The sequence below is a fragment of the Melanotaenia boesemani genome, chromosome 11 (assembly GCF_017639745.1).
Source record: "Melanotaenia boesemani isolate fMelBoe1 chromosome 11, fMelBoe1.pri, whole genome shotgun sequence".
NCBI lineage: Eukaryota > Metazoa > Chordata > Actinopteri > Atheriniformes > Melanotaeniidae > Melanotaenia > Melanotaenia boesemani.
The window spans coordinates 5,670,119-5,742,207 of NC_055692.1; the positions used below are offsets into that span (position 1 = coordinate 5,670,119).

At 38.6% G+C, this 72,089-nt stretch overlaps 1 protein-coding gene across 1 annotated transcript; it reads left to right on the forward strand.

Annotated features, from left to right (window-relative positions):
- Positions 1-19,242: 19,242 nt before the first annotated feature.
- npffr2a (neuropeptide FF receptor 2a) lies at positions 19,243-56,664 on the forward strand. Its single transcript, XM_042000697.1, has 4 exons — positions 19,243-19,402; positions 31,047-31,381; positions 52,360-52,459; positions 54,361-56,664. The coding sequence occupies exons 2-4, from the start codon at positions 31,054-31,056 to the stop codon at positions 55,211-55,213; spliced, it is 1,281 nt and encodes a 426-aa protein (XP_041856631.1). The 5' UTR covers positions 19,243-19,402; positions 31,047-31,053; the 3' UTR covers positions 55,214-56,664.
- Positions 56,665-72,089: the final 15,425 nt, after the last annotated feature.

Here is a 72,089-nt window from a genome sequence, read left to right on the forward strand (position 1 = left end):
CCACTGGACCCACTCACAGATGAAAACAGGCTCATTCACATCTGCGATTGGCATGTTCATTATTGCCCATCTTTCTAACTAAATGCCAGTAATTCTTACACACTGTACCTTTAAATGACTGTGAAACTGTATGCATGTGCATCATCCTGATTTCCGTTCAAATCGAAAGCCACAAAAGCAGCACAAAATGATTGTTGGTAAATATTTGTTCTCCACTTGAAATTGCATTAGCAAGGTCATCGAACAATGCTACAGCAGGCATCCTTATGCACAGTTATTACAGACAGCTGCAGTGACAGGACCCATTCCTATTATTAATTATAATTTTAAATGGAGTATAATAATAATAAATGGAGAACAGTAAATTATCAGCCTTTGACATTTGAGAGTGGTGTCACTTGTGAAATGAACAGATGTGCATAATGTATAAGTGTACTATATTTCTATTCCTGTTTTTATCTTTGTCTAGCACTTTGATCAACTGTGGTTGTTGTAAAGCACTTTATAGATAAAATTTGATTTGACTGATTGATTGATTGATTGGTTGATTGATTGATTGCAAAATTGCAAAGTTGCATTATGTATGGCATCATCTCAGGGTAAAATTACTCTGAGAACATGTGTAGAAATACATTATGAGAACCCAACTTTTTAATCTGGCAGTTTCTTGTATCATGAGTTAACCAGCATTTTTTATCTCACCAAACAATCGTGTGAAAAAGCTGTTATAATTGTGATGGTGATCAAGGCTTGATAAGAAAATAGCTGCTGCTGTTTCTAGTAATGGATTTGTTGCTTATTTTGAACTTGGAATATTGAAATATATATTTCTGAAACAAATCAAAGTAAGTGTCACCAGAATTAAGGGCAAACCTTGCAGCTTACCAGATACATGTAGAATATTTAGCATTTCTTTCTTGATCTAAAGACAAAAATGTGTTTGTGGAGCACTTTAGCTTAGTTCTTTTCTCTGTTAACCAACTACTGTGCTGATTTTATCCTCTTTTTCCTTCAGAACTGCCTTAATTCTTGGTGTCATAGATTGAACAAGGTGTTGGAAACGTTCCTCAGAGATTTTGCTTCATATTGACATGACAGCATCACACAGTTGCTGCATCCATGATGAGAATCTCCAGTTCCACCACATCCCAAAGCTGCTCTGTTGGATTGAGATCTGGTGACTGTGGAGATCATTGGAGTCCAGTGAATTCATTATGTTGACTGTGGTGTTTAAACCATGTCATGTTGGTATGAAGGACCCCAAGGTGTGAAAATAAAATATCCCCTACAGCATTACATCACCATCAGCCTGAACTGTTAATATAAGGCAGGATGGATCCATGTTTTCATGACTTTTCCACCAAATTCTGAACCTGAATGTGGAGCTAAAATGGAAACTCATCAGACCAGCAACGTTTCTCCATCTTCTGTTCTCCAGTGTTGGTGAGTCTTCAGGCGAAATGGATGAACGATTATATTTTTTGTAGAACGGAAAAGCAAGCCCGTGTGTTTAGTTTGTGGAGAGGTGCTGCCAGTGATGAAGAAGTCCATTCTTGAGCGGTGTTACAGGAGTAAGCACAGGCAGCTGGAGGAGCTGAAAGGTCAGATGCGGGCCAATAAAGTCACATGCTTTGTTGGAGTTTGGATGCACAACAGTCAGCGTTTACAAGACCACAGAACGTCAGAGAAAACATTAGGAGTGTTGTGGTGAGTGAACTAATTACAAAGAAGTTGAAGCCTCAGGCAGACGGAGTTTGTAGCTGCGTTTCCAATACAGTATTTCGCGAAATTTAAATAAATAAACAAGCGCTATTTCTAACATTTCGATAAAGTGCAATTGCGATTTGCAGGTGTTTCCACTGAATGGTGTTTAGCACATTAGTCGCTATTCTTGTAAAATCTTGTCCCGCGAGACTCCACTTTGAGGAGGATAGAGATTTATAAATCTCTCTAAAACTCTTGCATTGACGATTACATTGTTTTCTTTAATTATTTGTAAAAAGATTTCAGTCTCCTCCTGCGATTACTCCGACTGCGCCATCTCTATTTGAAATGAACTGGTCACGTGACACGCTACGTCACGTCTGGTGAAACGTGAATGCGAGAAAAATGTTTCCATGAACAGGTCTGAAAAACCATCTAATGAGAGCGTAAAAACTTTTTAGAGAAATTTGTTTGTTTTTTTTTAAATGTAGGTGTTTCCATTACCATTTTTTTATTGCGATATTTAGTTTTTACACAATTCTAGGGGTAATGGAAACGCACCTTGTGGAGGATTGTCATTGCTGCTGCAGAACAGTGAGCTCCCTACAAAGTAAAATTATTTGAAAGCATCAGTTTGTCCAGAAGAACAGTTGCAAACAGGATCACTGATATGACAAATGGTATTAAAAAACTCTGAAGGACAATGTAAGAGATTTTGAGTATTTTCTCTGGCTTATGACAAGACAACAGACGTCACTAATACGACACAGCCAGCAGTTTTTGTGTTCAGGTTTTACAGCCAACTTTGAAACCAAAGAAGAGCTGGTGTCTTTGAGAGCAATGCATGGAACAACCAAGGAGAAGATCTGTTCCATCAGTTGTCCAAGCAATGAATGAATTTAAACTGTCATTTGAGAAGTTGAGAGGCCTCACAACAGATGGAGCATTGGCGATGGTTTCCCTGGAAAATGGGTTGCTTGCATTAATCAAAAATGAAGGCTTGGTCTCTATCCTGGTGATTTAGTTATATGCCACTGTCTTTTGCATCAAGAGAATCTGTGTGATCGTTCCCTGAAGATGAACAATGTGGTAACAACTGGTGTTTCCACTGTAAATTCCTTCAGAAGCTGCTCAGCGAGCTGGAGTCAGAGCACGGAGAACTGGTGGACCATTGTGAAGTATGATGGCTGAGTGCGTTTCGTCCATGTAATGTTCTGCTCGTGTTTCCCCTGTTACGGTGTACGTTATCCAGAGCTTGATCATAAAAAGCTTGTTCCTGCATTGCATCCGCCTCCGGATGTTTGATGAAAGGTTTCATGATATGAAAAAGTACCAGAAGCGGATCAACAAGTTTTCACCATTTAATATGGAACCATCTGACGTGCTGGACAACCTCCAACTGAAATAACAGAGCTTTAAAACAACGATTAGCTTAAAGCTAAATACAACAACCTTTCTTTGCTGGACTTCCACAAACTGCATGTTTGTGCTGAGGATTTTCCCAACCTGAGGAGACATGCCCTCAGCTTTGTATCTCTGTTTGGAACAACTTACCGAGAGCAGCTCCTCTCTAAACTGACTCGGAAAGGGAAGTCGTTTCCACTCAGAACTAACTGACCCCAACCTGGAAAATCAGCTGCGAGTTGCAACATCATCTTTTCCAGCTGGCTAAAGAGAAGCAGTTTCAATCATCATACCGACTCTTCTTTCTTACTTCACAGGACCACATTAATATGGTATAATATTACCATTGCTTAATACACCAGATCTGCTTACAATGCTTTGTTTGTCAGTTTAAAAAGAAAAGCAAAACTGAAACTTACAAATATTTACAAAAATAAAAAACAAAACAAAAATGACCAATGAGTTTACATGTGGCCCTCAAAAGGAGGTTGTAAAAATGTCAATGGACCCAGAAAGAGAAAAGGTTCCCCATCCCTGTCATAAAGGGATGGACATGGTCGGTAACAATACTCAGGTAGACTGTGGTGTTCATCATCATGCTAGATTATGCTCAGTTGGTACTAAGTGGTCCAAAGTGTCTCAAGAAAATATCCCTGACACCATTACACCACCAGCAGGAAACATTGATACAAAGCAGGATGACTCCATGTTTTCATGTTGTGTCCACCAATTTCTGACTCTACCCTCTGAATGTTTCAGCTCAAATGGAGACTCGTCAGACCAGCAACGTTTCTCCATCTTCTATTGTCCAGTGTTGGTGAGTCTGTGTGAATTGTAGCCTCAGTTTCCTGTTCTTAGCTGACAGGAGGCACCCGATGTGTTTTCTGCTGCTTCTGCTGCCCAACTGCTTCAAGGTTGTACTTGTGGTGTTTGTTATTCTGCATAGTTGGTTAGCTTATTTGAGTTCCTGATGCTTTTCTGTGAAAATGTTTGCATCTGGTACAACTACTTCTTCAACATAGCTTCTTTTAAATTAAACTTTGTTGTTTGCAATGTAATGTAGAACAGATATACTCTCATTGTCTCATGAAAAGAGGGATATGGACCAGTATTCCCCCCATGATTTCTGTCTATGTCTGAGATGAGCACGTTTCACTCCACGTTATTCTTTTATATATTTAATTGACTAAATAGTACACTTTTGAGATTAACTCTATAAATCTGGTGTTTATTCGGTTAAATGAATGAGTTTAAATGTCAGGGAAAGAATATTTTATGGCTCAAACTGTATTTTCCACTATCACTGTTGGTGTGGTGAGTCACCTGAGGCAGAGATTAGCCAATGCACCAGAAAGCATCCAAAACAAACTTTTATTAATCCACAAAGAGAAATTTGATGCAGAAGGAGAAAACTTTCCCAGTGATAGTGAGAATCCATGTCATGAATCCAAGTGGGAAAACAAATGAAAAAAGTTTAAATCCCAGTTGGTGCTCTACTTCCTCTCCTGTAAATGTGCTTTTGGTGTGAAATGTTAACATTGGAGAATCTTCCAGCTCAGATGTGCTGACACCATCCAGACAGACAGTGAGGGACTTTGACTCATTCATCAGCCAGTCTAAAAACTCTCATCACATAAAATAACCTCAGGGTTAAAGCAGACATTGCGATTAGCATCCTGTCTGCTCTGTCGCTATGGAGACAAGTACCCCGTTGTGTATGTGAGACACTTCAGCAGGAAAAATGTCAAACAGATCCTTCCTGCTGCCATCCTGTAACCCTGAGGAAAGCTTTGATCTCGCTTCCCGGCAATTCCTCTTTGTTTCTGAAAGAGTTTAAGCAAATAACAATAATTCACATTTTCAGCTTAGATACAACATAAAACATTTTTAAACACATGTAAAACTTTTCCCATACTGTCAGCAAGCACAAATAAAACAAAAATATAACACCCCTCTTACACAAGTGAGAAAAACAAGGAAAAGATCAATTCGCTCTAATTATGCTGCATATTTTAAATGATGGCTTTACTCTGCAATGAAACATGAAACTGTTTTATTTTTGGATGTGAGGATGAATAAGGATGGATTTGTAGATGTTGAACAGATTCTTACTGCAAATGCAGTTTTACCCTGCTGCGTTTGAGAAACATTAAAAAAAAATAACCATCTATTAATGCAACACTACGAGATCAAGATTTAAAAAAACATAAAAAGGTCGAAAAAGACGTATTACACACACAGATTTCAAGCTGTATCTAAATGTTTAGATGCTAATATGTTGCCTTTTTGTTCTAAACAATAAGCTGCTCTTTCTCAAAATGACAAAAATAAAGAAATTAAAATAAATAAATAAAAAAAAAGGATGAAATGCTACTCATACCCTATCTGTCCTGTCCTGAGGATGATCAGTAACAACATTTACATGAACAAACATTTCTTCTATCCAATCTAATCAGAGGGTCCAGCTGACATGTTTACATGGACGCTGGATAAAGTGATCTGATCAGCTGTGTGTTGCTGTGTGTTTACATGATGGACAGATTTAATACCATCTTAACAGATGGTATTAAATCGTAACACTAATCGTTGCACTAGCAATGTAGACTGATTTGGAAGAAATTAATAGAAAATATGAAAAGACTACAACAAAGACATGATCAAGAATCTCCTTCAACTATTGTTTGGAGTCTTTTGACCACCAGGACGCTCAGTAATCTTGAACTCTTTCAGAAGTTCTGTTTTGTTGCCCCAATTTAAGTATTTACTAAAACTCATCATTTCACCTAATGTCGTTCAAGCATGAGCAGAAACCACATCCATCACAGAAACACTCTGAGTGTAAACTGTCATGATCTGTGAGTTTAGATTTAGGTTTCTGTAGTATTGTCATGTTTTGTCCTGTTTTCCTTCTCTTATTTTGTAGTTCCTTCCCTTCTGTCTTCTGTCTTGCTTTCTGTTTCCTGTTCATTAGTACATCTGGTTTGATTTGCTCATTCACTTCACCCGTTCCTTATTCGTTCATCTGTACACACACACACACACACACACACACATATATATATATATATATATATATATATGTACCCCTTGTTTCTTTTGTTGTTTTTTTTTACTTTATCAGTTCATTGTCATGTTTGGTCCATGTAATTTTCTCCTTGTTTTTCCCCTGTTGTGTTCATGTGCGATATCCAGTGTTTGATCATTAAAACCTTGTTCCTGCTTTCCGTCTGTCTCCTGCGTCTTCGTCAGGAAGCACTTGGGACCTCACATTCCACGGTTCATGACAGCAGACATAGTTATTTTTTGCTGTTGATCAGTCATTGAAAGGTCTGTTGTGTTTTTTGTGTTAAATTAAAATTAAAACTGAGAGGCGAGTCACCACAGGGTGCAGCCAAGAAGGCCACTTAGATGGCCCCTGGTGGCAGTAGGCACCCCAGTTCCCTGGGAGGCCCCCCAGGACATGATGAAGATGAAGATTATTTTATTTTATTTTATTTTTTTTATGACAATTTTTAGATCATGGCGATGATATCAATATTCATTTAACTGATGTTGATGGTGATAGTAAGGATGATATCCACCTCCCTACATAACATACCAGGAAAATCAGGGGGACTTGGTGTGATTGGGTGGGGAGTTTCCAAAACTTTTTGCACATTTATTTGGTTTGATTTACTTTAAAATTGCACTTTACTCAAGTAGACCAAACCACATCACCACGCCATACAGGTACAACAACTGCTCACTAGGGGGCGACATTTCCCGAAACAACTGCTGAACAACAGGAAAAAAGAAGAAAATCCGCCTCATTGATAGACTAGAGCTGAAAATGGCTTGTTCACCACAAGTAAACAATGGAGCAAAAAATAAATTCATTCAGTTTTGGGATTTCTGTTCTGTGTGGTTTTCACCATAATCTGTCCAGTATGAGTAGCAGGGGACACAGCAAGACATCTGACATGCTTCGCTATGTTGCGGCATACATCATTTCCTCTCTTTAGTCTGCTGGATGGTCCTTTTGCTTTCACACTGTCAATGCACCGGACCAAAGTTTACTTGCAAGAAGACCAAGACCCCTGATTTTTAAATGGGCCAGAGTTTGCTTTTTTGGTCCACATCGGGGTCCAAATGCATGTTCACACTGGTCCAAAACAGACTGAACTATCTGTGGAAGAGGACCGCTGTTCGCATAAAGTGGACCAAACACTGCCAGTGTGAATGTGCCCCTATTTAAAGTAATGTATTGGTAATAATAATGGTTACAAATAAGATTATTTTCAGTGACATATTGTATATTACCCAAATTTCCCTGAGGGCTCTCTGAAGGGATTATTAAAGTATTTCTATTCTATTCTATTTCTTTACCAGATTGTAAATGACTTTCTGGATGAGTAGATAACTTCACTTATAACACACAACACCAAATAACCTTTTACACCTACACATCCATTTCCTACATGATCATCCTGACATTGGTTGTTTTGTATTCCTTGTCCTTGTTTTATGTACTGTCATGTTTTGTGTTAATAAATAACTGAACTGTACATAAAAGATGCTACACAAATCAGCTTGCCATGCCTTATCTTGCCCTGTGACAGAACCTGGGACATCTATGTCCTGCTCCTATATATGTGGCACCTGCGCAGTCAGCTACATCACGATTTGTTTTTCTCAGACGTGTCATTGTCCAAAGGTCAGTGAGCATTAGCTGACCTGCTGATCTTTCCCAGTCATTTACACTATGGACATGGCTTGCCCGCTGATCTCCCTGGGTCATGTGCCATTGTAAAGGACTAAACAAAGAGCTGACAGTGCTGTCAAGCCAAATTATTCCTTAAGCTGTCACTGCCAGATATGACTGTACTGTCATAGTTTTGAAGACTTTGACACATGTTATGGTTCTGGCCTGCAGGGTTTGGAAAAAAAATATTATGTACTGAAGCAATGATGCTTCAAGAACCCTCTTGCTTTTGTTTTAAACAAAATACTAAGGCTAAGAAATATGAAATGACCTTTAAACCTGTCATTAAAAGCTCAAAATTCACAGCACATATCCAGAGTTAAGCTATAGCTACCCCTGAAAAAAAACACATCATGCTGTGCCTTGGCATTATAAAAAGACTTATCTGATCTGAAGTTGTTGAAGATATTTAAATATATCATTCCATTTCTATTTTATAATAAAGTTTTCCACTTAGTGCACAAAAAGTTATAAGAAATGCAGCCTCTAATTTATCTTGTTTTAAAACACATAACCTTTGCATTTTTTCACTCTTTAGGATGTCAAAAGAAACTCATATAAATTAACTTTATCTGTCATTTTTAAATGTTTTAAACTGAAAGTTTTTGACAGCTTTTCAAACAGACCACCATTGTCTCGGCAGGTTCTGTGCATATAAAACAAAAATATTCTCATACTGTGTTCACTCTGCGGAAAAAGAAGCCAAAGCCTTTCTTGACAGCATTGCAAGATTTCTGTCATCTACAATAGCAGGGTCCCCTCTGGTTACCATGGAAACTTTAATCACAGCTTGAGCTGGAAGAACGAGAAAAAGAAAATTACTTTACTTCATGCTTACAACAATACTAATGAAGCAGCTTCATGCAGGGACTAAGATTTATTCTGATTTGATAAGATTAATGTTACTTGGTTTAAATAGTTACTTTGCTTTATTGCATTTTATATGTGCAAATCTAGTGAGGGAAAAAATTAATCCATGGATTAAAAGATTTAATTCTGTCCTCTCCTGTACTTAGTAGAGTAAAAACAAAAATCATGCAAAGACATGTTAGTAAAAAATGGCTATTACGTTAAACAGAAGTATTGGTTGACTGCAGTTTGCATCATAACTGCGTTTTAATGCTTCATAATTGAAGAGATGGTGTTTTAGTTTTGTTTTTGTTGATTATGTATTGCCCGGTTCATCCATCCATCTGTTTTCTATACTGCTTATTCCACCTGGCCAACGCATAAAAACATACCCCTTGACTTTAGGTAAGTAAGTCAACAAATGAGTAGAACCTCCAATTTAAAACTTAAACTTTAAAGAATTTATGTATGAAGACACAAGAAGTGCTACAGCTCAGCTGACAGAGTGGTTATCTCTCAACCAAAATCAGTAGTAAATCATCAATAAAATTGGATTCTTTATTTTTTTTTTTTTAACTTGTCCTGTCCAGCATCATAGCAGCAAAATGATAATCTGGTTGCTATATCGTGCTGAACAAATTTGCTCTGCCAAGGGGAGGCCTATGGGTAAGGCTCCTCTTGATAATGTGATTAATTTATTTATTTATTTACTTTGAATCACGGAATCTATGTAATCTTGCTGGACCTGACCGGAGGGGACAGAAAAAGATGGAAAATAGCAAAAAAGAGCAAAAGGGAAAGAAGAAAGGAGACAAAAAGATCACAGACAGAAGGAAAACGACCCTTCAATCCACACCATCACCAGACAACAAACTGTTACACCTGTACATGAACACACCAGAAAATTTCTTACAACTTTTACAAAAGCAGAAACACACACACACAGAAAAAAACAAACAAACAACAAAACAAAAAACAAAAAACAAAAAACAAAAAACAGGGCTGCCAGTCATTAAGAGTTTTTAAATAATAACCAAATCAAATCAAAAAGACATAACAGCGACCAGATACTAACTCACAGGAAAAATGCAAATTTTTTTTTTTTTTTTTTATTATAATTATCGCTTAATATTAAAAACCCACTAGACAACTCAGTGACTGTGTCAGCATGCAGAGCATGAGAAACAAGGAGTGATCAGTGATGAAGAGTGGTGAGTGAGATCATGCAAATGCGACCTCGCCTCCACGGAGGCCAGAGGCAGACCAGGGCCTGGGCCGGGCCCTCAGCAGCAGACCCGGAGCACCAACCCATGCCACCCCACCACAAAGACGACTCCAGCCCCACCCGAAGGGCGGCAGAGGAGAGCCCCAGCAAGAGCCCCCCACGGTCCCGGGGCACAGGCCCCAGTGGGCCAAGATCAGCAGCCGCCGGCCCCGCCAGGGACCGGCCCACCCAGGGCAGCCCAAGCGAAGGGCCCAGGGCCCCAGGAGCCCAGAGGCGGCCGCCCCACCCCCCAAAGGCAGAGGGCCCGCAACATGCCTAGGAGGACCAGGCCCCCCCAGACAGCCACCCGGCGTAGGCCAGCACACACCCCGATGTTCCAGCTGCACACCCCGGGAACCAGGGTGCTATCGGCCCCCTCCCCCCACTCCCCATCTACTTCAACCTGCACCCCATATAACCCCACACTCACACCCTCCCCCGTGCCGCACCCACAATCACTCACCACCACACAATCACGCCACACACAACCCTCCCACCATGCCCCGTGAGGGACACCCCAGGCGGACCAGCGGACAGCGAGCCCCAACCCCCATAGAGCCAGCAGCCCACCAGCGCAGCCACCCCGGGACCCGGCCTCGGGGCAACCCCCCCCCCCCCCCCAGCCACACACAGGAGCAGGGGTGTAAGAGGTCCCCAATACCCTCTCCCTCCCCGCTCCTGACTGTTTATGTAGTGTGTGTTGTGTGCAATTAAAATTGAGGGGCAGTGACTGCAATGAGCCGCGAGCCGGGCCACCTAAGTGGCCCCGCCCTCCATGCACCACATGCCATGCCCCCCAGGTGTTTGTTTGTGCGTTGTGTTTCTTGTGTTTTGGTGTCTCGGTGCAATTAAAACTGAGAGGCGAGCAGCCACGGGGTGCATCCAAGGAGACCACTGAATGGTCTCCTCCGTTCCACCCCGCATGGCTCCACGCCTCCCAACTCCCTACGTGTGTGTGTGAGACAGAGAGAGTGGGAAGTAAGAGGGGTCCGGGGATGTACGTCCAGAGGGAAGCAAACTTCCCTCTGGATGATGAGCCTTTAGTGGCATTAGGCACCCCTGCTCCCCAGGAGGCCCCCCAGGGCAAGACAGGCCAGGAGAGGCCGCCCCCCACGACCGGGCCATTCAGGGACCGCAGCCAGTGAGCCGCCACCCACCCCAGAAAGTTCCCACCCTCCCACACCCCTAAAGGGGAATGAGAGGATGGGGACAGCGGCAGACCCACGGCCCACCACCCCCAGGCCCGCCCAGCCCCCCCCCCCCACCAGTGCACTTAACCCCGCCCCAACCACACACAGAAACACATGCACACACCTATTTCCTTGCACACTCCCACTCATCATAACTCACATATGCCCTCTCAGCCCCACCCAAAAAATGTAAACACTCGCACAGCATCCAACCCTCCCACTCACACTCCCCAGACACACCCTCACTCATCCTAACACATGCATACGCACGCACACAAACATACCCCCCCATTCACACAAACATCCAAAGTATAGACACACACACACAACACACAAGCATCCCTGTCTCACACCCCAGCACCTCCCCCTATAATCCCCCAAATCCCACTCAGCCCTCCTTCAAACCCCTACACCCCCCCTGCCCCCGGGCCATACCCTGGGTCCCAGGGTGTCAACCAGACACCAGGGCATGCACCAACCCACACCACGGCAGCACATCCGGGCAGGCCCAGACCCCAGGCACATACGGAGCCCACCACCCCGGAGGGAGGAGGACCACCCCCGGGCACCAGAGCCCAGAACCAATAAAATTGGATTCAAATTGCGGGTTGAGTGCACATAAACTCACTGGCCACTTTATTAGGGATAAAATACCATCTAAATATGGAGATGAAATGGAGACTCATCAGATCAGGCAACATTTTTCCATCTTCTATGGTCCAGTTTTGTTGAGTCTATGTGAATTGTAGCCTCAGTTTCCTGTTCTTAGCTGAAAGGAGTGGGACTTGGTGTGGTCTTCAAGGCTCAACATGTTGCATGTTCAGAGATGCTATTCTGCAGACCTTGGTTGGAACCAGTGCTTTTTTGACTTCCTGTTGCCTTTCCATCATCTCCAACCAGTCTGCCCATTCTTCTCTGACCTCTGACATCAACAAGACATTCTGGTCCAGACAACTGCTACTCACTGGATATTTTCTCTTCTTCAGATCATTCTCTGGAAACCCTAGAGATGGTTGTGTATGAAAATTCCAGTAAATACTCAAACCAACAACCATGCCACGTTCAAAGTCACTTAAATGGTATTTCTTCCTCATTCTGATGCTAAGTTTGAACTTCATCAAGTCATCTTTACTATGTCTACATGACAAAATGTATTGAGTTACTGCCGTATGATTGGCTGATTGGATATTTGTGCTAAAACTCCACTGCTGAAAAAAAGGTCAACCTGATGTAATTCTTGTCTTATCTCCTGCTTTGTCCCTTTCTCTCTTTCTTTTTCTTTCTTCCTCCCATAATTTTCTCTTGGGTTTCTTTGCTGAATTAGCCATTGTGGCTTTCAAAACGACCAGCGTGTTGATATCCAGTTGCTAGCATGCAACACGTGCCGTAAAGCAATATGCTGCTGCAAAAGTGAAGCAGTGGGGTAAAGAAAAAGTTGTGAATTGTGGTTTCTCGTCCACGGGATGCTGTTGGGGAACAATGGCTCCTGGAAAGTACGTAATAAATATGACTGTACCATCAAATCAACTCAGAAACACTGAGTTTTAAAGTTATGCGATGCTACTTTACCAAGAACGTTCAACAGGTGCACCTAATAAAATTGCCAGTGAGTGTATGTCTATGTTTATGAACATGAAAACACAAGTCATCATGATAAATTCAAAAGTTTAATTCACAACATCTTCATCAGACAGCATCCCTCACACATCTGTTTAAAGGAGCCCAAAATTGCTGACCATTAAGACAAGAATTGAGCATTTATGAAGCCTGAAAAATAAAACTTTATATTTTTTTCTGAGAGAAAGCTGAAGTCCCTTCGTAGAAGTTAACTAAGGGTTCAGATCTTTTGAGATGCCAAACTGTTGTAAAGTTCTCATATAAAACACTAACTTCCCTTGAAGAATGGTTTTAACTTCGTGCAATTCAGAGATCATTGTATCATCTTTTCTCTTATGTTTTCAATGTAACAGAACCTCAATCATGCTTCTCTGAGCTTGTCCCTGTAACTAACCTCTTGTGTGTGGATAACGGCTTTCATGACTGGGTAACTGTAGAAATCACAAGATTGAGTAAAAATCCATAAAACGCTCAGTTTCTCCACAAATGTAGCTGAGAAATGTCAGAGCAAAGACTTTCAACGTCACAGGAATCACTTGACAAGATGATTGGCTTGAGGAGCTCATATATAAATGTGGATTTTGTGTGACTGATCTTACATCTGAACTTTGATATGCAAATTTGTCTACGAATAGAGGATGTCGTATCCTGAAGAAAGTGAAAAATCCATGAGGCAAACATTTGATGACAGTTTGTATAACTAAAATGAACTTTTTAAATATCAAATAGCCATGACAGTTTAGCTTAAAGGTTCATTCTCGATCAAAGGACCTTGGAGACTATTTTGATTCACACTCCCACTTAGCAGTTATGTTGTTTTACTTGTTGGAAAATAGACCCCCAGATAGCGGTCACATCATCATTCAGTCCCACATATGTGACCACTGTGGTGCCTGTCAGTGAGAGAAATTGACAGAACATGGCTGAATGTGTGCAAACCTTCATACAATAACAAGGCCAAGGACGGAGGGACCTTGGATAGATATTCACGGCTTGACCAAAGAAAGAAAAAGTCAGTCTTTTTCCTTTGTTGGACCATCTTTTGATTGATTATGGCACACATTTGCTACAGAATTTTATTAAATGTAAAAACATTCACACTTTGTCCAGATTTGCATTAAATTTTCTCTTAGATTTTATATCGACAACGGGAACACAGACCATAGTGTAAAGTCTTTTCCAGCATATTCCAAAGATTCCCAGTAGAGTTAAGTTCCTTGGTGGATGATTCCCTGCACTGTCATTTTGGACTAGGCCTTTGCCTTGAGGGAGCAAATTCACGGGGGATACACAAACTTTAAAAAGTTGAATGATGAAATGTGTATTTTTTTAACAATAGCTAACAGGGAAGCTTGCCTAAAATCTATGCATGATCCTCTCTCTTATTTGAATGGCAGTGGCATTAGGGGGTGGGACAGTCTCTTCAGTAGGGATTGGCTAGCCTTGTCTCTGGGTTTCCAGAGGGACACCTTGTCTGATAGCCCAGTTGTGAATGAATGAATCGTGCTTCCTCCAGTCCACCGAGCAACATTTAACAGAGACATATGTTGCTGCATTAATTTTGAAATGGCTTTTATTGAGATGTGGGTTCAATCAATGGCATGAAATCCTTGTTTAATTTCAGCTTCATGGTGAGGTCTGTATGGGAACTTGATGTAAGAAAATATTGCATCCAACACTGCTGGCAAAATTCTACTTAGTGTCGACAGTGAAATGCAGCATGTCTCCAATCTCCTGCTGAAATGTTCTAGTGGCCAAAAATCCCATGGTAGACCGAAGCTGGATGTGCACAGGGATGGTTTTATCTCTTGGTCCAACATAGGTTGCAAATCAAAGCATAAATCCAACAGAATATTTTTGGGGAAGCGGTACCTGCTGGGAAGCCACTCTGTGCTCTCACTGAGCAGATCAGAACACTCTTTGAAAACATGCTCCCTGCAGAGAGCATGGTTCTCCAAATCCTCCAAAAGTGCAAGATAAGCCATGGCATGTGCATTTCAAGTTTTCTTTTCAGGTTGTTCTGTCACAGCTGTGTTTTATAACCTCTTACACCAGTTATTCAAATTGTCTACTACATTACTAATTGAGCAATTTTTACTAATTAGAGGTAACAGAGAACGTGTGAGGTTTGAGACTGCTGAACACTGATTCTTTGTGTATTCTATTTGCAGTTTCACTGTTTTATTACTAGGGTTTGTGTGTACACATTGTAGGAATTGTCCCCAAATCGATACATTTTCCTACACACAAGTACTAGGTAATAAATCTCTCACTTAACACACACTTTAGTGTGTATGCACAGTTGATAAATGAGGCCCCAGGAGGCTGGATCTACCACATCCACTTTAAAACACACCTGGAGAGGTTAGTTACTGTAATATGAAGCTAATGTTAGCATCTATGTTAGCAACGAGCTTAGAGCCACAGTGGTGTAAACATTAGCTTGTTGCTAACTTTGTAGTAAAATAGTGTTAGCTCCAGCAGACTGGCTCCACTGAATGTGTTTAGAAGAAGAACGAAACATTTACTGAACACAGTTTCCAATGCAATGATGACATTAAACTAGGACTAAACTAGTGTCAGACCCACAGCAAACAACGTGGTTTTACTGGGTCTGTTTATAAGAAAAATACAGGTTATGCTGATTTAGGAATATAAGGGATATTTATTGGACCTGCAAGTATTGGATTTAAATTAATTAAAAATTTGTGCTTTTTTCTATAAAATTTTAAAGTTTCAAATTCACATGTTCTTTTTTTTTCAGGCACTCATAAGATCATCTGACTAAACATGTTCCTCTACAGGTTTTCTGAAAGAAATTATCCAGAGGAGAGAGAGAGCATTTGTCCGTTGTAGCTAAAGATCTGTGCTGTTACTAAATACTGGTAGACAAAGACTGAGTATAGATTTTAAATTCCTTGGCCATTACAATGCATCTTCTAAGCAGACCAGACGGCAGATTACTCATTACAACTACATGACTTGACTCTTGACTTGGACTTGAAAAGAAAAACTTGCGAACATCTCTGGTATAATGATGACCGCCAGTGCTGGGCAACAATTAAAATGTTTGAACGCGATTGATCGCATGATTTGCTATGATTAATCATAGTTTTGTGCAAAATTCAATAATGAATTCAAAATAGTCTTTTTCACACATATTTTAAATGTCTACAGTATGAAAAAAACAACACTTTAAACAAATTAGGTACTTCTTAACAGCCTTTTACACAGTAGCAGTTCAAATATTTCTTATAAATCACGACTTAAACATTAATGTAATAAAATCAAATATGACAAAGAAGGATGAGAATTCCAGGAGTTATTTGTTAAAAGGTAAAAAGTCAGGAGTAGTCATTTTAACTACATATATAATCAGTTTTCTGTACTATCAGCACAACCGTATTCCAGAAAGCTTCTGTTGCTTCTCCTGACATGAGGAATAACTTATGCGTTTATTAATGTATTTAAACATGAATGCGTTCATTTCACATGTTAATGCATAAACTTTGACAGCCCTGATAAAGATCCCAAATTTATTTGATAAATGTAAACTATATATGTCTTTTTACAATGATCTGGTGACCCACTGAAGTTATCCGGGTACACCCAGTTTGGGAAATGCTGGAATAAGTAATACTGTAACACATACTGGCCTGAATGGGCTTCTGTAATTTGTATGACATAAAACACACTTATCATGATGCAAGCAGTTTAAACTCTTTAGTTACCAAAGGGCTGCAGAAAGATCCATCTGTGCCTGTTGTGTTTGGCGGCAGTGATGAAACAACAGCGAGTTTAAGTTGTAGCTCAACAAGCAGGAAGTGATTAGACAGGAAACTAAGAGGACTGATGCAACCAGCGGGCTCCTGTGTGGTCACATGTCATCACCATCCTGCAGATTTACACCTTCAGTTCCCATGTCTCTTCTTCTTGTCTCTGGTGCTGGCTTTAATCTTTTTAGCTGAAAGCTGTGCGTGTGTGTGTGTGTGTGTGTGGGGGGGGGGGGGTGGGGGGGTGGGGGTGGGGGGGGTCCGATCTGATAATTCTGTTCAGCAATTAGAAAGATGTGAATCACGTTTGACATGTGAAACAGTGTCAGGGATCTACATTAAGGTAAATTAAAAACTGGTGGAATTGTGAGGTTTCATCAACTTAGAATCTAAATCATCCAAATCTACATATTTATTTTAAGTCATTAAAACATTCCATTAAATGAATTCACTCACTTGCTGATGAGATTCATTAATTTACTGCAAAATCCCTCAAGTTAATCTTCTGCAGGTCTTTATGCCTCTTTGTCAGTTTCATCTGTTTGTATAATTAACTCACATTGTATTTAGTTATCTTGACTGTATTAATCTTATTCTGTCACTATGTTTTGAAAGTTTAATTTAATTAATTTAATTTAATTTAATATTAAAGCAGTTTTGAAATTAGTTATTTTTTATGGTTTGTTGTACTGACAAATTCTGGCACTTTGGTGCTTTTAGACATTTAGGATCTTGAATTTTGGGATGTTTTCCTTTTTTCTCTTTTCCAAGTAGCATTCAGTTTTAAATTAAGTCAGAAAATAACTGAGCACAGAGTTTTGGGAAAGTCTTGTAGAATTATAAAATCCCACCACAGCCTTACATTCAGGTTGAGATCTGGACTTTGATTCTTTCCTTTTTCAGAAATGTTCTTGTAGATTTGCAGCTTTGTTTGGCATCATTGTCCTGTTTTATGACCAAGTCTCAGCCAGCTTTAGCTGTTAGACAGATCTGACTCTTGGACAGCTCAAATATATTTCTATGTTGTATTTTTTCCACATGGGGTTGCATTTATTTATGTTTAAATATAAACATTTACAACATTTTTTTTCTTTGAAGATCTGACTTCAGGTTGTATTATGAAAGTTTTAAAACTTTCCTCCATGTTGTTGTGCATTATGAAAAAAGCATTGGTCTGGTTTATCTGAAGGACATTGTTCGAGAGGTCTGGTGGGATGTTCAGATGTAACCTAAGCCATGCTGCAATGCTCTTTAAGAAGACACTTTCTCTTGCAACCCTTCTAAAACCCAACTTATTCACTTTCTCTACTTGTTCTGTCATCAACTTTAACATCACTTACTTGCTAACTGAGGCCTGGAGTCTGACATGAAGCTCTTGTTTTTTTTCTGCAGTAATCTTTCCCATTAATGATGGACCAATAGTTTGGAGATAGCTTTATTACTCTTTCTAGATTAATTAATAGGAAAGATTGCTTTTTCCAAGATCATTGCTGGTGTCTTTCCTCAATGGCATCTTAATAATCTGGACCAAGAAAACTAACCAAACCTCTGCTTTTATAGAGGTTCTCACACTGGGAATTATGATTTAATTAAATTTTTTTTTATTTTCAGCACCTGGCTGCTAATTATATCTTGATTCTCACAGAAACAGTAAGACTGTACTTAGTTTAAACAAACCGTTTCTGCTTTGGGTCTTAGTTTAATGCAAACACATGTAATAACTAGGCCTACACACTCAAAGACAGTCGCAGCAATACCAATATTGGAGCTGCTGCAAGCATCATACTGCATGCACCAAGTGCTGCGGGTGGCACCAAAGAAATTAGACGGATAATCAATCATTATCAAAATCAAGACACATTCAAATATAAAAATATAGCATTCTGAATGGTGAAGCACGTTGCTGAAAACACAGGCTGCTGTGGGCTACAACCACACCCAGAAAAAAATAAAAAATAAAAAAAATGAAAAGCTCTGCAAGCAGCTGCTAACATCAGCTCCATCTCATCACTCACTTTGATTGACAGGTTTGTGATTTCTGAGCTTCTGACTTGTTCACTGACACTCTAAACATCAGGATGGTTCTGGTTTATTATGGTGGTGGCTAATTTTATTTATTTAATGTTTAGTGGCATTGTTAACTGTAAGAACGTTAAGAGAACATTAAACCTTGTGCTTTAATATGGATATGTTTGTTCACTTGGTTTTTCCAAGAAATTAATGGCGACAATAAAGCTGAAAAATATTGTAAAATAGAATAAAATTTGATAGCAGTTCTTTGGAAGTGGAAATATGTGTCTGTAATAATTAAGGGGGTATAGATTAAACTAACATGGAGGTTAATGGTTAGAACGTTGGAAATAAAAAAACATTGTCTGGTATTATTTATGCAAAGATAACTTTATTTTTTAAATAGATCTGTAGTGCTCAGTTGCTTTGAGCTGCGCGTTCTCAGACCATCTGTAGCCTTCCCTCTCACTTTTAGCTTTGACTTTTAATAGCAGCCTCTTGACATTTCAGAGCTAGCAGCTGGAAGAGATCAGAGGGGAATATAGTATCATTGAACCATTAGCCTGCTCAGCCAGCTCTAATCCCACCCCTTCTCTCGCGACGTCACCCGCATCAAGTACGGATGGATTCGACGGTAAATCCCTCATTTGCGCTCTGAGCTGCAGGCTGCGCGCATCCAGTTCACATGAAACCGGACTGATACTGACTGTACACACAGAGTAGGAGCGGGGCCACTTTTTCTCCCCCACTCTGGTCATTTCTGTGCTTTTGATCTATGCTTAATTCAAAGGAAAGTGGACATTTACTTTTCCTCAGAGCACACTGCCCATTGTCATTGGACACAAACCAGGTAAGACAACTTTCAGTCAATCCTAACACAACGAAAACTCTTTTAAATCGCAGCTAATAAATTCAGACTAGGTAGGAAACGATCTCTAATTAACATTTTTAAATGACTAAATATTTTGGGTCGAAAGGAGACTTTTGTCCTCGCTGTGAGGAGGGCTTTCAGGTCGGTCATTAGATGATGTGCGCACCCACCTTGTTCTCCGTCCAATTTATTTTGTGCCGCTGTGGCGCACAGATCGCTTGGTCACAGACGCGTCTTTGTCCAGGGGTGCTCAGTCAAGCGTGTTCTCGTGCAGGCAGCCCCCTCAAAGTCTGCACCCAGTTTCACAATGGCGCAATTTGACGAGCAAAGTTCCCAGCAGGTCAAATCATTCAAAGCGCATTAACAAAAGCATGTGTGTGTGCAGCGACTGTTGCGTGCCTGATGGATGGAGTATCCATTACTTTTAGTAGGAAACTTGAGATTTTATTAACAGAATCTCAACTGAAATTAGTCAAACCTTGCTGTTAGCTTCTAAACCTCTCATTGGTTTGGTTGAACATTTTCATCATGATGCTGAGCTGGAGCATGAAATTCAAACATGTCAGTCATTTAAATTATTTTAAAAAGCAAACTGAAACAGGAGAGACATCAGGTCCAGTCACTACAGACTTACACTGGGTGGCTTAGCTCATAATCATATTCAGGTTATTAGCTGTGATCATGATGCTAATTAGACTGAAGTACCGTGATGACATGATGAAATGAGGAGCATGCTGATGACGGAGAGAGGTTCTCTGCAGACATAAGTCAGAGGGGGCACCACTAAGGTCAGTGGCCCTGTCCTGGGTTGGATTAGTTTAATGACTGCTAAGGAGAAGTTCATTAACACTGGTTGATGAAATTTAACTGTGTCAAATGTGTCACTCTGAAAAACAAGCTGTGCATCCCTGCAGTCTGAATGTTTAACTCCAGCAGGCTGTGCTGCTGAAAGACGCTCCTGATAAGAATGCGAATTGGAGGATTGTGATCCTATCATCAAGAAGCAAAGAGGGCTGAACGTGTATACAGACTGCTGCTCGCTGATATTTGTGACATTTCCACAGCTTTGAGTGTAATAAGCAGTGTTAAGGATAAGAGTTGCTGTACATTTCTTTTTAAAATTAATTTCCCTTTATTCAGAAAGCCTCTGAAAACATATTCAGATCTTGCAGCACAGAGGATGAAAACTTAACTATGTTTGTTGTAAAATGTAATGAGAGGAGGTACTAACACTGCACATAACTGACTCATGTCATCACAATTCTGCAGTGCTCTGGACTGTTGGAGGAAAAAAAAAACTGGCCTTCAGTAATTTCAACTTTCCTGTTATTTTTCAAATAATATATTTCTAAATTTATATAGCTTTAGTTGGATCTGACAAAAACTATAAATACATGAGAAGCACAAACCTTCATAAGCACACCGATTACAGCTGATTTGGTGCATTTAAACCATGAAAACGACACGCTAGTAAATAATTACCTTTTTAAATTAAAAGCGGCTGTTGTGCGAGACCAACTCCAAATCTGACTAATGCCACAAAGTCTCATTGATCACAAACTGAACGTGTGACTCAGAGAAATACTGCAGCTCTGCCACGTTCTTTGGGCTAACTCTAGTCACTGAAAATCCAATTTTAAACCATCACCAGCCTTCAGTTTACTGTCTGCAATGATGGATGCATGAGGTATTATTTTTATATTTTTCTTTCTTTCTTTTTTTTTGTTTTGTTTCAGTGGGAAAGTGATAATTGGATTTGGTATTCGACCTGTTTTGTAGATCTTCTCCTCCTGCCTGTGAAACACTGGTGTTAAATCTACATACTGCAAGCATATAGTGCATCATGTCATGAAATACATGTTTTATAACATAGCTTGCATGCACTTTATGTGCCCATTCATATTTAATTCAGATCTATTTTTATTAATTAGATGTAAAAATGAGCCTAGAGTGACTTCACATATGGTGAGATTCATCATCAAAGTTTAGAAATTGATCCTGACCTGGAGGGATTTATACTGGCATCCTAGCTGAGAAAGAGAAAGGGAAACCTTCTTTAATCAGAATAGCTGCTGAAGGAAATTTTCATTTGTTCCAAAGGGACACCATTACACACTGTCACAGCAGCTGCTGTGATCTGATGCAAATCTTTGCTCTTTAAGTTTACAGCTGCAGATATTATCAGAGCTCTTTATCTGCAGTTGCCTGGAAAAAAATTCACTTTGAAGCAGTTACAAGCCTCATCAAGAGATGTTGTGGTTCATATTGTATTTACATTTCTGGATCCCTGTTGTCCAATCAGAAATACAGAAACATCTATTTTCAGAATTTTCTGAATGTGGCATTTTAAACAGTGAAAGCAGAGTTTGCGAATGGAGACAAAACTGTGAATCAAATTACTCTGCTGAAAGATTTGTAATCTGTTTTCAATTAGACCGCTTAATGATGCACTCAACTTACCAATTATCACACACATTTTCTTGATTTCACAATTAATTGCCGCACAATTAATACAGTTATATTACAATTAATACATTGTAAAGATCCCTCAGTATTGTCACTTCCCATAAAGGATTATGTCCGAACTATATTGGGAGATCAGTACGTGTGCACAAACAAAAAGAGAGTTACACCAGATCCAACATGTTAGTGCATGTGTTTGTTTTTGTTCTGTGTCAGTTGTAGAAGAGGTGTGGGAAAAGTTATTCCCCCCAAACAAATGGATTAATACATCAGTGCAGGATTGTTTTAGTTATATATATAAAAACAAGTTGTGATGTGGAGGATGGCTCACCAGCCTGTAAAGCAGCTGAGAAAAAGCTGCAATAAAAGGAGGAAAAGCATCCAATATGTTTGACCACCTGCAGGATAACCGCCAGCTTGGTACGCTAAAATAAAGGCAAATGTTTAGTAACTGGGTTAAATGACATTAATGGTTACATAGCATAAAATTGAAATAAAACATTATTGTGTCATTTACATTTTTACAGAGTTAAGTGGCGCCACTAAACATTACATCACACAGGTGGAAAAAAAACACAAAAATTGAAACAAAAAATAAAAAAGTGAAAACTTCTGATGGATGGTTTCACTGATGAAACAAAATTGACTTGCCGTGAGATCAGTGCACTTTTTTTTGTCATCAGTGTGCAGCTAGGGCTGCTAGAATTCAAAAGCTAGCTAGCTGCTTCGTCCTGGGTTTTTAAAATATTCTCTAGTGAGGTTCAGAAGAAAAGTTCAGAAACATTTTCATAATGAAATTTTACAGAAGAAGCTTCCCAAGTCCATGTAGAGGTCCTGCAGCCTTTTCCATCTGTTTTCTTGGAAAAAAAATCCAGAGTTAATATGTAAGCAAGGCAAGTTTATTTGTATAGCACGTTTCATGTACAAGACAATTCAAGGTACTTTACATAAAACATTAAAAGCATTACAGTGAGGTGCATGAAGCATTAAAAATACATTAAAAACAAACTTAAATAAAAACGGAAAAAGCTTAAATGAAATAGATAAAATGCAAGAACGGACTACATCTCTCGGCTGGCCTGGGAACCCCTCGGGATCCCTCTGGATGAGCTGGTGAATGTGGCTGGGGAGAGGGAAGTCTGGATTTCCCTGTGGCCCCCCTCAACCCGACTTCGGATAAGCGGCAGAAAATGGATGGATAGACGGAAAATGCAAGAATTAAAAGTTCCCATGTGAGGAATTAAGTTGTTTATATGTTTGATTAAAGGCTACAAATAGAAACCTAGATTTAAAACTTTCAGCAGACCTGCTGTTTTCTGGGAGTTTGTTCCTCCAGGACAGAGAACCAGGGCGGACAATTGATCGCTGTGAGCGGGCCCCATTTATCAAATAAATTTCGACTTTATAAGAGGACAAGTTCCAGATTAATAATTCAATATTTGATCCATGTTGAAGCAGAATAGGTATAGAATACAATACTTTTCTTCTACAATTGGAAAATAAAAACACTGAAAATTGGATCCAGCAGATATCAGATGTAACAGGACAGATTTAACAGAAACTTTAAATTTATGAACATTTAATTTATGAATAACAAAGTCAATTTAGTCATTTCAACCAATAAGCAGACCTTAGAGTTAAATGACAGACTGTCTCAGGTCGAGATCAGTTCATCTAAACAGCAACATTGTGTGAGAGACGTTTGGATCCATGGATCAAATTTTCAAAAAATAACAAACGGTCAGCACAGTGCAGATGTTTCCATCAGGCTCAGGCCGCTAAACAAACTTCCACATACCAACCAAAGAGGAACCGTGGTGGAATACTTAGTAAGCTACTAACCTGCACAAGTTTACATAAGTTCGCCTTAGAGAAAGGCAACTAGAATTCAACCCCCCATAGACTCCCATGTTAAAAAGACCAACTTAACAGCAGAAATAAACATGTTTAAAGCCTGGCAAAAAAAAAAACAAAACAAAAAAACAAAAACAGTTTTAGGATTATTAGGTCAAGTTTACCTTCATGACAACTGTGAGGGGGGTGAATGTTTTCTAATTATTACTGCATATTATTGCATTATTAGGGGCGTGTCCTTCAGATGGACAGGCATCCAATATCCACGGCAAGAAGGGAGAGTGCCTTCCTCCATTAGGTGGTTAGCTACCGTTAGCTCCGGGGTAGTTCTTAGCTACAGGCAGCTTGGAGTTTGATGGTAAAAATCATCCACCCCCACCTTCACAGTCCCCCTCTCAGCTCCACCTCTTTGCCCATTTTTGGATTTTCCGGGATGACGACACGCATGAAGCTGCCAAGATGGCGATGGTGGGAATTGCCCAAAGAGCTTCAATCTACCTCACCTACGGGTGACGTCACGGAGGCTCGGTCCATCTTTCATATACATTCTATGATCTCGACACATTGCAAACTTCTGGAAGGGGTTTATGCTTGCTGTGTGACATTTCTTCACAGTATCATTAGATCGTTTTCTTATGCCCATTGTCCAAAAGTGTCAGTGTTCTACTACTTTATTGAAGCTAAGTGATGACTTCGCGCCAAATATCACGATAACGAATATCACGAAAAAATGTATTATGTTCTTTAAGTTATCGCGGGATTTGGCGATTACATGCACACATAGATTAAATACACAAACACACACAACTGGCAAACATCTCGGGAGATAAGTTTTCTTAGTGCAACAAAGCACATATAGGAACTGATTCTTCCTTTGATTTAGTATTTAGAATTTAGAAGATTTAGACCAATATAAAAATAACTGTTAAAAATGATTTAGACCAATATAAAATAACTGTTAAAAATGATTTTGAAAAGTATATAAGTAAGGGATAATGCCTGACGAGGTGTCCATTACCATAAATTAATGGACGATGCGGAGGCGTGAACCGTCCGACACGAAGTGGAGGACTGAGGACGGTTTCCGCTCTAACACAGAATCTGCAGCTCGGTCGGTCAGCTGTTGTATTAGACCTGATCAGTGGATTGCTGGGGCCTGCCCGTAGCGTCTGGATTTGACCCTGATGACCTGAGGGATCTGGTTGTATTGATTGTATTTTGGTCCGAAATCATTCAGTGCTTTGTAAACTAACAGCAGGATTTTGAAGTCAATTCTTTGACAGACAGGAAGCCAGTGTAAAGATCTTCCAGTCTGATAGACTTCTTAGGGAAACCTGTAAGGACAGCATGACAGTAGTCTCGTCTACTGAAGATAAATGCATGCATTCTAAATCCTGCTGAGTCATCAGTCCTTTAATCCTCGGTATGTTCTTTAAGTGATAACAGGCTGACTTCACAACTGACATAATGTAACTGCTAAAATTCAGGTCTCAGACCAGGACAAGATTTCTGGCTTGGTTATTAGTTTTGATCTTAGCTGTTTGAAGCTGAGTACTTACTTTTAATCTTTCTTCCTTGGCTCCAGAAACTATTATTTCAGTTTTGTTTTTATTTAACTGAAGGTAGTTCTGGCACATCCAATCTTAAATTTGATTGACGCAGTTGATCAGAATTTGGGACTGTAATCTTATGGTGAAATGGTTATGTATGGTTATGGTTATGGCTAGGTTGTCCATTTTATATAACTTGGATGTCAGCTGGTTATGCAAGAAACACAGAAATTTAGGTCATGGCCCTCTGAGCTATAGCTGTTATTTGTTTTATGGTCACCTGGGGCCTCATTTATCAAGCTTACGTAGGTACAAATAACGGCGTACGCCTAAATATAGTCAACTTTTGGGATTTATGAAAACCAAACTTGATGGGAAAATGTTCTTACCTCCACGCAAAGTCTGACCCAGGTGTAGGCACAGAATCTAGCAAAAAGGGAAACGGCAACACCAACGGCACAGAATAAAATCAAGGAAATGCTGTGAAATGTGAGACATTTGTGCACAATCCACTAATACCTTTCATACCACATGTTAGATATGAAAGCTCTTTGCAGAAATAAATAAAGATGCACATTTGATATTCATTCTCTTATGAGTGTACACATTAGGAGAAAAACAATAGGAATGTCAGAAAAAAGGGAGATGATATTAATAAGAACCCCTCCACTAAAATATGTTCTGTCATTGTGAAACAAAACTTCCATGTTAAAAAATCCATCCAGCTAAATAAAGTGGACAGTCTGCTGCCAGCATGTCAGAAAGTCATTCAGCAGAGCGGGACGCAGACTGGAGGCTGGAGAAGTGATGCAACGCAAATGAAACACACAAGAAGTGGATTTTCTTATATTTATTTATTCTTACGCAATGCTTTTTTATTGTTGTCCCAATTTCTGTCCAGATGGTCTTTATTTCCCACAGCTCCTTGGCCACCTTGTTAAAAGCGGTGATTTTGTCCCTCTGCACCGCCCACCCACCTGGAGCACCCAGCAAATAGAAAGAAATATTATTTAACACTAAATAAACTGCTATCAGTCTCAGATGTATCTGTACATATTTATTTTATAAATTAAAACAAATGACTAAATTACTGGCATCAGTACTGTCATTTAGCTGCTTTTCTGTGGCGCTGCTCTGTGTGACGCTGTGGGATTCGTACTTTGGTCTCCCACATGACAGACGGATGCTCTACCGACTGAGATATCCAGCTGCATATTCTAATTACCTCTGGCATGTCTTGTGTTCTCATACTGCAGTGACAGCATCTGTCACCTGCTGCCACGTGTGCCCGCTTTAGAACTGATTCTGATTTATAAAAGGAAACAGGTGTAGGACGTGCATGTGCAGCATTTCCTTTTTGCGCCACAAACGCCACCTGTAGTTTGCTTTGCTACGCACAGTTTGATAAATGAGGCCCCAGATATCTAAATCACCAGATTTATATGTTCATAACAGATGTTCTAATAGTTAAAAGCTGCTAAAGTCAAAATTTGCAGCTTAGAGGGAAGTCCTTTGCAAAATACATTATGCATTTGTATTCACAACACACCTCAAGCTTGTAAGAAAATCAATGAGAACTTTCAGTAGTTTGTTTCCAAAACATGTCCATCCTCTTCCCAACTTGTCACATACTGATGCTTGGTTAGGAGCACTCTACAGCTGCTTATTCCTTCTGCAGTGATAAGTGTTATTGTTGCAGGGTCATTAACAAATAAAACAAGCCAGGAGAGGACAAGATTTGAAGAGAAACTCAATCTTGATCTGATGAAATAACATAAAGAAGGAGATCAGAAACTTTTAGACAGTGAAGCTGATTGTGAAGAAGGTAAGGTCTGCCACTGAGGACATCCAGGAAAACAGATGGATGTCTACCAGCTTAAACAAGACCCAAATCAGTTTCTTTTAGCCTCACAAGCAGCAAAGAAGAGGATGATTCTAAACAGACCACAAACTGGGAATCATAGGATTTATTTGAAAATCCCCTGAAAATCCCAACCTACCACACCAAAAAAGAGCACCTTCAAATTCTCTTCAAAGGATTATCCTCCTACTTACTCTGCAGACAAATTTAATACCAGAATTGGTTTATTTAGATTTTCACGTTAATTAAAGCATGACACAAGAAAATCCTACACCCTCTGCAAATTCCCCAGACGTAGGTGAGAATGATTCTCAATACTCTGGATGTTGGTTTAAATCCACATTCAGTTTTCTCACAGAGACAAAAACATGATGAAATTTTTGTCAAGAAAGCAGAAAAACAGGGGGTGTCATTGTGATTTGGGGCAAAAACCAAGTCAATAACACCGACTTTTACCAACACATGACATAATACAAGTGAATCTCTCAAAATAAACCAAAAGAGATGGTATCAGAGGTTAAAGTTTGGAAAAATAACTGGATTTTCTGTACAATAAAACCCCCCACATGGCATCCATTCATAATGCACCCAAAGTTACGTACATTTATTGAGGACCCTGCATGCAGACTGAGTCAATATCAACATATGCTGAACTTTTCATGAAACCAGTTTTGTCATCACTACCTGCATGCATGTACCATAACATTAATGTGTCAAACAAGATTTTGAAGCTGGAAAACATGGTCACAGAGACAACAGTTGAATTCCACCAGAAAAGGATTTTAACTTTAAATCTAACTTGTAAGGATGACATAATCTAGGAGTGTTGAATTTAATATTTTATACAATGCATTGTGATGCAGACGTTGACGATTCTGCATCAATGCAGCAAACAAAACAATCAATCAAAGAAATGCACTGTATGTATTCTGCCACTGCTTGCATGTGTGATGTAATCTAGCCTGCGGCAAAAGCTTGGCACATCCAAGGCTAAATCTGTTTTGAAACCTTCACTTAGGAAAACTGTAAAACTAAGCAAATATATAGAAAATACCTCAGTATCGTATTGGAAATACATTCATTGTCTCAGGAAATAAGGTAAGATTACACAGGGAAATGTATAAAAATCAATAAGTTAGCTTAATGTATGTTAACGTATTTATGTAATCTTGTTGGACCTGACCGAAGGGGACAAAGAAAAGGAGAATAATGAAGAGAAGTAAAATGAAATAAGAAAAAAGGAATAGGAAACAAGATAAACAAGAGACACGCGTCCAAGGTAACACCAGACAACCAACTGCTACACCTGTACAGAAACACAACAAGGAATTTCCTACAGATTTTACAGGTGGACTAAGCTGACAAGCATCAGGAGTTCCTAAAAAATAACCAAGACAGCATACAAAGTACTCTGTGTGCGTGCAAATCATTGTTGTTATCATCTGCCAAATATGAAAATTGAAAATACATGAAAATATGACATTTACTTTGGGTATGTCTTTTTAGACATTTTTTCTGAAAATATGGCTGGAGCTTAAAGGGTTAAATATGTTTGACTCCCTAAATAAGACTAAAAAGCAGAAACTCTGGTGTTTTGAAGGTCAGTGTCTCTCATAAAGGCATTTTAAAGGTACAGTGTGTAAGAATTACTGACATCTAGTGGTAAAGATGGGCATAGAAATTACCTCAAAATCCAAGCACAGTTGTTACTGGACGGTGGCCATCAGTGGCCAAAATTCTTCCAAACATGTTTAGATGTGTGAGTGGATCCAGTGGCCTCAGCTGCAGCGATGACTGCACTACAGGTAACTACTTCAACATTGTGTTGATGTGTAGTGTTTTCTTCTAACTGCCTTACAAGGTTATCACAAACAGTGCTCTAGTACTTGTCAAACTAAGCTGGTGCTGCAGTTTTAAAGCTCAGAGGTGTTCACTTTACACACAGACTTGTTTGTCCACTCAGAGACACCGTAATAAAAATTATGTTAAAAATATGGCAGCTGCTACATATGCTGACCCACGGCAAGTAGATATAAATGGCTCATTTTAAGATTTATTTTAGTAAAGTGATTAGATACCAAGAGAAAAAAGTTTTTTAATGATAAATTTTTCTGTCATTGACCTCTGATTTTGTTACATGCAGCAACTTAAAGTTGGATCTGAAAAACAAACAGACAAAAAAAAAAAAAAAAACTTTCCTTGCTGCGGCTGCTACGTTACTAAGAAACCCTGTACGTTAAAAAGTAACACTTTGCATTAAACACCAAATTCAACACACCCCTGAACAAGCTTTGATATCTTGAGTTGGAAGTGACTTACTTTTTCAGACTGTCAGCAAACTTGGAAAATGGTTCTCAGCATTTTTTTCTTTTCTTTAGACAAAATAAGAATCAACATGTTTTTAATAAATGGCTGAGACAACAGTTAATAATATAGTAACAACAGTGAACTTGTCAAAATTTGTAACAATAATGGGATACCAAGCTCCTACTGTGGCATTACATACCCAAACCAAGTGATAGAGATGGCTCAGATGGTTTTTTCCCATGAATATGAATGTTTTCATTAAAGTTTCTGAAACTGAATGGTGAAGCAGGCAGTTTAAGCAGGCAGGTTTCAGCAGGAAACCATTATAGTGAAAGTGAGCTCAAGGCATTGGGGACTTCTCATTGCTCTTACTTTATTTGAAGACTGTTGAGTCACAATGCTTGCTGGAGAGCTGTGATCACTGCTAAATGGTGTAGTAGAAAAAGGAATGTTTAATCTCAAACAGAGATCCTTGAAGTGTAATGATTTTAATCACTACACTGAATTTTTGTGCTTTGACTTGCACATTTTTTCATAAGATTGTTTTTTTTGTCCTCACTTCAACATATAAATCTGCTACTGACACACAAAAACATGTAATATAGTCATTGGATTTAATTGCTCCCACTTCTGGAACTGTGTGTTATTTTTAAAGCAAAGTAATATATGAAGAGCTCAGATGATTTTAATATAAGATTTAATAAATGAAACCAGTGCTGTTTCTGATGGAAACAGTGGGCCATTTCATACACATGCTGCAAAAACCAAGTAGTACTCAGAGTTGTAGCTGTGCTGCACGACATTTTTATATTAAGACAAGGCATGACAACATGTGAAACATCAGTGCTGTCAGTTCTGTTTACAGTCACCACAGGCAAATGTTTCCCCAGAAAATACTTAAATGAAAGCACTGTTGACTGCCTGTCCAGCATCAAGTAAATATTTATAGGGTTTATAGTAGGGAAGGAGCAGGAAATTGATGATATGACATTTGATATTTACTCCTGAATCTTAGGACACTTCCTACGAAGTAATATCCACTTCCACAGATAGCATGGTTCATCTGGAGCAGAGTAAATGCTCATTTGCACTCTGGTCTGAACCAAATATGAAAACTCTGGTCTGCTTGAAAACTTGAGGGTCTCTGTTCAAGATTCAAAATTCAAGATTAATAAACTTTATTGCCATGCCACGCTTTCACGTGAAGTGGTACAAAATTGTGTACTGTGGTTCTGATACTGCAGACAATTAGAACAGAATAAATATGACAGAATAACTAAGATAATAAATAATTACGAATAAGAGTGTAATTAAGTATAAACACAGTATTTGAAGCATTAATGTGCCTGTGTGAATTGTAGCATGGTATTCTCCATGTCTGGTGATAGAATTAGCTTATTCCACAATCAGAAATTTAATCAGTCAGTTTGAAACTTTCTGCAGCAAAATGTTGAATTTATGCATTGATCATATTAATAATATCAATCATATAAAAAAATGCCAGAATAATAAAAACTCTGCCGTCCTGATCTTCTCAGTATTTTCATTGTTTTCACATTAAATCATCTCATTTTCTTTCATTTTCCAGGTTTAAAATGAACGAAGCTCTTGAGAACAACTTGACTCAACTGTATGACAACTGGACGTTTTACAACTCCTCCGTGGAGTACGTCGTACCCAAGAACAACATCACCTATGTTGGATTTTACCTGCATCAGCCGTCCACCGCGGCCATCTTCATCGTGTCCTACCTGCTGATCTTTCTGGTGTGCATGGTGGGAAATGGAGTGGTGTGCTTCATCGTGCTGAGGAGCAAAAACATGTGGACCGTTACCAATTTGTTCATCCTAAACCTGGCTGTCAGTGACCTCCTGGTCGGGATTTTCTGTATGCCCACAACACTTCTGGACAACATAATTACAGGTGAGCCGACAGGTGAATCTGAAACTCTGACTGAGCTGTTTGATTGTTGCCTGAGCCAAAGCTTGGAAATGTTTAACCAAGTCGGCAGAGTAGTTGTGATGGTAGAACCTTACTACTTTCTCCAGATTTAAATATTTCAACAACTATGTTTAATTTACTTCACATTATGCAACAAAATGCCATAAAACCATTTTGTTGTTTTTTTTGTTTGTTTGTTTGTTTGTTTTTTAGATTTTAGGTCAATGTGAACAATGCAGGCTACGTATTACTGTAAAATACTGTATATAAAACGATAAATGCGAATTAGTCCATTACGGTTTGTGGGTAAGCTGGAGCCTATCCCAGCATTTCTAGGAGGTGAGAGGCAGGTACACCCTGGACAGGTCACTAGTCCATCGCAGGGCCAACACAGAAAGGGACAAACACTTATATAGCACTTTTATCCAAAGCTTTACATGTCATATTCACCCATTCACACACTGATGGCGGAAGCTGCCATGCAAGGTGCTCAAACACAACCCATCAGAAGGAATTAGGTGTTCGGTGTCTTGCTCGGGGACACCTTGACATGAGCTCACTCTCACTCCTAGGGAGAATTTAGAGTGAATTAACCTAACATGCATGTCTTTGGATGGTGGGAGGAAGTCGGTGTACCTGGAGATAACCCACACATACATGGGGAGAACATGCAAACTACACACAGAAAGGCCACTGTCCCCCAGGTTCAAACCCGCCCCCACCCGAAGCTCGAACCAGTGACCTTCTTGCTGTGAGGCTGCGGTGCTAACCACCACACCACCACCATGCAGCCATATTTCCTGGAAAATCTAAAAACAGTATTGTGAAAAGTGACCTGTACTTGATCAAGATTTTATTAATTGCTGGAATAGTTGAACATTGTTGCAGAAATATACACAGTTGAATAAACACTCATATTCTCAGACTAAAAGAAGATATTTTTGTTGACAAGTAGAAAAAAATAGACATTATATGTCACCAAAGAAAAGAAAAAAAAGGCATGCATTTAAATCCTCTGCTCAGTATCTGTGGTGCTTACTGCAAGGAGGATGAACTGCAAAGACCGGGTTGGTCAGGGTGTAAAGTACAGATTTTCCTCAGTAGTGGGATTGTATTTCAAATGGCTAAAAAAGTTATCAGAGCATACTGTGTTATATTTTATTCTAATGTAAAGGAGGAACTTCATTCCAGTCCAGTATTGCAATTATAATATTTACAATTTTAAACTGTAACAAAGACATAGATAATGTAGAAACACCTGCTGCACAGAGAATTATTTTCAAACCATGTTTTTTTTTTGTTTTTTGTTTTTTTATAGTCTTAAAATGAATAATTTGCAGTGTTGCATGCATAATCTCTGAGTGCAGATTATGTTCCAATGAGGCTAATCTTTCTAAGCGGTCCAGTGGTTCCAGGCTCAGCCAGTTTTCTCTTGTTTAGCAGCAACTTTTCCCAGAGACTGACAAATGGAGGGAAAGGACTCTTGGCTATTTAGTATTTGCAAAATGTTTTCCTTCTTCTTGTTATAGCAACATTTTAGGATTAACACAGTTAAAAACCACCCCAGCTCCATGCACTGTTGATGGTTCTTAACTGTGAGAGATATTAAGATATCTGATTGCCATTAAGCTAAACTCTGAAGTTGAGGTTTAGTACAACAGATGAACAAAGCCTGCACAAACTCCTCTAACGAGGGATTATCATCATTTCTGAACGGTTTATTTAGCTCAGAGATGAAAGAAGCAGCTAAGGTTGTCAGGTAAATGACCTAATCCTGATAATCAACAGATCTGCTTGTTTGTGACTTCATGCTAATCTCTGCTGCTCTTGGTAAACCTCTTTGATCATGACTGATAGAAGCTGGCTGTGCCTGTGTTTGTAGTGCTGCATTAGCTCACCTGCAGAACTGACCACCTGCAGGGTCCATGCTTTCTGGATTGCAACCACATGGTAATTTGCTCACCATTGTAAATCTGGCCCCAGCAGCCCTGTTTGGCAAGTCTTCAGAGCACCGTGTGAATCTGGGTTACTGGATATTCTCAGTTTCCTAAGCTTGGTGTTTGTGTTTGTTTATGAACTTTGAACTGTGATCACAAACCATCTGCATACCAGATCTCATGGCACCCCTCCTCTTTTCTCATTGACATTCTCCTCTACCTTCTTTCTTTTCTTCTAGTCATTCTGATTTTGTTCACTGTCCTGTCACTAACACATTTTTTTACTTTTAGTCACTTTGATTTAATTTCTCTCCTCATTCAGCTGCACTTTGTTCAGGAAGTAGCATGTCAACGACCCCACGCTAAAGCTAGCACACAGAGAATCGATGAGCCGATTCTAGGCTCTCTTGGGACCCAGGACGAAGTTTCACAGTAGCCCCTCCAACAAGTGTTTATTGACCTTTTATCATGATACTGTATACTTAAAACAATGGTAATATGATAACATTATCTTTAAAGACGTTGTTGCAGCATTAAATTCTTCAGTTACAACTATTGAATGTTCTACTGAAGTCTTCATTATTTACTGTTGTCATTTAATTAAACAGGGAAAAAAGATTTAATGTAGTTTAAATACAGCTGTGCTTCTCAAACTTTTCAAGCTACAACCCCCAAGATAACATACGTTGTTGTTTGCGACCCCCCCCCCCACGCAATGACTTAGTGATTAAATGTGCCATGTATCAGATGGGTCATATTGCAGCATCCTCTAAATGTAAGGCTGGAAAACTGTCAGAGTCTTCATCAATAAGGAGAATAAAGAAGATTTTGGTGGTTCATCACTATGACAAAATCAGCTTCTCTCATGTAAATAATGTAAAATTTCAGATTTTTAATATGGCATGTGTAACTTTGTTGTTTATGGTTTGTTTTATTTATTAGTTTTATTTGTATTTTATTTTATTTTATATTTTAATCTGTTTATTCTTTTAATAATTGTTTGTTGTTTTTAAACTGTTTTAAAAACAATGAACAGTTATTTCATTTTATTATTTAGTTCCCTGTTGATTCTTGTATTTTCTGGGTTGCTTGTCAATTTATGTACAGCACTTTTGTTTCAGTGGTAGTTGTTTTAAAGGGCTTTATAAATAAAGCTGAGTTTAGTTATGCATTAATGTTTTCAAAAATTAAGGCTCAAATTTCAAAGATTTATCTTTTCATTAATGTTTTTTTTTTTTTTTTTGACAGCCCTGCTAAAAATCCCAAACTTATTTTATAAATGTAGGCTATATATTTTTTACAATTATCTGGCAACCACCTGAAATCATCTTGCGACTCCCATGGGGGTCCCAACCCCCAATTTGAGAACCACTGCAATACAGAAGATTTAACTACATACTAAAACTTGTGTTATGATTCTTTAGGATTAAATTTACATCTAATAATATTCCTTGGCTATAAATTCCTTGGCTTAACACATAAAAGCTTTACAGCTTAACTGAACTCAGCTTTAACTTAATATTGTCCAAAGTATCTGTTTTTATTTTCAGCCGCGTGACAACCAGCTACTCTACAGGAGGACAGACTGAGCTGCTCTGAGCTAAATTAGCTTGCGTATAAAGTACCACTGTCTTGGTCTCATTTAGGCTCTTCCTGTTTTGTCATCTTCCTTTTCTCACTGCTGGATAGAAAACTTCTGTTCAGTTTGATAAATCTGCTCTCACCTGTTTGTTTACATAAGATGCTCCATTACTCTGGTAAGACCTAGAGGTGGACGGGGGCCCTTTAGGGACATCTGCACTGGTTGACCACTGTCATTGCAAACTCTCCACATTGTCACTCTGTCTTGATTTAAAGTTGGCTGGCCCTGGGAAATGCTTGGTGCCTCCATCTAGCTCGAGGCCCCAAGCATTTGCCTGACATGCCTGTTGGCAAGCAGCGCCTCTGGATGCATGATCATGGAATAATGTTCATGGGAAAAGTAGTGAAAGCTCTCCCAAGACCAGTAACCAAAATGATTAGCTTCATTCATCACCCGCCAAACTGACCAGTGAGTTATATTTATACCTGACAAATTGAATTGAATTTAATCATACATTATATATATAAAATGGACATGGCTTTTGGGGTTTAATATATTGAAGCAAATACAGACAAACCTATAAAACTCTCTAGGAAAATTACCCCTAATATGATTTCTACACCTTTTTAATTATTGAATGTGTTAAAGTTTTTTTTCAACACATCACCCTGCAGGGTGTTTAAGCTCGTGACTGACATTGTGTTCTCTGGTTCTCAGTCAGATCCATCACTTGCCTTGATGCAGCTTATATTTTATTTTCCACAGGGCAATTTTTTAATTTATTTATTTCTATTTTTGCATTAACATGAAGAACTTTAAATTCCACCTCTCCAAATAAATCTTAAAAGCTTAAGCTGATGTTTTTTCAGTGGAATGACAAGAGCAGGGGCTGAACGAGTTATCATGGATGAGATGGGAAATCCTGCAAACACCGGGGACGTTTAAACTTGGTGCTACTTTGACTTGACAGCTGGCTCCTGATGACACAAACCTCACATGATATCTAAAGGGTAGCAGAGGGCTTCAGATTCTTCATGCGTGCACAAGCTGCGGGGCAATTTTTATTATTTCTCTTTGAAAACTAAGAGAAAAGCTTGATCAGATATTGTAATAATTACACATTATTACATTTTTAGTTTATTGAAATCCAGGCCAGGGCTTTCAAATAGAAACAGCTTTAATATTAAAAGAAAATACTGTATTTTCTCGCAAGCATTTTTGTTGTGACGTTTTGTTTTATATAAATCATTGTGGAGTGCAGCTGAAGGAAACAAATAATAAAAGAAAAACCCGGAAAGCATGTTCTGACATAAACCAACCAAACCTCATATAAATGAAAAAAGACTTTTACACAGTGACTGTGGAATAAATAAACCAGCTTATTCATGCACTGTGATTAATTTCAAAGGGAGACACTTAATTTACCCACTGGTGTCGATAAATGTGTCTGAAAAACAACAAAACAGTCCAGCTACAGTGTCTGAACAATAACATGTATAAGGCATCAGAAACAAACAAAATAGAAGACTCATTACTGTCAGAATTAGGATTATGTCAAACGCTGACATAGTTAGAGGGAATCCAGCTGGCTGGAATGCTTTGTGTGTTTAAATCCCTGCTGTCATGATATAATCCTGAAATATGCAGAACAGCTTGCAGCTACCAGAAGTAAACAGAACAACATCTGATTAGCTTTGCAGCAGATTAATGCATTTTAAGGGAATATTTTAGAGTCACAGGAGCAAAATCTGCTGCATTGTGAAGCCAATTTACTGGAGAGTTAAGTGCAAGCTTGTAAAAATGAAAATGAGGAAGTAGAAAATTTGTTAATACCAAACTTGTAACAATTAACTCCCCTCACGCTGAGCTGAAATATTTATTTATTCAGTAAAGAAGCCTGAAGAAAGCTTACTCCACAGTGTGGCTTATGAGACAACTTCAAAGAAATTCTTCAAGTGAATTGTGTTGCGTAGGAGGCTGAGTCCAAATACAAACAATAGCTTTTTCTTTTTTATTTCCAAACATTTCAGTTCTTCTACTGTAATAGAAGGAAGAAAATTTAAATCTATGTACAGTTTTGGTGCCTTTGCAGATTTTTTTGAGTGTCATGGGAGTGGACCCAAATGCAAGACAGAAGCGATGGTCTCTAAGGATGTTAGTTAATCAAACTGAGGCGTGAATAAAGGAAAACAACAGCAAATCTGCTGGGAAAACCACTAGCAACATGGAGGAGAAACATGAAATTATTCACCTGAAAATCTGGGCCCTTGTTTGGAATAGATTTCTGCTTATTTAGTGTGTAGGAGCCTTTTTATGCTTAAAATATACTTAATGTGCATAAGACAGAATTTAGTATAAGAACAGGGAAGCTGAAGGCATCGCTGGTATCACAGTGTCAGAATAATAATAATAATAATGGCTTTGTTAGCTTTCTTTTCTTTGAACAGAGCACTTCATCATGAGTTCATCTCAGTGGGTTGAAAGAAAGATCCTGTTGGATTTCTGCTGTGATTTGGGATCTATGTGGCAGCGTTAGACTAAAAGTGCAAAAGCCATTGTGATGCATGACCAACTGGGGCTTTTTTGTGACTGACGTGAAGTGGGAGACAAATTGAGAGTTTCACAGCAGGATTATACCATCACTCCTCTGAGTCCAAAAGATATTCTGTTCTCTGAAATCAGATGAGATCTGCTACACCGGTAGTTTGTGTCCAGAGGTTCTGTTGAGTTCTGTTGTGTTTCGTTTTGTGTTTTTACACCTCATCTATGTCCCGTCACACAATTTTTATTATTAAACCAAGCCATTTCTTTTTTATTGTTTTCTGATTTCCTCTGAGCCTACATCCTTTCATGAGTGTAAAATACATTGGTGTTGCCTCATGCATGAAATGCAGCATATAAATAGATAACAGGACTTAAATGGCTGAATTAAAACTAATGTTTGTCAGGCTTCAGCCTCAGCAGTAATAATTTCCTCTTCTTTGTTTTCCTCCTCTCTATCACAGTCCCTCAGATTTCTGAAGGGAGGTGTTTTTACTACATACGGCTAATTCATAGGATTACTGGATGCAAATTACATTTAAACGAGTGCAAGCATGATGGTTTGGAACAAGTGGGATGTATCAAAAGTTCATATTTATTAATGTGTGTTTGACTGGTCAATGCAAAAAAACCCATGATCACATAAAACTTCTACAAGCAGCACTCATGTTGTTTGTGCTTTACGTAAGTTTCCTCAGTTGCTAGATTCCCGAGCATCCTGTCCCAAAGTGGCGCTAACACACTGGTTCATGCTTTTGTTACAAACAAGATGGAGTACAGCAGTCAGATCTTGGCTTGGAGTCCTTTAATTCCCAGAACATCTTTCAGATGATCCAGAACTCTGCAACCGGAGTACTGATCTGTTGAGAGAGACCACATTTCTCCAGTTTTAGCCTCTAAACTCTGCATCCATGTAAGGTTTAGAAATCTCATCACACACAAAGGCCTAACAGTAAAAACTGGGTTTTACTTTTGTTGTGATTTTGTGGCGGGTAGAATCTGACATCTTGCTTTATTGGTATTTGTTTGTCTTTGTTTGGTTTCTATCCATTTTTTGTAAACGTGACATCCTGCTGAATTAATTCTTTTTACGAGCTGTGGTACATTTCTTCTTTTTAAATTGAAATTTTTCTTACCTCGCTGTGTTTGTCCTGTTTTTTAAGCTTCTTGTCTTTGAAAAGGTACTATTTACAGAAAATTTACACCTTTGACATAAAACAGTGTAGGAGGGAGAAATCTGACTAAAAAAATCATGATTTACCCAAATATGAGTAGTCTATTCAGACAAAAGGGGACACTTGCATGAATCCATGCAGCTGCTTGCTGTGCAGATAAAAAGCAGTTATAGTGCCTGAAATGAGTTCATGGTTTCTGTGTCACGTCGGATCCATGTAGCTTTATTTTACAAACAGCAGTCCCTGAAATCCCTGCAGATCCTTTCTCATTTCTTTCTATTCCATTTTGTATTCATTCGTGACTCCTTTGACAAATAGACCACAAGACTAATTAAGATGATCTGCAATATAAAAACACACTCATTAAAACAGAAAAGGATTTGTAGTGCTGCAGTCAGCTATTGATCACAAGCCATTTTCTGCACAAAACTGAGCCACAAGATTTTAATCAAATGCTTTTTTAAAGTAAATTTTGTCCTGACTGTAATTTGGGTAACCAGGATGTGAGTGACAAACACATTAGGCTAAACTTTCTGGGGATCATGAATTATTCACAGTATCTTATCAGGAGCGTCCAGAAAACACACTCAGTGTTTACATTTTCCTGAGACGGAGCTGCTGCAGGGCGTGACTGTTTGCATCATGTATCCTGTCAGTGGTCATGACTGCCAACAGGGCTGTCATTTAAAAAGAGTTGCACTATTATTAGTCAAAACACCAGTACAACCAAAAGACATTGAAGTAACAAAGCCCTGAAAATAAGAATGAAACATCAATGATTAATACATCTAATTATCTTTTCACAGAATAATTCATTATGCTTTGGCGTGACTGAAGTCCAAAGATAAATAAAATATGACGGCGTGTCCATGCTGCAGACCTTGTTTTACCCAGCAGGCTGATGCACACACAGTCAAATGACATGTTGGGTCAGAAGTGGGAAGACACTCACATACTGCGAATCTCCAAAAACGTTGTGACTTTGACTTCTTTCCAGTATTTCAACAAATACTGTTGACATGTCTTTATGATGTTTATGATGTAAATACATTCATATGAAGATCAGTGCATATGAAAAATGGTCAGAATATAAATTTCCACCTACATGCAAGAATAAGGACATAGTTATATTTCCATCTTTGCTTTCTAGGCTCCATGAAACTCTTCTTGTTGCTTCTGCTTTTCCTCTCTGACACTCTAGACAAAGCTGGTAGTGTTTATTTTACACATACATTTAACTGAAATTTCAGTTTGCAGCAAAATACTGAGTTACTTGGCAGCGATGGTTTAATTAGCATTGTGTGAGCTGATCTGGCAACAACAAAAGTAAAATATAAAAATAATTTATTTATAAATTTGCACATTTCAACTTTTTAATGACTAATATATGCTGAGTACTTTGATGTGAAGCTATTTTCTCTTCATATCCACATTTGACTGAATGAACGTGCATCATTATGCATCTGAACAAAATGGTTTTTTTTCTGACCTTGGCAGTGGCCAACTCTGAAACTGTCACAGAAAGCAGAAAAGCATCAGTGTGGAGTAAAGTATAGTCCATGTTTACTCTGTTTCCGTCGTGTCATGGGATTTCAGCGATATATGAATATGAAATATTTTAATAAAATCTATAAAATATTAAACTTCAGGGACAAAATTTCCTGAGGCCTTAAGGAAACGTCTGTGACATGCTTTTGAGTTAAGTTGAGTTGATTTGAATTAAGTTTGGGAAAAAAAGCTGAATTGAACTGAGTTGAGATGTTTTTGTTTTGTTTGTTTATTGCAAAACATAAAAAACAAAAATTTAATGTGAAAAATGTTTTTCCTCTTCAGCATCCTTTGAAAGTCTTACCAGGACGGATCCTTTGATAGGCGGACAGCCAGGAAATGAAATAACTCCACACGGTTCAGCGGCTCCCCGTTAATGGAGCGTAGATCTGTATTCTGATTCATCTCCACCTGAGACGAAAACCAACAGCAGTTGTGTCATCAGGGAATTTGATTATGGTTTTGGATGAGGGAACAGGTGTCCAGTCATTAATGAGGATGTGTGAGGGCCTAGTTTGAGATGCCGGTAGTGATTTATCAAAAAGTCCTTGATCTAGGTGCAGGTACTCGGGGCTGCCTCTTAAGAAACTGTTCCCAGGTACAGCTTGAGAGTGCACACAGTAAATAGCTTGAGAGCTCAGAGCACACACTGAGATGATAGAAAAATACTTCACAGGCAATTGTACTTTTGGACACCTCCATCTTCTCTCCTTTTCATTTGGTCCAGCTGGTAAGCTACTAATCCCTCTTATAGCTACCGTCTTGTTATGAGCTGTGTTTAGAAAGTAAAGGCTGCTGGCTGGTAAATAACACCTTTCTCCTTCACATATTAGCTCCATAAACATTGAACTTCGCTGTCAGTTCTATTTTTTTGTTAAGCTTTTTAGCTGCAAACATGAAGAATTGTTGCTTATAAGACCAGTATTTTCCCAGTAGTGTTTTGATAAAGCTAAAAGTGAAATTGGAGCAGAAATTCCCAGAGCTTAAAGTACTCCCTCTTTCCACCTCAGCACCATCAGTTAAGTGTAAGTGCTGCTTGGTCATTTAATATCTACAAATGTCACACCCTTCCAATTGCTCTTTTTGTACTAGGCTTACATCATACTGTTGCCACCTTGGTTCTGGTTTTTAACTATACTGGGGTAGCCCAGAAAGAAAGGTCTGATACTACTTTGTTATTTTTAATATTTAGAGTGCTGTGTGTGTTATATACTGAATTTGTATTAGAAGCAGTTTAACGCAGTCCTGCAGGTTTTAGATGTTTCCCTTCTCCAACACATCATTTTTAAATCAAATTGATCCAACAGCTTATCAAGTTGCCAATTTTTTCCCAGATAATTTTATTATGTCCTGCTGTAACGTCTTTATCAAACATTTGAATAGTTTACAAGTGAAAAGATGCCATTTTTATTGTTACAGTAAATCACAGAATATTAATGTTGTACTTGCATATTTCCCATGTTATGAAGCAATAGTCCTCCCAGTTTGCTACATTTCACTTTCTATATATATATATATATATATATATATATATATATACATATGTGTGTGTGTAAGGGATAATGCCTGACGAGGTGGCCATTATCATACTTAATGGACGACGTGGAGGCGTGAACCAGAAACAAAAAAATATTAAATAAATTATTATTATTATGTTAATGTTGTTTTTTACCGGTAAAATCGTAAGTTTTTCACAAGAAGCGGCAGAGTGGACTATTTCGTTGTGATGCGTTGCCAAGGTAACCGGCTCTGACACGGAACCTGCAGCTCAGTTGGCCGCAGACGTGACACAAACATTTCAGAGGGCGGGTGCAGCTCTTACAGCTTGTGTGTGTCCAGAGGATGATGCAACATTTTGTTTCAAACAGTCAAAGTCCACAGATAGTTTTCTTCATGTTCAATAAGCCTGCAGCCTGGCGTCTGAGTTACTGTTGCCACGGTTACCAACTACCATTTAGTCAGCGCAATCATTTACAGCAATAAGGCTATTTGGCCGGAACTTCTTTTATAGGTGTCTATTATCACTTTTTAATGGACACCCTCCAGCCAATCAGAATCGAGTATTCACCCAGACCATATATGTATGACAGATGATTCACTGTGGCAACCCCTGAAGGGACAAGCTGAAAGGAAAGAAGAAGATATATTAGAATTTCATTCTTTTATTTCATCTAATTAATGTTTTGAATTGTCGGAAACATTTCTGTAGCATAAATAAAAAAAAAAAATAGGGTGGAAATGTACTGAACCAAAATATAAAATACCCACATTTTGAGTTTTATTCTTTTTTATTGTACCAACATTCTCATTTTATTGTATTTTGTATTCCTTCCTCACCGGCCTAGGGACTACGGATGCAAATTAGCTTATAGATGATCATTAATATGCACTGTCTATATTAAAAAACTAATAAACAAATAAATAAAAGAAATACTGAGAACTTTTAAGTCTGATTATATTTAGTATACATGCACTTAGAGAATAAAGATCTTCAGGCAGAAGAAGAAAGAATAAAAAAGAATATGGTGAAACAAACAGGAAAAAACATAAAAACACTCAATGAAAGCTGCACAGGGAACTCTTGCTGGAAGCTCAACAGAACGGCACTTCTTAAATCTGAGCAAAGTGGAAGTAAAGAGGTCAAACCGAGTCAACTGCAGTTTGCAAAAAGGCACATTAAAGATTTAGAGACCAGAAGGCAACAGACTTGTTGGTGTCACGGAGATCAGAATTGAGCTCACTCAGCTGGAACACAAAGGACTCTGTCAATCATGAAATGGGACGAACTCATCAGCTTTCTCCCAGCAGCCCATCAGGAAGCTTTTGGATGACAGCCGCATGTTATGTGGTGCTTTTACTGGCAGGGTGACACAGAGAGAGGTTCGGTGACATCTGAATAACCGACAGTACACACTCTAATCCTGCTTTTCCATTTCAGTTTCAGACACTTTTTTTCCGGTTGATTGTCAGAACGGATTCATGTCCATCATAATCTATCAAGCTTCCTGCAGACATGATGCAACATCTTGGATTTGACTCACCTGTGAACATCTTGAGGTCTTAATGAGCATCTCCATCCATGGGTGTGCAGCTTGACTCTATCACGCTTGTGCCTGGTGTCATGGTAGACAACCAGCTGACCTTTAGATTTGCTCTTTACAACATCAGGAGGATCAGACCCTACCTGACTTAACACACGGCACAGCTACTGGTCCAGGCTCTGGTCATTTAACGCATTGACTACTGCAACTCTTTACTGGCTGGCATGTCTGCATGCTCAGTTAAACCTCTGCAGATGATCCAGAACGCAGCAGCACGTCTGGTCTTCAACCAGCCCAAAAGAGCTCATGTCACTCTGCTGCTAATCGCTCTTCACTAGCTTCCAGTTGCAGCACGCATCAAATTCAGAGCTCTGCTTCTGGCTTACAAAACAATAACCCAAACGGCTCCGGGCTACCTTCACTCCTTAATCCAGAGCTACACTCCCTCTCGACAGTTATGCTCTGCCAGCAGAAGACACCTAGTGCTCCCACCACAACGTGATGCAAAATCAGTAGCTAGACTCTTCTCCTCTGTTGTCCCCCGGTGGTGGAACAATCTACCAAACTCTGTCTGATCCGCAGAGTCCTTATCCACTTTTAAAAGCAAGCTAAAGACTATGTTGTTTAAGGAGCATTTCCACACTTAGCTTAACTCTTGTACTCACAGAATGAGGTAGAAAGATTTGTCCAGGTCTTTGGATCAACCAAGTACTGAGGAAGCTGTGTGCACTTATGCCCAACTTGATATTGTTTGATGAAATTATGATGTTGTATTTAAACAAAATGACTTACAAAAACTACAAAAACTTAAAAAAAAAAAAATTATATGCACTGCCTCCAGCACTACATGACAGCACCTTGGTCCAACTGGACTCAAAGCAATCTGACTATCACTTAATGATGACGTCCCATCTTGTTTGAATTCTTGCTGGTGTTGTTCTTACTCTCAAATGTAAGTCGCTTTGGATAAAAGCGTCTGCTAATTGACTGTAGAATATAATAGAATAGAATAGAATAGAATAGAATAGTGTCATTGTGGTGTACAGACTGCCAACAATCTGAGGCATAAAAGATGCACACTTTCATACAATCCAAATAATAACTTAAGTAAAATAAGTGATATTTGATTTACATTAAAAGAGCAGACTGCTCCTCTATTGCAGAGGAGACCCTGACATTGCTGACATCTAGAAGTGAGTTAGTGTGTGGATGCATTGCAGGAAGAGTGGCAGCCGCCAGACGTGAGTGTTTTTATTCAATTTGAACTATGAACCTTATTTCCATTTTGTTGTGGCAATGTCATTATGATGCTGAAATTTGCTTTCAGGTGTGAAATAACACAAACATAAAATAGGTATAACAGAACTGCAGTGTTCAACATGTTAACATGAGTAAATTACTCAAATCTAAAAATGGTTTAACTTGTTTACTAGTCTGACCCAAAGACAAATGTTAATCATTAGAATTCTGACCGACTTCCAGCTTTATTCTTTTTAGAAAATGGAAACATGCCAAATTTTAATTCTCAGAACTCGCTAGATCGCCTGTCCCCCCAAAAGCTATCACTTATATTGTCAACAATTTCCCAGGAACAGTGGTGTGTAACTCTGTGAGGTAAATTGTGATAGATTAACCTTTAGGTGATCTACAGACTTTGTCCAGGTATTTCTATCCTGCCTCGGAGGTTTACAATCCAAGCGTAAGATGTAGTGTTTATTCTGAGTCTATATGGTAAATCCTCAATGAGTGATCCATAGTAATATGATGATTTACCACATTCTTCTAATAATAATTTTTTTAAAAAGCCAGATTGAAGTAATTTCCAATCAGGAACAGGCAAAGATCAACAAGCGAGCAGAAAGTTTGATGTGTCTGAAAAGAACTAAAATCATAGTCCTCTATGGCTGAAATAAAGCAAAGAAGATGGTTTTTGATGCACAGTGGCACCAAAAACCAGCGGTTGGAGTTGAGTTTGTGAGGATAGTAGGTAAATAATAGCAGAAATAATTATAAATTGCAAAGAATGTCTTAGAGCTTTCAGGTTTAATACTATTTTATGTGTTAGGTAGCTGTCAATGCCAGTTCTTCATTAGGAATGAGCAACCATTCTTACTGAAAGAAATATTTCACATGTTCCGACGTCTGTGGGCTTTGTCATGTGATCCTCCTCTTCATGATGCTCTGTAAATCTTCAAGAAGACACTGATCTGATCTGTGTGCAGGTCTTTATGAAGCAGATGTATCTATCAAGCCCTGCTGTTGGAAGTCATGCAGAATGAGGCTGACATTTTGATGGTAGCATATTTCTTTCTAATAGAATTAGAATGCCTCTGCATCAGTTGTACCTTCACACACCCAAGCAGTTGACATTGATGCATCCCTCTAATATCAAAGATGCTGGGTTTTGAAATAATCAGTGATGGAGTTAAAGTAGTGAGAAATGACTCAGATGCTCCTTTCATACCCAATCCAGACATCCAGCTGGACAGAATGCTGTTACAATCTGCTTGGTTTTCATTTTTTTGGCCTCTTTGCAAACTTTTCAGTGCATTGCTGCACCAGTGATGTCAGCTCATACTAATATTTCGTTTTACTGCCTTTAGCTTTGATTACATGCATTTACTGTGGCATGGTTTTGTTTTGTTAAGCTTCTGCAATATCACATTTATTTCGGTCCAGAATTACACTAATTTTTCACCTGGAATAACCTGCTCATTCAGTATATTCAGGTATCAGCTGACCTCATTCTTTGACACAAAATGTTTGCTGAAAAAAGACCTGAACCTAGACCTGAACTTAGACCTGACCACCTGCAGCAACCCCAGATCATAGACTGCCCCACAAGTTTGTACAGTAGGCACTAAGCACGATGGCTGCATCACTTCATCTGCCTCTCTTCTTACCCTGATGCTCCCATCACTCTGGAACAGGGTAAACCTGGTCTCATAGGACCACATGACCTTCTTTTATTGCTCCAGAGTCCAGTCTTTATTGAAGACTTTTTCTTTTAATGTTACTGATACAGTATGTGGTTGTCTTATGGCCACACAGGCATTTATTCTCAATCCCTTTAGTTTCATTCACATTGTTTGTATAGAAATGTTCTTACTTCCACAGTTAGCCATAGCCCTGGGTTCTACTGGTGGTCTTTGATTTGATTTCACACAACGTTTAAGTGATCGCAGATCACCATCGCTCAAAATTTTCTCCTTCCACATTTCCTCCTGCAAGATGGTGGTTCTCCACTGTGCTTCCAGTTTTTATTAATGTGTTGGACAATTTTAACGCAGTTTTAGCCGTTTCAGCATCTCCTTAGACATTTTCTCTGCTTGATGCCAATAATTCGACCCTTTTCACACAGACAAACATCTTTTCCATGACCAGAGGATGCGTCTTTCCACATGGTTGTTTAAGAAACAAGAAGCTACTCGTTTTATTAGTTGGGGTTCAGTAACGTGTTGCAGCTGAAACATAATCACCCTGCAGTAATTATCCGATAGGAGTCTTCTACATATTTGCTTAGTTAAATCCAGGTCTTAGAGGGGGCGGCAGTGACTCAGGAAGTAGTAAAAGCTTGGTGGTGAGAGGCCTTTTGGTATCCACGTTTCAATCAGTCTGCCCCAGGCCAGGGTTACACAAGTAGGTTACCACCACCAGTGTGTCAATGTGGAGTGAGTAAATAATGGATTAAATAATGGATTCAAAATAATGGTTAGGGGTGAAGGGGGCATCTGCTCTTTGTGTGTGTTTGTGTGACAGGGAGAGAGTGTAAGATCAGTGTGTGCTTAAATTCTTATGTTATATAATAACAATAATAATGATTTTTACTTTATTAATCCTGACACGGGGAGGGGGACCAGCTAGGCTGAGTACAATATCTAGTTTTTGCAAAATATATATAATATATATATAACTTTTTTTTAAAGCCATATCTTAAAGGAATTTGTTAAACACTCTAGTTTTGTATGTAACCTGCCTGTATGCATTAAGATGTGTGTGTGTGCCTGGTTAACATATCAGTGGTTGTACCATATGTCTCAGCTGTCTTCAGAAAAAATAAAAAATTCTTAACATGCTCTGTGGGAGAATAAAGTTGCTAAAACAAAGACAGAGTTCTGCCTGGTTTAACATGATCAGTCTCCTCTGAAGTGTAAAAGCAGAATTTCCCCTTGTCTCAGCTCAGCATAAAGTACAACTTAAGCAGGTTTTATAAAGGAGACATTTCTCTGATCTGCTGCCCGTACAATGTTTCCTCATTCAAAGACAAAAACATTCATGTTTAATTACTTTTTACCTTAAAGCCATAACGTTATAACCACATACAGTCCTTTTTTTCCCCCCTCGAGTGTCAGAAATACACTTGCAGCTAGTGAGGAAAAAAGAAGCATAAGCACAGCTGCAAACAGGTTTTTTAAACAGTTATGAATGGTGCCTGTGGATTTCTCTCTGTGTGATGCATTAGGCAGCAATCCCAAACCCTGCTTGCAGTTTGTGACTGCATTTGTCAAATGGCAGTAAGAAAATGAAAATAGAGATATCATCTAGGAAAATGAGGTGCAATAATACGCTTTGTGACTGCTGACTAACTGCTGCGTTGACACACTTCAAACAGGCACTAGATGTTTCTGTAGCTCTGTTTTTTAAATTTTAATTAGTACCTTTGTATTCTTTCTCTCCTCAAGCTCTCGGGAATGTTTCATATTTACATCTCTATTAGTCATTATCACTCCCTCCTGTCTGAGGAGTGTTCAACTAAGCAGAATTAGAGAGGGACCTTCATCCTATGACATAATTCACATCACCATGGTTTATGATTGAGAAAATGCATCCAGTCACTATGTTTTTAAGCTTCGTCCTGATTTTCTGTCAAGTGCATTTCACTTACCTGATATTACCCTTAATGGAAAACAGATTTGAAAATGAATCGGCCCATTAACATTCATCACAGAGAATTTTTAATCAGTACAATTCATTTCACCATGAGATTACCAGCAATTAAGGTCAATTTTTCCACACATGCTTCATTATGGGACCGTGTCAGATCCGAGTGAACCTCATAAGAAACACGTTTAAAGAGCTCCAGAATTAACAGGAAGCATTGAGAATATCTGAAAATCAATAAAAACATTGTGGCTTTAAATGACTTTCTGTGCCTGCTAAGCTGCAGTTGTATGAGCCTTCTTTTGGGCCTCAAAGCACTCTGGGAAAAAACTGGACAACATGTCTGCTGTTCTCTTTTAAAGAAAGCTTTTATCTTATCGACTATCTGGGTGTTTAGTGCACATAAAGCTTCTGTTGGCAATAACCAAGGCATTGTTCTCTTCATTCATGCTTATTGGCCCTTTGTGAACCACATAAATAAAAAACATTACGAGGAAGAGAAAAAGGTCTCAGCGACCCAGCAAGATGTTCTTTTTATTTTAAAAAAAGCTGATAATAGTTTATCATCATGTAAAACACAAAAGTAGGTATGTTGCATATGTATTAATCAACATACACTCACTTTAAAATGTTCCCTGCTTTTATCGTCAGAAATCTTTATTCTTAGTGTTTTAGATTCAACAAGATGTTGGAAACATTCCTCAGACGTTTTGCTCCATATTGACATGACAGCATCACATAGTTGCTGCACATCCATGATGAGAATCTCCCGTTGAACCACATCCCAAAGCTGCTCTACTGGACTGAGATCTGGTGACTGTGGAGGTCGTTGGAGTCCAGTGAACTCATTGTCATGGTCTAGAAAGCAGGTGGAGATGATCTGAGCTTTGTGACATGGTGCATTATCCTGCTGGAAGCAGCATCAGAAGATGCTCCAATGTGGTCATAAAGGGATGGACATGGTCAGCAACAATACTCAGGTAGGCTGTGCTGGTTAAATCATGCTCTCACTATTACACCACCAGCAGCCTGAACCGTTGATCGAAGGCAGGATGGATCCATGTTTTTTCCACCAAATTCTGGGCCTACATTTTGAATGTGGAGCTGAAATGGAGACTCATCAGACCAGCAACGTTTCTCCATCTGCTATTGTCCAGTGTTGGTGAGTGTGTGTGAATTGTAGCCTCAGTTTCCTGTTCTTAGCTGACAGGAGGCACCCGGTGGGGTCTTCTTTTGCTTTACCCATCTGCTGCAAGGCTCATCGCATTGTTTTCAGAGGTGATATTCTGCACACCTTTAGTGTAAGTGGGACGGGAATCTTTGGGCACGTCATCATTCAATAAAAATTCAGATGGCCGTGTAACTTGCAATGGATCTTATACAGTGCTGTAGAGGAATTTTGTCCCACTCATCTTTGCAGAATTGTTGTAATTCAGTCACATTGAAGGGTTTTCGAGCATAAACTGCCCTTTTTATAAGGGAATGCCACCATTAAAATCATTAAATCCATTTATCACTCAAGTCTTCCAGGTCCTGAAGCAGCAAAACAGCCCCAGACCATCACACTACCACCACCATATTTTATTTTATTTATTTCACATATATAAAATAAAAAAACAACTCAATAAACGAACAAACATGAAAAAACATATTAACCATTAATATTAATAAAAAAAAATGTTTTACTGTTGGTATGATCTTTTTCTGAAATGCTGTGTTACTTCTACACCAGATGTAATGGGACACACACCTTCCAAAAAGTTCAACTTTTGTCTCCGCAGTCCACAGAGTAGTTTTACAAGAGTTTTGGGGCTCATCAAGATGCTTTCTGGCAAAATTGAGACAAGCCTTAATGTTCTTTTTACTCAGCTTTCATTTTTGTCTTGGAACATGCAGGCCATTTTTGCCCAGTCTCTTTCTTATGGTGGAGTCCTGAACACTGACTTTAACTGAATCAAGTGAGACCTGCATCTGCAACGACCCAACATCAACATCTTTGGATCCCCACTGCTTTCCTACTAGCTAACCCTTATAAAAGTAGCAGCTGTTTGTTGAAAATACAGGAATGTCTTTTCTGCATACACATGGGAAAATGTGAGTCTGGTTCAGCCCCTGGAGTTTCAAATGGCAAGGGATTAGGTAGCAGAATGTGCTATATTACAATGCAGCCAACTTCTTAAGCTGTAAATTGCTTTAAGAAAAGAAAAACATGGAGGAGGTAACAGTGAAAACCATGGAAGGAACAAAAGGCTACTTGGCTGAGCTTTCATAGCTACTTTTCCCATGGTCTGCTACGATTCAAGATTTTTATTGTCATTATGTAAGCATAAGGAAATTTTGAGGAGTCTCTCAGCTTAAGCACATATAAATAAGAAAATAGAAATATAACAGGCACATACAAATAAGTTAAAAATAAAGATATATAAAAGATAGAAGATTACCTTTATATTTACAGAAAAACAGAGAATTCCCTGCAAACTGTAATATTTACAAGCTGGATAAAGAGCATCCTATGGAGGTCTGTGTGTGTGTGTGTGTCTGCCAGGATGTGAACCTTCAGTGTGTGTGGCTGTGGAGGGTTGGGTGCATGTGGGTACTGTGTGGGGTGAGGGGTTCTGGGGAAGAAGCTGTGAAAAAAAAGCCCCCCTCTTAAGAACCATTTTGTGAGATTCTGGACCTCTTCTCTGTAGTGGGTTTCGTCATTGTTGGGTATGAGACCCACCACAGTGGTATCGTCCCCAAACTTCACAACCATGATGGTGGGGTGGATGGCAGAGCAGTCCTGTGTGAAGAGGATGAAGAGGGCAGGGCTGAGTACACAACCCTGTGGTGTTCCAATGATGAGGATCAGAGGTGAAGATGTTGACTAACCTGTCCTCACCACCTGGGACCTGACAGACCTGCTGACACCTGCTGACAGACCCAGGTTGTGGAGCTTCAGGGCAAGCAGGGAGAACAGCATCCTAACGTAGGTGTTGGGATGCTGCATGCGAGTCAGGGCCGTGTGAAGTGCTATCGAGACAGCATCCTCTGTAGAATGATTATCCCTGAAGGCCAATTGCAGGCTGTCCGGGCCGACAGGGAAGGCGCCCTTGATGTGCTTTAGGAGGATCTGCTCAAAACACTTCATGATGACTGGAGTGAGAGTGACGGGGCTTTGTCCCAATTTTTTTACAATCAAAGCTAAAAGGTTTTAGAGAGGCAAGCTGAATGAGTTACACACTGGTTTACATTTACATAATTCACAATGAAGGCCAGATGAATATGGATTTAAATGTCTTAAATCTGAGTGGGAGTAGAGATCATTATAAAGCATTTTAAACTGCCTTCATTGCCATATCTGGACAGAAACAACTACATTGAAAAGGTTTCAAAAGGTCAAAATCTGGTTGTAATGATTTAGTTTAATCTCAGTCATACAAGTAATAAAGTAAAAGTTTCTGTCCCTACTCAACAAACATCATTAGTGTTTGACAAGTAAGCAGCACAAGTTACAGAAGATGGGCGTAGTACTGATGTCAGGCTGGAGTGGGATCATTTTCCACAATGACACATAAAACTGTCAGCAGGAAGGAATATCTCCCACTACAAACACCGGATCACCATGGACAAATCCTCTCTGCTCTTCCTGTACACTTCAGTGTTTGTAGGCATCATCTCCTTGAAGCTGTCAATTTTTGTGTGTGCAGAGGTGTTGAAACCAATTTTTTGGCAAGTCTGGACCTGGCTGCCATGGTTTCTACTTTAATTCAATACATCCAGGTCATTCTTTCATATTTATTTATTTACCTAGTTCCTGAAATCAAATCTAAATACAACATAGATTAATAAATAAATAACATACTGTTAAAGGGTAAGAATAATAAACTCATGACATTTTTCTTCAGATAGATTTTTTTCCCTTAATTTCTGTTAAGCCGGATGGTTAAAGGACTGGGATTTAAAAAAGAAGAAGAAAAAAGAAGGAAGAACATGGTTTCCACAGAGAGGTTTCCCAACCTCCCTTTAGGTTTTTCAAAACTTACTGGATAATTCTTCTTTAGGAAATGGATGGCTTCTTAATTGTAGCATTCTTTTTTTTCATGTAAAGCACTTTGTTTCGCCTTCAGCATGAAAATCGCTTTATGAATAAAGTTTGATTTGATTTGATTTGATTCTAGCATAGAGTCCCGGTCCCATGACTATATGGGGTCAGAGTTATCAGGCCATCTGTCTGAATTTATCTCAGTAACAAAGCTCTTTCTGCTGTCCACAGGATGGCCTTTCGGAAGCCTGGTCTGCAAGATGAGTGGCATGGTTCAAGGCATTTCTGTTTCAGCGTCTGTCTTCACTCTGGTTGCCATCGCTGTCGACAGGTACTGAGGCTGCGTTTCATTCTAATTCTGCAAAAGACACAACGGATTTACCTCAGTTTGTAAACTTCGTGAAAAAGCACAAAACGTGGAGGAAAAAAATTCTCTCAGTCATATGATAAGCCAGTAGCTTTAGAGTTAAAATAATTAAGAGTTACAGTAATTTGTTCAAATCTAATCAAACATCAGTTGCTATTTTCTTAAAATATAATTTCAGAGCTTCTAACCTCATTAGATCAAGAAGTAAAGTCGGACTTAATTTTAATTTATAGCATACAGAGCAGTAATGTATTATTTGTTGCTATAAAGTTGATAATTCAAATTTTATTTAACATGCCAGATTAAAATGTTTTTGCCTTAAAACCTAATACACTTCCCAAAAGGAAAGAATATACTTTTCATTCATTAATTTTCTGTACCGCTTCAGGGTGACAGGTAAGCTGGAGCGTATCCCAGCAGTTAACAGGCGAGAGGCGAGCACACCCTGGACAGGTCGCCAGTCCACTGCAGGAAAGGGCATACTTGAAAGATGACATTAACAAAGGTTATTTTTACAGATATCAGCTACATATGTAAGGTTTTCCACCCAAAATCAGTTATTTGATTATGTAAAATGTATAACTGGGAAAAGTGTATTGGACTAGCTTCTACTATGAAAAAATAAGGACTGATCTTAGTCTTCGTCTGAAATTTAGTAACCAAAACCACCATAGTATTGCATTTATCTCCAGGGTGTGTCTGACCTAATTTCAGCTAATTAAAGCAAACTAAATCTGTGATCTATGACCTATGTGTTCATTTTGATTGACAAATACATGACAAGAGGTTAATGAACAACAAATAGAACAGATGAAAATAACTTCCACGTTTTCTGAGTGTCTATATTTGGAAAATTAAAATAGCTTCATAGGAAGGCAGGGACATTGATGTACAACAAATTGAAAAGACAACTTTGATGGAATTTAGTTAGAAGTTGACTGAAACCCAGACTGGAGTGAATAGAAAATAATTAGGGATTACAGGCATCAATCATCTAAAGAACCATCATGTGTATGTGAGTATTTCCTTTTTCTGATGTGTTTTGTGCAAAATGTAAACAAGAAAAGATAAGCAGGTGAAACAAGAAAAAAAATCTACTAATGTGAAAAATAAAATGAAAAAATGCCCAAATATAAACAAAAGGGTGTAAAACACAGGTTTGATCATGACACCATATATCAGTTCAATGGATAATTTAATGTATGCTGATCATAGTTACACTCCACGTCTTTGGATATCAGAATTTTCTTCCTCAAATTCAACACCAACATAGTGTTGACCTTCTTAAATGCTTCAGAGGCCTCAGGACAAAGCTCCAGCTTCTCACAGTGGGAAATGGTTTAATGCCAACTCATGTGCCCAATAAGCACACACACCTGCACACCCAGTGGAATTAGCAGGTGTAATAGAGGACAAGAGGGTTGCAAGATCTCTTCAAGCTTTAAAAATGACAGCTGCAGCCCTCAGACGATACATGTGCAGCCATGTCACTCAGTCATTATTTGAAATCCCTAATGGTGGTCTGAACCTCTGGAAAGGCCACGTGAAGTCGAAAAAGCTCTGACACACGATATTCAGTCACTTTTTTAGCCACAAGATTGTTGTCATGACTGAGTGGGTAAGAAAACAAAGAACTGTTATAGTTAGAAAATCTAGAAGATTTTTTTTCTAATTTGGCCAAAAAATATAGAAAAATAAATCATTATTCTTTGTTTAGTCTTTAATGTTTTCTTGTTTATATATTTATAAAATGCTTCATCTTTCTGTCATCAACATTTTTCTTTAAAGAAAACAAACAAAAAAAGCAGTAATTTAAATGTTTCCATCTATCTTAACTCCAGTATTCTTTGATTTTTTTTCTCCAGGTTCAGATGCATTGTCTACCCATTCAAGCAAAAGCTGACCATATCCACAGCCACTTTGATCATAGTCATTATCTGGGTTCTGGCAGTTGCCATCATGTGTCCTTCTGGGGTGATGCTGCAAGTGACAAAGGAGGAAACCATCCGTGTGCTGCTGGGCTATGACAACAAAACAAGTCCTTTTTACTGGTGCAGAGAGAACTGGCCGAACCAAGAAATGAGAAAGATTTATACCACCGTACTGTTTGCAAACATCTACCTTGCTCCTCTTTCCCTCATTGTGATCATGTACGCCCGGATCGGAATCACTCTTTTCAAAACAGCCGTTCCGACAGGCGGAAAGCCGGGCCATGAAAACCGCCACAGTGTGTCGAAGAAAAAGCAAAGGGTGATAAAGATGCTCCTAATAGTTGCTTTGCTCTTCATCCTTTCCTGGTTACCTCTGTGGACTCTCATGATGTTGAGTGACTATGCCAGCCTGACTGAGCAACAGTACAGAATTATCAATATTTACATATACCCCTTTGCCCATTGGCTAGCCTTTTTCAACAGTAGTGTCAACCCCATCATTTATGGTTTCTTCAATGAGAATTTTCGAAGAGGTTTCCAAGCTGTGTTTAAGTTCAGCCTGTGCACGGCGGACAGACAGCGGAGGAAAACCTACACGCGCAGGTTGCAGGGAAACTCTGTACTCCCAGCTAATAATGTGAGGACCACCTTGGAGCCCATTTCTCTGAACAGCCTGGATAGAAGCACTTCCAGGCAGCCTAACCACGCCGCTGAACAGGACTTGGTCATGGAGGACCTGGAGAAGGGATCGTGCAGCAGTGGGGGTGTGACTGCGGTGTCTATTTGAAGATATTCTTCAAAGTGATGAGCAAAGATGTTGACTATCACATCCACTGTGCCTAAATAAAGTAAAAGGCTCCCTTAAGCTTATTAAACAAGGTAACGTTGTTCCAAATGATCAAAGATCATTTCAGGCTTCTCAAAATAGGCAAACAAAACAACAGATAAATAAATGTGGGAAAAATAAAGACTCATAAAGCAGTCATTTAATATTTTGAGTATGCTATGTCGATGTAAGCTACTGAAATAATTATGTCTTGTAAGAGATTCATCTGACAATGGGATACTCTGTTGTTAATCTATACCTACCATCTTTGAGGAATTTAATGTATATTAGACTTTAAAAATCTAAGCACCCTGTACTCTTGGGATTGCAGTTTTCAACAAAGAAAAACCCACACTGTAAAATGCTCAACACCCCACATTAATTACAGGCTACTTTCTTGCTCCATGATATTTCCTCTATCTGTATAAATGTATAAAGACACAACAAACATATTTGCACCATCCCTGCAGAGTAGATTTCAAGGGTCTGGTTGGCGCTTTTTAAATGAATTTATTTTTTTGTTTTTTATTATTATTTGCTAATAATAATAATTCACACCTAACAGTCCGCTAGACTCATGCAGTTGGAGACTCGAGTCATTTTGGGGTTGCAACATTCAGTGGGTCTGAGTTTGTAGGAGGTGGCTTAAGCTCGGGAACCCTGTCCTGGATAAGTGGCAGAAAATGAATGAAGGCAGAGTGGGATTCAGGGGTTTAAATTCCCTTTTAAATTTGATAAAAACTACTAGCAGCGATGGGTTGGGGACCTCTCGCCTAGCAACCCTGCATGGAAACAAGTGGGTATAAACAATGGATGGATGGAGATATGATACCTGTCAACAAAAGCCATCCTAAAAGTGTTTGGTTCCAGAGAGGTTGGTGCTGTTTCTGGATCTTGCAAGGTGTGAATGGTGGAGTTGCATTCACAAATGAAGTTGCGTTAATTTCTGCAGAGCTGTTTGGTGGCCCTGATAGAAAACACATTAGTTTGTAGCCATGCATTACTAAACCCTAGCCAGGGATTACTAATATATGGGAATGGGATAGTTCCTGTGTTTGTTGGTTAATGTGTTTATTATGTGTGGGAATCAAGTATATTAATCCACAAGATCAAAGAGAACAAAGTCCTGGAAATTTCCCTTCATTTACCTTTACTGTTAAAGTTTTATGAGCTATCATATCATATATTTTGTCTATCCAGGTCCTGAAATCTGCTCTGTGAACACATAAAAGTCTAAATCCTCTCAATAAAACATACTGGTGAATATCTCATGAGCCTGCTCTGAATGTGCCATGTAAATCTGAAACCAAATGTTTTTGCTGTGATTATATTTTTATATCTCTATTATCTGTCTCATGCAGTAAATCTGTACAGTAAATGATAAAAAAAAAAGACTATTGGTTTAAAAAATGTTTTGTCTTGCTGTACACATGTGTTACTGTTGTAAATCTGTTTCTTCGTATAGATTGACTATTGGTGAAAACCTATGAGGGGTAAAGTACTAAAGTTTTGGTTCAACGGTGCTTTGCATACTTCTTTGTCTGTTGTGCTTGTTATTTGTTTTATTAGAGGCTCATTTTTAAAATCTAAAGCACAAATACAGAAACAGTTATCAGCCTTTGCACAGGCATAAAATAAGGCGAATGTGACATGATGCACACTGCTGCAGATATATTAGAGGTTCAGGCCATTAATACAATGGCCAGATGGTTGGAGAGTCATGGGAACGCTAGTTAGCTGCCGCTAGCTGCGCGACATGAATAACTGCAACACAGATTCCATGTACCATACTGAGCAAACAAGTAGGTTCCATGTATATGCAGTTACAAAAAATAAACTGCACCCTCTAATTTGTGTAGAACACACCCACAGTTAGTATCTAATAATCTAAAGTGTTAGATAATATAGCTTTTATTGAACCCTGGCGACTATAAAGAAATTAACAGTTAACAGTTTGGTTGGTTTTGAGCAACTGGCCATGTCTGACACTTGAAAGATAGCATACAGAGTGGCAAAATTCTTTAGAAATCTACCCATCAGTTTATTCCACCTATTAGCTTAATTCTGAGTATGCTGTCATGACAGGGCTCTTGCCAGCACTAAAAGATCTCTGTCACCAGCGGAAACATCTATTTTTGACAAGTCGCATGTGGATTCTCAATAATCTGACATACACATGCAGAATGTCATAATCAAGTCATCTTTACATCAGAAGGCAGAGATATTCTACTACTACTTCGTTCACCTTGTTGAATGATGTTGTGTCCCATGTGGTTTAACTTGCGGGATGCATCACATGACACTTAAAAAGGTCAAACAGTGATCATGGTCACCGCACCAAACATCAGGTTAATCTTGCTTCTGTGAATTAGGGAACTTTTAGTGTATCAGCAGATATTGTGTTGTAGTTACATCCTGTTTTTTAGTGTTCACAGATCAGTCTGCCTTGCTGTGTTATTGTGCGCAGCAGACTGGTGGAACAGAAATCATGTTTCTGCCTCGGGTACGTTTGTGTGATGTGTTAGCAAGGCACCTCTGCAACCTAGATCTGACCTCTTTTTGTTGAGACAGCTCTTATGTTCTCACTGAATAGTGCTTCTCACCCCTATATGATTTTTATTTATTTATTTATTTATTTTTCACCTGTTCAGGAAGCATGTGTTGTGCTGGGATTTTCTGGTTTACTGACAATCTGAGACCCCACTTATGCCATTTAAAATAATAACAAATGGATGTTACTTGCATGGTATGAAGTCCATTTAGTTTTAGTGCTGTTTTGCAGGTTTGAAGTATTTAATCTGGTTAAAAAATAGCTTTTAAGTTGTTTGTTTTTGCCACCTGAAAGTTTAAGTCTTTACCAAGTGTTTAATGTGGTCTTTTGGATAAATAGGATAATAGAATCATGCATTTGATGTTAACTCATAAATAAAACAACAGCATTTACTATGATCACAGTTTAGAAAGAAAGAAAGAAAGAAAGCCTCATTTTGATGGATAATAATGTTTTATTGACATTTATTTTATTCCTAAGAACCATGACATTTGAAGATTTGCTCATCACACACTAGAACAACAGAAAAATATCAGTAAAAACTAAATATTCAGTGTGAAGTATTGAATGTAACCAATTTGTACTTTTTGGTGCCTGTGTTGGAACAAAAAGAAAAGAAATTTAAACACATTGATGAGATTACTGTAAACTTCTTTTTTTTCTTTTGGAAGTGACTGAGTGCTTTTATATATTTTGCATGCAAATATTTTTGTGTATCTAATGTTTATGTGTGTGCACCTACATGTTCTGAATAATGTTAAATAAGATGTATCTATAAGGACGCGAATGTGGAGAGTTTTTATGGAGAGGAGAGAGCTGGTTTTTAATTAAAGTAAGGGAGGAAAACTGTGTCCTATCTATTTGTGAAGGGCTATTCAACACATTTTCTATTACCTCTCTGACTGACAGCACAACATATAGAGTAGCTGTAGGCTTTCTATTCAACTGCTTTGTGGAAACAGTAGTATAATGGCTATTCTTTGTTGGGGGGGGGGGGGGGGGGGGGTTGTTTGTTTTTGCTTTTTTTTTTCGTGTTTTCTTTATTTGCATATAATCAGTTGCAATTTGTTACATGCAGTAGAAAAAAAAAATTGGTGATTACAAAAAAATGATTAAAACGGCTGTGCCTCAGGGAAAATGCAAACTCCCTTAATAAAAGCAAATAAAACAAACATACTTTGGAATCCAACGTTGGTCTGGATTACATATTACATCCCTTTTAGGTGGTGCACATGGGAAACAACCTGCTCTATGAATTTTGTTCTGCCTTATTGAGGATTACTGATTGAGAGGGGAGCATTTTTTCATGCAGTTCTACTGGACATGACTTCACACTGGTTGCTAATGGCAACATAGCAGCCAGCAGATATGTACTCTCAATTTACTACTTGTTGTCTATGATATCTGTTGTAAATTATTGGAGTTTTTCTAATGTGGGCTGGGATAAATATTCTGTGCTTTTATCGTAACAATGAGGGTGTGAACTAAAAAGAGCTCTGAATCCATCGTGGCATGGTGCTTTTACTTTTTTAGTGTTTTAACTTTGTTGCAAGACTGAAAATAATTCTGCAGCTGTATTTCTTTCTCTTTTTAAATAATTACGGGGTATTAATTATTTTATCAGTGAAAAAAGATGCACACCTGCCTGCACCACTTCACTGATCCCTATGCTCCTCTACTTTGTCTTTTCCATTTTTTTTGATGATGTTATCATATTGTATTGTCAGAATTATTATACTTTGCAAAAGTGACCAGAAAAATCAGCTAATGCAGCCTTTAAAGCTAATAGGGCACAGTATGTTCTTTTTATTTACTCTGTGTTTTTCACTAATCAGCTGATGCTTGCCTTCTATCTATATATTTACTCTCAGTGACCAGAACTACTCTGAGTGGCTCATGACCCTGGAAAGCTCTGAAGTGCTGTGGCAGAGTTGACCTCTGTGTCCTGGCCTAAAAAATGCAGAATTCAACATAGCAAGCATGGTTAAGGCTAACAGCTCTGATATGTAGGCAGTAAAGTTGGTATTTTACATGAATGTTCCTTAAGCCATTTCTTAGGTGTCTGTGCATTTTGAAAGGATTCGTAGCCTGCAGTCTTTTACTGCTCATGTTGAATTAAGAGTTGATTGTATGTAAGCTCTGCACCTCTTTTAATGCACAGCATCTCCAGCACAGTCTCAAGGCAAAACATTTGTTTTGTGTCATTATCAATGCTTCATAGCAAGGATCCTCAATCCTGGTGTCCTGCAGGTTTTAGAAGTTTCCCTGCTGCAGCACAGCTGATTCAGACTCAGGCTTGTGCAGAGCTTGATGTCTAGCTGCGAACAAGTCTGCTAATTTCTCATTAATTTGAGTCATGTGTGTTGCAGCAGGGAAAACCTGAAGGACATGGGCCAAGGATTGAGGATCTTTGCTTTAAAGCCTCACTACTGAACTTTGGCAGAATTTGTAAAAGCTGTGTCAGACTCCGTCTTGCATCCTTTCTCTTCTCTGAGCTCTCTCCTGCCAGTAAAAGTCAATCTGATGTTGACTTGTTTTATCTCTTGCTCTGCCACTTTCTTTCTTTTTTTTTCCCCTTTGCATTTCTTTACAGAATCAGCCATGGTGTATGTTCAAAACCTCCAGTGTTTTGATATCCAGCGACTTCTGTGTAACGTGTTTGTGTAAAGTAAAATGGAGCTGTCACATGATGATCTGGGCTGGAATAAAAAGTTCTAAAACTAATAAAAAAATTTCTTTAGCAGTAATAATTTTGAATAAACAACTCCATTTCTAAAATAGTTGGGACGCTGTGTTTAATGTAAATAAAAACAGAATGCAATGATCTGCATATTTCTTAAACTCATTTTATTCCCAACAGACCATGAACACAATATCAGCATTTCTGGAATGTGTTCACTCATGGCTTCATCTTTGTGTGACAGAGCTCTAATCTGCATCTGTGGATTGCATGGTGAATATAATATCCAGTATTCCAGCACAGTCTCGAGGCAAAACACTACTGGGCCCCTAAACTACACTTAAAAGCCGTAGTGCTGAACTTTGGGAGATTTGTGCACTGTGGCACCCTCTAATGATGGCTAATTCAGCATCAATCTTACATCCTTGCTCTTCTCTAAGCTCTCTCCAGCCAGCAAAAGTCACTCTAATGTTAACTCATGGGTGGATAGCCAGTGGCTGCTGTGTGACACAATGCTGCAAAGCAAAGCACAGTCGTCACATGATGTTCTGGGCTAAAAAAAAAAAAAAAAAAAGAAAAAAAAATCTGAAGTACAGTTTCTTTGTCTTGGGAACGTAGAATATTTAGCAGGACCCAGCAGCAAAAAGGATTTGATTTAATACATTTGTTAGGCAGTGATGATTTTCTAACTTAAATTATAGTTTTTTAAGGTCTAATTCTAACCAAAGAAATTTAGTTTATGTTGAAACAAACAACAAAACAATAGATAAAAGCTAAAATAGAAACAGCGACAGAATCCTAAAATTACATTTAAAAGTTTAGTTGTTTGACTTATCAGTCATGTGTGCAGCCTTTAATCTCCAAACACTTTCTTGCTTTTTAAATGTGACGCAACAGTCTTGTTACGTTTTACAGTCGTGAAATGTGACGACATGTGTTAAGTCGTTTTTATGTGCAAAAATCGTATCTACGAACGTAAAGCTTTTACTGTAAGATTGTGCTGGTAGGTAACGCCCTTACAGGTTCTTATATTAAACTAAATTTCACCACTTTTTGCCAGATTTTTCAAGCGCACGTAATAAAATTTTCTTGATTATTTTCAACCTGTCAAATCATAAAGAGGTGCTTTTATTTCCGTTTCAGATTAATGTGAAAAATAAAACAATCCTTTTTTTTTTGTATCATTTCTATTGTTTTCTAACATCTCAACCTCCATATTCCTGCATCTTGACAGTAGGGGGGAGTTTTGTTGCTCTGGTCACTGAGTGTAGATTTCATTAAAAATACTGTTTTGTAATGTTGAATCTGTATGTCGAGAGAATTATTGAAAAGGAAATGTTATGGTTGAGTGTATGCTTTTAAAACCTGTCAAGCTCATTTCTGTCTTGCCTTTGTATTAAGAGATATTTCAATGTGCCCTCGTGTGTGAGGGTGCATCTGTGTTTCTGTGAACTTAAAATTGTCTAAATTGTCCTTAATAAAGCTATTAGTAAGTGCTAACATCACTGCCTGTGCAGAAATGATTCATTGAGCATGAAAAGGAACCAAAGCAACACAAATAATTTCACGGTCTCATTGCTAACCGACATACAGGACCTGATGAGATCTAAATGCATTTTTGATATTTCTTTCAGATTGGCTGCATTAGTTATGATGCATGCAGATAAAATATGACTCAGTTATCCCTATTTTTTTTTCTTACAGCATATATGGTTGAAATATTTTTGACAAAGTTTGGATACACCTGCTCATACAGAATTGATCAAACTATGCATGAAAAGACATTCATAAATAAGCTCCCAATAAGATAATTGTTAGAGTATTTTTAATGCAAGTTTCTCATTGTTTATGTCATTTACTAATAATCAAGTCAAAACACAATGACCTGTTTTAGGTTTATCAACTAGGTATAAAACCAATAAACTAACTATAAAACTAGGTATAAACTAACATTTCTTTCACTTCTTGAGTTGTGAGTTGATCTGAATATACAGTATCTGTTTTGATGACTTCTAAATAAAATGTATAAAATGCTTTGTATGTAATTTATTCAACTACATGTCAATGAATAATGGCTAAGTAATGCTTATTTACTACTCTTATGCATGTTAAAAAGTGTTAGCAAAGGGATAAATGTTTACACTTTACAATAAGGCTCCAAAAAAGCATGCAGTAATGATTAACTATGGTTAAGTAAGGCTTATGAAGCACTCACGTTTATTAAGGCTTAGTTCAGGCTGCTAATGCTAAGTAATACTTTACTTAAGATCAGATGAGGGCTACCTGATGACATACACAGCACAACATTAGTAAATGATTACTTGAGACATTAATAATGGTTTATTAGTGCCGATCCAGGTAATGTGCACCATATAGGGAAGGATTAGTAGATGCATTAGTTAGCTGCTACTTAATACTTCTTCACTTATTTTTTCTACACCATTAGTAAACAATTACTTAAGAAATTTTTAAGGGCTGACTAACATAACTGACAACATAAATAATGCTGAGTAATGCATACATGTAATGACCCCCTTTTGTCCAGGGGATAAGGGTCAATAACAAAAACGGACCGGACGTCCTCAAAATGGTGTAAAATAAAAGTATTTATTCAATAAATACAAATTCCTATAAACAAAAGAACAAATACCGGGTTCCACTAAACAAAAGGAATTCCTATAAACAAAAATATACCATGTCCGGCTATAAAACCAACATAAAGTGTCCTTTCTCAGGTTAACAATAATATTATACAAAACAAACGAATACTAATAACTAACTTAAACCTCCTCCTATTGAGGGTACTATCAAACGTTAACAATGTAAACCAAAATACAAAGCACCTATAAACCAAATATTCTATTATCCAAATGTCAAAACACAAACTGAAAATCACGGATAGTCTTTTCTTTAAACCAAGAATCTGTCAAAAGGAAAAAAGCCCTTACAAACACTACAGCCAGTACAAACCCACACAGGGATAACACACAGAATAGTCTCTAGCCAAGCCGGCGAACTGCATGCCCAAGAACACAGTCGCCCAGAGTGAAGGAGACTGCTGGCTTTTGTGCCAGAAGCTCCGCCCCTTCCAGGAAGTCCCAGCGCTGCCGTTGACCAATCCCGGCGAGGGAGAGGTGGGGAGAAGAGCAGCTCCCGGTGGAGATCATCATCTTCTCAGCGAGGCACAGCTGCATCCACTTTTCATCACCATGCTGACAGGCTCCATCACCAGACTGAGAGGCCAGGGGCCTTAACAATACATAATAACAAATAATCACATAATTCAACTTTTGTTAACACAAAATAATGCATTAAGTAAGGTTGAGTAGTATACATTAATTATCTGCTTATTAGTGCATTACGTAATGTGCAAACTAACGTTAAGTAATATGTAATATTAGTTAATAACATATTACTCAACATTTAATTAATGCTTAATAATGCACTAAGTAACGTCAATTAGGGGACCCTAATTGTAAAGTGTTACCAAAGTAAGTAAGTATAATTACTATTTTTCAACACAACTTAAACCAACTAAAAAAAAAAAAAAAAAAAAAAAAAAATCAAGCTTCAGATATTTCAAAATACCAAAAAAAAAAAAAAAAAAAAAAAAAAAAGAACAAAATAAATAAAAAAATTGTAAAGGCTAAATTTATCATAAAATTTCTTTATTTAAGCAGTAATTTGTAATTCATAAACTATTCCTTTATGACCAGACTGAAGCTACATATAATCGTGGAGCCTTTTAGAAACATTTGCTGTTAAATGGGTCAAAATTGTGAGTTTTTTCAGGCATAGTGTTGAAGGGAAACAGCTAACCCTAACATTTACTACGTTTATTTTATAACAATTCATGACTTCTATCATGCTAACAGACTTCCTGAAGCTGATCCACTGATAAGATATTTTTTTATTGAAATCTGCAGGATTAGCGCTAAGACTTGAACAAAAACCAGTTCCAAAAAGAGTTGGGACACAAATAAAAACAGAATCCGATGAGATACTAACATCATAAACCAACATTTTATTCACAATAGATCTGTGTATCATTCATTTATTTAAGATTCAATTCAAAATTGGAAAAAAAAAATTTACCAGCTTGTTTTTTATTATTTTAGAAATCTTAATAAATAAATAAAAGCTAAAATTAGGTTTAGTGTTTTGCACTTTTGATTTAAACTTAGAAAACTAACCCACAGACAGAAAATGAATTTTATATGTAATATCTTGGATTTGCGTGACCCAGAAGTTGCTGTTTCCTTCATTGTGTGATGTTTAAGTTATATATATATTTGGTTCCCAAACTTTATGAGCCATGACTTCCAAGGTAACATACGATGGTGTACAACAGATTTTCAGATTCTTCCAAGGCTCTCACAATAAACCATTATGTAGAGTGTAGATTAAATGCCTTCTTCCTCTTATTGTTTTCTTGGCAGTGGGCATTTGGAGCATTACTGCCACCTACTGGTTAGGAGGGTAGCCCAAGATGTAGGATTCGAAGACTGAGTGGTTAATTGTACGATATATCAAATTTAAGCCTGAAAAGCTATAATACGCTTCATAAATAAGGAGAATAAAGTTGTTTTCAGTTGATTTGGTTCACTTCTGTGACAATACACCTACATGAACTTAATCAGCTTCCTTCACTGAGATATTGCCAAATTTGGATTTTTAATATGGCATGAGTGATAACTTTGCTGTTTATTCATAAAAAAATTATGCTTTAATTAATTAACAAATTAATGTCTTTGTTTTAACACATTTATTTTGACAGCCCTAGCAAAAGTCTCAAATTTGCTAAATGTACATATATTTTCACTGTGATTTTGCAAGCCTTGGAGATGATCTCTTCCCAGCTCCTGTGAAAACACACACCGCTTTTGGGTGGATGTTGGACCTTCGGGGAGGCAGACGGTGGGATGCACTGAGGTAATCCTCCTGATGCTGCAGCAGCGGCTATCTTGAAATACCAGCGACATTGATAAAGCGAGCCAAGCCGGGAGAGAGCGAGTGACCCCATCAACAAAGTGTTGGTTTTACAGAAAGAGAATCTGCAGCGGCTTCCAGGTCTGCAAGTGGTTGTTGTAGTTTAATTTCTTCTACTCTTAACTTCACATCAAAAGTGGAAAATCAGCCTGTTTTTAGTTTTTCATTCATAAACGAATAATGGAAAACAAGTTGATTATGATATTATTTATATTTATATGTATACATAAAAATATATTATTTTATTTATAGTTATATATATGTATACATAAAAATATATTATTTTATTTATATTTATATTTTCCACAGCAATACAACATAAACAACATAATATTTTTTGATTGTGTTCACATATGGCAGTGACCACCAACTCCGGACCTCTTGAGCCAATGTCCTTCAGGTTTTCCATGTTCTTCTGCTGCAACACACCTGACTCAAATCATAGGTTGTTGAGGAGCTTGTGCAGAACTTGAATGAAGCTGTTGGAGACTTATTTAATTTGAACCAGGTGAGTTGCAGCAGGGAAACATGGAGAACCTGCAGGACACTGGCCCAAGAAGTCAGGAGTTGGTGAGCCCTGACATATGGCTTCTTCATTGCATGGTAGAACTGTAACCTTCATTTGTGGATTTCATGGTGAATATAATGCTATAAAACTGTGTGGTTTCTGAAAACGTTCCTGAATTATGAGAATTATGGGATATTTTAAAAGCAGAGCCACAAAAGCGACTGGAAGATAACAAACATCCAGTTTTGACCTTCAGCTTCGTCCTGTACACAATGGGATTCCTCTACAGTTATGTTATCACATACTTGCTGCTGTTGTTGTTATAGTTGATGTTTTTCTAAATGTATTTTCTTACAGCTGCTCCTGATGATTTTCTGCTTCATTCTCAAAGGCTGTAAGATGTTTTCTGCTAAATTTCTTTACAAGTGTAGCAGCTAGTGGTCTAGTTTACTGCTGCTGTTTTCAATCTTTTGTATCTATATGTAAAACAAAGCCATGAGGAGCTTTGTATCCTAAAGGTATCATTCCCTTTTTACTCTCCATGGGTCAAGCAGCATTACATTTAATCAGCATAATACACTACCCAGACCATCATTCTGCTTGCTAGGATGCTGGACAGAATAAGTTAAAAGAAATAAAAGGTCTTTGCATTTTTATGTCACAGGGCATTTTTCTGAAATTCTTCCACAATCTCTAGTTGTAATGTATCACAGATTGTTGAACCTCTACCCATCTTTATATGTGAGAGGCTCTGCCTCTCTGAAAAGTTCTTTTTCTCGGATTCAGCATCTGATATGTTGTTTATATTCTGTTGAGAATAAAATAAATGAAACAACTGTTACAACAACAACTGAGAATTGCTCCCGCAGGGACCTGTACTAATTAGGAGAGAAAACTCCTTTACATAACCAGATGTGTTTTGGAGCAGAAGTAACAGTAAAAATTAGCTTAAGAGCATTCTCAGTAGATGATGTAAGATTTAACTTAAAAAAATAAAAACAATAAGAAAACTTATTGCAAGGATCCGTCTGACTTTCAAGCCCTTAGTATCTGTGCATTTCTCTTCCTATTGGTTTAATTTATTTAAAATAATCTCTCCACACAATCAAGGCTTCTGTAAACAATAGTTTGGGTTAACACCTCCACAGGATGGATTATCAGGTAACATTTGTTTAAGAAATGTGCATAAAATCTTTACTTTAAGAACAAAAAGTCCATTGGAAATCAGTGACAGCATGAAAAAATAGATAAGAAGCAGGAAGGACCAGACAGTGAGCATTTGAACTTTTACCATCTGCTGACCTCAATGAAAACTTAAAGCCAAACAACATGCACACATTGCTTTGTTGGCCAGAGGGACCTGGCCACCTGAGGATTTAAAAACAGACATTCAAATCCGCTGAGGTGGCAGCTTACTGACTGCATCACTGGAGAAAATACATGTGTAAAACTGGTTTATTTTGTCCTTAAAAACACTGAAAAGTTCATAGCATTGGAGAATTTATGCCACAAAATTTAGTTGATTTTATTGTTTGATTTTTATGACTTAAAAAAAAAAAAATCTGTTTTAGACAAATTTTACTGGAACCAATGGTTTCATCGGGCCGTGATCTTCAGCTTTCACTGGAGTGATTCGCAGCCAGGTGTGAAGCGGCTGGGAATAGAATAAGCACCTCCAAATCCAAGACCATGGTCCTCAGCTGGAAAAGGGTGGAGTGCCTTTTCTGGTTCGGCAATGAGGTCCTGCCCCAAGTGGAGGAGTTCATGTATCTTGGGGTCTTGTTCACCAATGAGGGAAGGATGGAGCAGGACAGGCGGATCAGTGTGGCGTCTGCAGTGATGCAGACTCTGCAATGAGCTGGTGAATGTGGCCGGGGAGAAGGAAGTCTGGGTTTCCCTGCTTCGGCAGCTGCCCCCACGACCCGACTTCGTATAAGCAGCAGATAATGGTTTGAATGGATTATTATTATTATTATTGTTGTTGTTGTTGTTGTTGTTGGGCACTGCGCTCTTTCGCCTCCTGGTTGAACTGTGCATTGCATGGCCAGGGGCTATCATCTTCTGGGCAGATAAGTGGCCGTCCCACCATGGTCGTCCAGCTTGGATTTGTGCTCTGGGGTTGCTGCTGGTCTCCCAGGTCCTGGAGCCCCCTGCTCTGCCTCTGATCTTTGCAGGGTGCTGGTTGCATTTGCAGGAACACACTCATCAGTGATCACTATTCATTCCTGATATTTTGGCCCCATGTTCAATGACCTGCTGAGGCAGTCACTGTGTTGTCCTGTGGTGTTTCAGCAACAGTAGCTACAGTTATGTTTAGGTTTTTATTTTTGTTGCTGAAGTTGCTGTTTTTTTTTTTTTTTTTTTTTTTTTAGCCTGTCTGTGTTTATCTAAGTGCTCCTGATGATTGTCAGCTTTGTTTTCTTGCAGAAGCCATAGGTCGTTTTCCATTTCTCCACAGGTTGTCTGGTTTTTCCATCTGATGTATCTTCATCTCCTTTTTTTGTCTTCACTCTCTCTTGTGTTCACTTACTTCTTCCTTTTTTCCAGAATTAATATGTAAATTGAGCAAACACATTTACATCTTAACAGACAGACAAATTTAAAAGTAAAGAATAATACTAAAGTATCTAGTGGAGCCTTAAAGCTCCACTTGGCAGAGTAAATTTCTCCGGCGTGACACAGCAGCCAGACCACCATCCTGCTTGCTATGATGCAACAGGATAAGAGTTTAAAAAAAAAAACAGTGATTTTTTTTACAGCTACAGTCTGAGTCATTTCATTTTTTTTTTTTTTTTTTGTTGCTGTTTGTGGTTTATTGTTTATTAATTATTGTAAATATTCTGATTTGTTGTGGATGTGAAAAGGGGTTGGGAACGAGTACATCCAGTTTGGGCTGATGATGAAACACTTAGGGACCCACTTTAAGCTTCACACTTCATAAAATTTAAACTAAATTATGAAATATTTATGAAGGGGATGAAGCTGTCATGTATTCTTACAGTGGTGATAAATGACATCCCAAAGTCCAAAGATAACCTTTTGGAACTGCTGCAAAATCCCCATTTTTCTTATATTTAAGCTTTTCTATTTACACAGTCCGATAAAGGAACAGGGATAAAATTTTCAGCAAGGTAAATATGAACAAAACCCAAACAAGCCACACAATTCTTCTCATCTGTATCACTAAGACCACAGCTTTGCTGGAGAAGGTTCCAGACAAATCGGCCTGCAGCCATCTTTCATCATGAATACATTTTTTCCTGAAAGGATCAAAATAAAGACTAAGGGCACAGGAGACAAACTGTCTTATGTCTGCTTCACATGATGCAACAGCTGTCATATATAATCTTTCAAAAGATTTCAGGTTTGCTTTGTTCATGAACGTACTTTCAGAGATTATCAATTCTTCTACCAACAGAAATACGTTCAGAGCAACACAATAGACTTTTAACAAAAGGAAAAAAAGGAAAATCTTCAAATGAGAACTTGGTGTCATTGATTCAACAAGAGATTTTGCTCCATATTGACATGACAGCATCACATAGTTGCTGTGGCTTTATCAGCTGCATCCATGATGAGAATCTCCCGTTCCACCACATCCCAAACTGCTCTGTTGGACTGAAATCTGGTGACTGTGGAGGCCATTGGAGTCCAGTGAACTCATTGTCACGTTCTAGAAAGCAGGTGGAGATGATCTGAGCTTTGTGACATGGTAGAACAAAATAGTTTTTATTTGGTAAATTTATGTTAGTTTGTTAATGTTAGAGTGCCGACTAATTAGCTTTATTGGTTTATTAAACTTTTCCATTATTTTCCACTAACAGATTTTTCTCTTATATAAACATCTCTCTTTTCTTTTTTTTTTCGGCCAAACATTAATAAAGTGGAAATGTGTGGAAACTTTGACCAAGGTGATTTGGCAGATACTGTTCTCTTTTACATTAAACACTACGCCGACATTGTTGCCATGGACAGGTGCATCAGGACGTTTCCCAACCAGAAACCCTGGATGCCCAGGCAGATCCCTAAAAACCGGGACAGTGCCTACAGGTCAGGTGATAAATCACTCTACAACATGGCTAGGGCTGTCCTGAGGAGAGGCATAAAGAGTTCAAAACAGGCCTATAGGAGAAGAATCAAGGACCACCTAACGGACAGTAACCCAAGAAGAATATAGCAGAGGATTTATCACTTAAACTGCAAAGGCACCACTAATACCCCTGTAAATGCAGATGCCCTCATGGCTTTGGAGCTGAACCGCATCTTTTTCGTGTGTGAGTCTGAGTAACCACCGTAGATTCCGCGTAGCTCCGCAGAGGCTCGATGCACACCTCTTCCAGACCTGACATGCACCCCTGCTACGCAGACAGTTACGTGGAGGTACTCCCTTGTGAATGGTCAGTTTGGGATCACGTGTTGGCGGATATCTGGATCATCACAGTTTTTCAAAACAATAACCAGTGGATCAAATTGATGAGAGGCTGATAGAATTCTTTGTTTTCTTCCACAAGCCAATAAAGACACTGACCCATACTGAACGCCATTGTTGTTTTAAAACAGAAAATACCTATCAAACTGAAATGCACCATCAACAAAAACTCCGACCTGGTGAGTTTACCACCCCTGCAGCCACCTTCAGGTTAGGAGGAGAAACTGCAACATGACCCCAAAATGACGCGAACCCCCTGCACTCGAGTGTGGGAGCAAACTCACCAGAGTCAGCTACACCATAAGCGACCTCACGCAGACGCCGCGTGATAACTCCACCTTTAGTCTACAGGAGCATGAAGTGAGGAGTGTACTGAGGTCAGTCGACCCTCAGAAAGCTGCTGACACAGACAGAGTACCCAGTAAGACGCTTCAGGGCTGTGCTGACCAGTTCACAGGGATCTTCACAAAGATCTTCAACACCTCTCTGTCACAATCCATCATTGCACCCTGTGTAAAATCAGCAACAATCCCCATCCCCAAAAAGCAAATCTCAGAGGACCTCAACATCTTCAGACCATACTCACACCAGTAATTATGAAGTGTTTTGAAAGACTGGCCTCAACATATCAAGACTCAACATATGAGAGACAGCCTTCCTCCCGCCTTTGATCCCTATCAGTTTGCCTACCATACTAACTGGTTACTGAGGATGCCATTGTCATAGCAACACACACCGCGCTGAACCTTCTGGAACACAGTGGAAGCTATCTAAGATGCCCTTCACAGACTAAAGATCAGTTTTAATACAATCATCCCAGACATCCTGATAAGAAAACTGCTTAGTTTAAGGCTGTCCTCCTCCATCCGTAATTGAATCAGAAAATTCCTTACCAACCGTTCACAGACTGTTAAACGTGACCCGCATTTGTCCTCCATCACCAAGGTTGTGTGCTGAATCCATTATTCTACTCACTGTACACATATGATTGCACACCAGCTCACCCCAACAACACTACTACCAAATTCACCAACCATCATTGGACTGATCACAGGTTGGACGAGACTGCTTACAGGAACAAGAACCACAGACTGACTGAGTGGTGTTCAGTGAACAACTGATCACTGAACACCACAAAAGCTATGTAGCAAGATGATGTGTGAGCAATGGAAGAATAAGACCATGTGCAGGCTTGGGGTAGTAAAGAACCAGTGTTTATTTTGACATTCTCCACACCAAAGGTTCCAACATCCCTCTACAGTCCAACCAGTCTGCTTGGCAGTATGTCATATATATACCCTGAGGCCCCACCCTCTCAATTCAAATAGGCCTATCACAGTAGACTTAAGACAAAATAAGTTAAAAAGATTTTTAACAAAACATGATTATATAGAAACATTTTCCACTTAATTATGCAGTTGATGAATTAACAATTCAAACAGGGTCATAGAAAACCAGACAATATATTTGTTCAATCCTCAATGTTCACCTTTTAATCTCTAATCACATCCATCCATCACTTCAAAAACTGCAGCTTCTCCAGAACTCTGCTGCTCGTATCCTGATTCACAGTTCTTCTTTTAAACATATTTCCCCTATACTTCAACAACTCCACTGGCTCCCAATAAAATACCGAATCAACTATAAGTTATTGGTCCTCACTTTCAAAGGTATTCACAA

Coding starts and splice junctions, on each gene's coding strand:
- npffr2a (XM_042000697.1), top strand. CDS start 31,054: ATGAACGAAGCTCTTGAGAACAACTTGACTCAACTGTATGACAACTGG. Junction 31,382..52,359: donor TCTGGACAACATAATTACAG/GTGAGCCGACAG, acceptor TGCTGTCCACAG/GATGGCCTTTCGGAAGCCTG. Junction 52,460..54,360: donor GTTGCCATCGCTGTCGACAG/GTACTGAGGCTG, acceptor TTTTTTCTCCAG/GTTCAGATGCATTGTCTACC.